This window comes from Rhinolophus sinicus, linkage group LG01, assembly GCF_036562045.2.
Source record: "Rhinolophus sinicus isolate RSC01 linkage group LG01, ASM3656204v1, whole genome shotgun sequence".
In the NCBI taxonomy this organism is placed as follows: Eukaryota; Metazoa; Chordata; class Mammalia; order Chiroptera; family Rhinolophidae; genus Rhinolophus; species Rhinolophus sinicus.
Window position 1 is genome coordinate 192,109,852 of NC_133751.1, and position 72,089 is coordinate 192,181,940.

Genomic DNA, 72,089 nt, shown 5'->3' on the forward strand with positions numbered 1-72,089 from the left:
GCCTTTTTCTTCATGGCTTCTCCATTCAGGCCCCCATAGTTTCAGAGGAAAAGAATTAGAATAAATCATCTTCACTAAACTATGAGTCCAGCTATTTCTTGGGTGACTGCCTCCCCATTGGGGGTGGGGTGGTCTTCGCATTTTAACAAGGCCCCATGGGTTTTCAGTATCAGTCCAGCTGATAGAAAGAAGGGAAAGGAATAAACAGACTTCTTGGAGGCCTTTAGCTCACACCTTAAGCCGCAAAGGACCACTTTTATGAATGACATGATCCTAGAAAAGCTTGTTTCATAGAAGAGGAAGGAAAGGGAGCCATAATCTAGAACCAATAGGAGAGAATGAAGGAGAAAAAGAAAGTCTGGTGGGAATTACAGAAAGAGAAGGATTAGAGTAAAAAGGCTCTGTTTAGGCTATGCAGGGAGGGGAAAAGAAGACGGACCGGGATGGCAATACATATCCAGCAGGCTTCCGGGCTTGGAAGACTAGATCATAGCTGAATGATCGTAGCTTGCCCCGCTGTTTCAAACTGCCTCTCAGTGAAGTCTCTATTGATCTGTTGGCTGGGGAGATTAAGCTTCATTGCTGTCCTTTAGGTTACACTTAACAATTCTGGACCCTGGCAGATGGAAGTTAGAAAGGAGCAGTGGACCTCCGCTGACATTTTGAGGGTGATAATATCAATAGTTACCCTAAGGCGGCCTAATTACTAGAACCATTGTCAGAGACAGAAATGCATGAACTGTGGTTCACCTCAAATTCTAAGGGGTCGGAGCAATGTGGTACTCTCCCTGCCATTCAAGGTAGAAGCCATCTCTACCACTCACCAAGTTGCTATCTAGTATCCTTGAGAACTCCCAGTAAGAGGGAGCTCCTTACTATTAAGTCTGCTTCATGGTAGGGAGCATTATTAGGAAGGTTTCCTTTGAGATGAGGAAAAACTACCTCTCTGCAACTTGTACCCACAGAGCCCAGCTCCGTTCTCCGGGGCCATACAGGAAGAAAAGTAATCCTCGTTCTTGTGCCAGTTATTTAGAGCTTGATGTCATCTCCCATTATCTTCCTCCCTATCTTCTTTCTGCAGTCCAGACATGCCAGGGTCCTTTGGCTGTTCTTCACATAACATGCTTTCAAATCTAATCGGCGATGGTACTTCAGTTCTGTGGAGAATCGCTTGTATTTTTTAACTTAGAGACAAAGAATAATTGTCCCCCATTTGATTTTAAAAGATAAAGATTTTTGCTGTGACACTAGGCCACATGATAGCTGTAATCTTGCTCATGGTGTTATCTCCTCTCTTGAGCTTGGAGGAGCTTGAACTTCACAGACTCTCAGGTCCCTCCTACTTCTGCAAATCTAAGAAAGTATGAACTGACATCAGCTGCCGAGCCCGTACCCTTAGCACTCCCTGAGGGAATCTGAAGAAAACCAACCACTAAGGGAGAAGCAGAGGAGCCGGCTGTGGAATTGTAAGACGCTCCAAATGTTCTTCCATACAGGATAACTCTCTTCATCCTCCTAACTCTACAGACGCACACCGAGGGATCTTCAGCAACTTCTGTTGCTTTTCATGGCTGCTTTCCCTTCTAATCTCACTGTCATCTGGTCCAGAGAGAAACATGGAGAGTTCATGTCCAGAACTAGGCTACGCTATAGGCATTTAAGTTTTGATACCTAGGGAGTTGGGATTGCTGGACAGCCTTTTGTCTAAGAGCAAGTGGAGTATCTGTTCTTGTCAGTGTAATAGCTAAGGGATTGATAAAAATCCTGTTTTTGAGTGTTTAGGTCAGATAGGAAAGCTGAGAGAGATGCTCAGATTACTAACTAGACTGGTGTCATTTAAAGTTTTATGAAAGATCAACAAGATAAGTCTCAAAATCTAGGATAGATCTTGGATAGGACAAAGGGGTCAGGAGTATGGGAATTACGAGGCCAGGACCTGTGCATAGCCAAGAAGTTCTCATAGTTGAGGTTATAAAAAGTATGAAAAAATAACTTATCTTTAGAGTCATTCTTATTGTCTTTATGTATAGCTTATTCTCAGCCTCTTCCCACTACCTATAATAAGACTTGGCATATATTACATGTTCAATAAATGTACGTGGAATGAATGAATCTTTAATCAAAATCTTGTTGATAGCGCTAGGTTTGCATGATTTAGCCATTTACACCACCACCATTTTATAAACTTGATGACCTCAGAGCTCAAATTCTGGTCGGGTAGGTAAGACATTTACCCGAGTGGCAGTAAGTGCACTAACAAGTGATTATAAGACACAAAGGCCACTAAATGTAGGGAGATATTATAGAGGGGTTAAAAAAAAAAAGCCTTTATGTGGAAGGACGCAGTTCAACTTGCCTCACTCTTAAACCTGAAGCGTGATGTCCCCTCCTCAATTACAAGAATTCAGTCTGATTATTCAAACCAAAATTCTTAGACATGAATTTCCAGTCAGAGCTGGAGGGAGAATTTTTCCCATGGAGGGTCCTTTTTTCTGGTTCTCTCTCCACTTCCTGGCAAGACCTCAACTGGCACTCCTCCGGGCGACCTGCCCTTCTGTAAACTTCTCCCTGGCAGCTCACCTTCTCCACGGACTTGCAACTAGGAATCTCATACCTGGCTGCAGCCAAAAGATTTCAGGAAATGGTGCTTTGGAAATGTATCTTTAAAATGAAAACAGATAAAACAGTTGGCAGTGGAGCCAAGGAAAACTCTACTCTTTCTGAAAAGCAAGCAGTTTGCTGGCCCTGGAAACCTACCTGCGCTGAGCCACTGCCACTTCCTCTAATAAAGGCACTAGCACACACACCGAGACACAGGGACACACCGAGATGCTCGGCAGTTGGGCTGCAGAACACGCCCTTGAAAACCCGAGAGCCCTTGTGCTGTCGTTCTTCAGAGGGCCCCGTGGCCGCTGGAGCCTGCGGCTCTTTAAAGCTCTAACCCTCATACTTCCATCAAGAGAAATCTTTATGGCTTCCTCCCCCACACAGTAGACAATTTAAATCAAATTGAGTGGAATTTTTGTAGGCATTTCTATTAGATGCACCTTTTAGCAATCTGCACTTATAAGCCCTGAGGGTTTTATTTCCAATTTAGGGAAAGGAAAAATAAAGATGCCAGTTGGGACCATTTCATCCTCTACTAGGGTGGCATTAATAAACTGACCCTCACGTTGTGGAAGGTAGCCGAACCCTACCAAGAAATACCATGGAAATAATATTCCCTTGCATGGCTGTAATAGATTCCAGTTATAAAGTGCTTTCGCTTGACTAAGCTCTCACGAGCCTCACAACAGAGCCGGCTACATGGTCCACCATCAGGTAATTCAACAAACGGATCCAAATACAGGCCCTCTAACCTGAATATAGCTGGGTCTCTTGGAATCCTACCTCCGTAAGTCAAAGCATCCCCAAATCACAAAATTGATTTATAAAGGTTCTTCTCTCTGTTTCTTTAAAGAAACAGCACAGGATTTCCCCCAGAAAATTCACAGCACAGCACAGAGAACTTCCTCTGAATCCTCTTTACATATCCACCCTCTCACCAGTATTTGCCACTGCCACTCATGGCAGCTGAAAATAGGCTCTCGCTCTCTCTCTCTGTCTCTCTGTCTCTCTGCCTCTCTGTCTCTCTGTCTCTGTCTCTGTCTCTCTCTCTCTCTCTCTCTCTCTTGCTCTCTCTCCCCCCCCTTTCCCACTCTCTGAACCATGCCTCGTAGAGACCCCTCATTTTCATGGCCTCACAATTACTCCCTTCATTTCTTGCCTTCTGTGTCTGACTCTCTAGGAGGGTAATGATGGGAGTCTGGGCTGAGTGGGAAGCCCTGGGTAACGCTGGCATTCCTTGACAAGCTGTAATGACAGACATGACACAGGACCACAATTCTGGGAGTGTGTTGGTGGGAACATACCACAGCATGGACACAGTTCTCCAACCCATCACTGGGACCACCCCATTTAGACCTAAAATAGAGAAGGGAAGAAATCTCCTCACATTTGCCAAGCTGATAAGACACTAGAGTTATGGTCTCTGGCAATAAAAGAAACAAGATGCTGGAACTATCCCCCTCCAGGAAGATGAGCCGAGAGCCAAGCGGGAAGAGTGAGTACTTACTGAAAGGCAAATGGTGAGCCAGCCCCAGGGGAAGATGAGCCTTACATGAGTAAGAAAAAGATTAACCCCGAAAGTATCCAGCTGCCTGTGGGGTCCCTGAAGCTGCTCGGGAGAGCCCCAGCCACCCTGATGTGCCACTGCAGCCAGCCCAGGGGACAGCAGACCAGGAAGCCGCACTTCTTACTCCCTTAGGATCTGTGATACCTGCATTGCTGTACCCTCTGCCACTGCTTAGGATTATTTGCCTCCACCTACACTGGAAGTTCCATGGGGGAAAAGTGCTAACATATCAGCCTCTGATAGTGCACCTGGATTCTTAGAAAATAATAAACAAACCAATAAATGGCATACAGTAAAAAGAAAGAATGTCTCTGATCATCACATTTATGCCCCATGAACAAAAGATGGGAAAGCTTCTATCTTTCTACAAAATGTGATGGTCCCTGGTTCTTGCGATCAACTTTAGGAAGCTCTCTCGGAATTGTCAGTCTCTTCCAATGACTTCTGGTACCTTAATCATTCTTCACTATATAATGGATTGGGGAGCCAGACTCGAGGCAATTATTTGGGTTTGTAGAATGAGGCTTGACTATGGGACTCTAGGAAATCAATGTGACTTAAAGGTATTGCAGGTCCCTTCAGGAATATTATTATCAGGAGTATGGTTAGTTATTAGCATGGTGATTTGCCTGTCTGTCATCAACTTCATTGATAGCCCTGCTTTACCCAGGTCTGTATCATGGGGTGCTGACCCCTCCCAGCTACATTTCCCAAACTCTCGCTCTAACTAGCTTCTGATTAAGTTTGGCTAAAAGGAGACCTTGGTAGAACACTGGGAGAAGGAAAAAGCCCAGGTACTCCTCTCATTCCATGTTTTAGGGAACATTCAGCAGCAGCTTAGTCTCTTCTGGGGTTCCAATTCCGCTGGGAAGCTTCACCCTCTGCAATTCTAATTCCTAAACTCTGGTAACACCTCTTCCTCTCTGTCTCTCCAGCCCTACTGGTAGAAGTGATTTCCTGCTAATCTAAAGTGTATCTCACCCTTTGCCCTTTTTAGTTCCATCAACCTTAATATGTAGCCAGCTTCCCAAGTTAAGGTCTTCTCTTGACCTACCTGGCATAGGCTCTCTGTTTTCCTGGCTGACCCTTGACCAATACAGCTACCATTTTACATAAGCCTTTCTCAGCTTCTACTACATTATCTAAACCATGAAAATTTAAAACTATGCATGCTATAAGTTTAATGATAAAGGATCTTTGGGTTCAATCGCCTTCCTAAGCGAGGTGATCACCTGGCTGAAGGAGCTTAGACAGCAGAGTGCTGGTAAATGTGTAACAGTGGGTTCTCCAAGAGAGAAAAACCCCTGATTTATAGCACTTGCCAATTTCCATGGTGTAAACCATGGTGGAATTAAGCTACCAACACAATGTCACTGAACGTGGAATTGAAAGATGCACAATAAGGTTGAGCTGGTACAGCCAGTTCACTGGATGTCTAACGAGCAACAACCTATGCCCTTAGGCAAGAGAACACAGAAGGGTATTGGGCAAGTGTGAAATTGCTTTAAATGAAATAGAGAAACTTTGGAGGTTGCAGAAATTGGAGGGATGTCCCAGAGGGGAAAAGAAGCAGCAGAGAGTCAAAAAGAAGATGGGGAAGAAATGTCAAATGGGAATTTGGGGAGTAAAGTGTTCAGAATTGTGAGCCTTAGTTTCCTCCAAGGAAACTATGGAATCAACTATAAAAGCTCTCCTTGTCATTAGTGTGTTGGAGAGTTGGGATTATTTGGGGTATGAATGAAGAGCTGAGGGAGCTGCCAAAGAAGGACCCAGACTAGGTGGGTTACAACAGATCATTGAGAGGTGCTATTAGAAGGGGCCTCAGAATCACTCATTCCAACAGCATCATTTAACAGATGAGAAAACTGAGCCTCAGAAAGGCCACGGCCACCCACACAGATAGTAGAACCCAGACTCAAACTCAGGTTTGCTAACAAGATCATTCAGTTATTCATTCAACAAATATTGCTTGGCAATGGAAATCTGTTGCAAGCATTACAGATACAGTCCATATCTTCAAGGACCTTACTATCCAATGGGAGAAAGAAGGATTCGATGGCTTATTACAGTTTGTAACTATTTTTCCACATGTTAAGTGCTATGAAGGAACAATATAGGGTGGTTTGCTAGACCTCACATGAAGACCTACTTTAGACCACAGGGTGTGGGAGGTATCTCTGAGGAACTCTGACACTGAGCTAAGAATGAAGAGCACAAGTCTGTCAGGTGAAGATGAGGGGAAAAAGGGTTCCAGGTAGAGAGACATCACATGCAGTGGCTCTGTTTCAGGATTGAGTCACCTCTATAGCATGTCTTGCCTTTCATCACCGGACAACCCCAATATGGGTTGAAACATAAAACCCTGAGTTATAGGCAAGATGATAAAACTTTGTCATAATGTAGTACCTTGAATTTAGGTGCAAATATAAGAGTGTGAGTAGCTTTTACTCACACTTTTTGAAATGAAAACTGGTGGGTGCCTTGAGCCTGGGAAATACAGCCCAGAAGACATCACCTCTTTCAATCACTACACACTGCAAACCCCACACCAAAGTGAAGCCCCTGCCACTCTCTGTGAGTGACATAAAAGAACACATTCTCCAGGCCATGGCTTTGCACTTTTACCAGCTCAAACCAACTGGTGTTGTCTCTGTGTCTTCTCTGACTGCCTGAGGTAGACAGCATGCTGTTGGGAGCCCATACGTTCCTGGGACAATAGCCCAGTCCCTTCTTCACCTGTATGGTAATTTCATCCTTTTCTCTGGGCTTTGATCCCCACCCCAGCCACTTTCCTTCCAACTTGATCTTCTGAGGCGGGGAGAAGACTTTAAAGATTACTTTTGCATTCATGTTGAGCAAGCCCATCATATCATCCTTCCTAGTTAACAATTTCATCATTTATTTTCAAGTACCAACCGGAGCCAAGTTTACATTCAGAGTTTTTCATGACCCTCTCCCCCAGCCCTTAACCTTGGACAAAGCAAACACTATCACCACTACATCTCACGTAGACTTGCTACAAAAATGTGGACCAATTTCATTTTGCTCATCTCTAAGATGGATGCATACGAGCCAACCTTTGCATGGAAGTGACTGTAAGGAAAAATGAATAACCCGCTTGTAAATGTCCTGGGCATCTTCCTGAAACACCATCTGGAGAGCCTCATTCTCTAATCCCGTGGATAAGATTATGATGTCTTTTTTGAGAAATGTCTTTTTCCAGGAGGTCAGAATTCCAGCCCACTAATATTTTCTGACTTGTGACATGTTGCTTGAGTTCCTTCAGACTCAGTTGCTCTTCTTTGCAAAATGGGATAAATAATGCTGTCTAGTAAACTGGCACCATAGGAACAATTCCTAAAAATATTTGTGTACTTCAGAAGGAAAGACATTAGGAACACCCAAGTTTTTTGAGATTTTTTTTTTTTTTTCCTACACATTGAATTACTTCAACTAGAGACAGGGACTTTACAAAACTCCAAGAGCAGAAATCACTGTCTTTCTTTTGGCACATGACGACTGACTGAGTTACGCATCGTGTGGTCAAGGATCAGCGCTTCTCATCAGTGTATTTTAAATGTGCTGAGTCTCTTTTTCCTGAGGCTCGTGGATGCAAGAGGCTGAATAGATGGGAGTTCCCGGTGTCTCTGGAGAAGAGCTGATTTCCCAGGCTTCCCAGCCCCACCCATGATCACTCGTCATTGTGGACAGGCACCCAGGAGCAGAACTTTCTGGGAATATGAGCTTTTTCAGGATATCAGGGACTGGAGAGTGTGTGTGACTCAAGAAGTACACTCATATGTATTAGAGAAGAAAGCTGACATGGCAAAACATGCCCTGGAAAGGAAGAGAGCAGACGTTACATGTTCATTACCTCCCTGGTCTGAAATCAGGAGATACTGATCCTGTCCTTCTGGGCCTTCAACATCCCATACACAAACTCCCATCCCTGGAAACCCCCTCTGGTTCAGTTAATCCAATGTTCCAGAAACCAGCCTTTCCCCCATCCCAACCTATAGGACTTACCAGTTTTCACGTGAAACGTATTGATTCAGAAGCTCCTGACGTCTCCCTGCTAATTCATTGATTTTTATTAAATGCCCTGCCCCTTAAAACATTTGGCAGGTCCTGGAATTCTGTTCTCTTGTATTCCTTTCCATTTTTTTCCACTGTACACCCCACCCCCCTCAAATAAGCCCTTGGGTTGAAGACCTTCCTGGAAGATGATTCTATAGCCTCCCTTTCTAGACCTTCCCAAACCTCACTTTCATTCAAATGAGAGAATCACTAAAGGCTTCTTGTCCTTGCCCCCCAGCAGACCCTCATAAATCCACAGTAAAGTTTTTTTTTTAATTAAAGCGTCCAAATAATTAATGATCAACTCCATTTGTGCCATTGAAAACCCAACTGTCACACGGTTGAAAAGACCCAACCAAATAATTCAGTGTACCCTATAAAGCTTTAAAAAAGCAGAGCCCAAGAGGCCTGCATGACTGGTTTCTGTGCTGCCTGAAAAGCTTGGTTAGGTTTTTGGGCACTTGATTGGATTCCAGGAATAATGTGCTCTGAGCACAAAGGGCTCTTTTGATGTGTCTGTGCCATAACTCCTCCCCTTCCCTCCTCACTTTACCTGGGATACAAATTCTCCTTGTCTCCCAAGTTGGAAAAAATAACCCATGGAAGAGAGGAAAAATCTGCATAGGGAAAGTTAAGGGTGGGGGTTGGGGGAAAACTGCAGTTCCTAGTCTAAGTTTGGTTACCAAAGTCTGGTTATTCCAGGAGGAACAGAAGAAATGCAGTTTATACAATGTTTGAGACCGGACACTGGAAAATGTAGGGGAAAGATGTTTCTTATTTGAATGTGGTACCTTGAGGTACGGTAATGAGTGAGACTTCCAGCAAGGACATGCCACTTTCAAGGAGTCAGAAGAATTGCGAAATACCAACCCAGGAAATCAATGCAGACTTACATGCCTAATCCAGGCACAGAAACTCATAGATAGTGAGTCTAGCCTGTTGATTTTTCGTGGTACTAGAATACTCAAGAAACATGGAGAGAAAGAAGACACAGTCCCCATCGCTAGAATGCCATAAGAAAAGTGGCAGAGCCAGCTAAGGCCAGTATTAAGAATTGTTTTTTGGAGGCAAACAGTGCGGTTCTCATACCAGCTGTAGAGATGCCCAGATTGACAGCCGAGGACAGCAAGCTGGTGGTAGTAGAAGGCTACTCAAGGTCCTTCTGGGCTAACTTGAATAGGCTGTTTTTATTCCTCTATTCTCATTTACCTTATCTGCAAAAAGATGAACTAACTACACCAATGTCGGCTCTGAGATTCTGTTTCAGAAATCCATTGCTGCCCTCAAATTAATGGATTAAAACATCAATCTACTTACTTAGGTCTTCCTTAATTTCAATAAAGTTCTAAAGATATCTGTGTAGAGATCATAAACATATAGATTCATTTAATTTACTCCAAGTATTTTTGATGTTATTATAAATGGTTTATGTTTTTAATTTTATTTTTAATTATTTGTTGCTAATATATAGAAATACAATTGAGTTTTGTATATTGAATTTGAACACAATAACCTCATCAAATCACTTATTAATTCTAATAATTTATCAGTAGATCCTCTGTCCTCTCATCACCATCAGCTCTCAGTTGGTGAGACCACAGGAAAGACGTTTAATGTATTTGTTACGTTTCCAGGGTTGCAAGCAACAGAAGGTTTTCTCGCTGACTTACACGTAAAGTAGGATTTATCTTAAGGCCATGAGATAGTTTTCTGAGTCACAGAAACAACCAGGCTTCAGAAAAGGACCGGGCCCAGAAGAGCCTTAGGGAACAAATCAATAGTCTCTTCAGGAAGCTTTCACAGGGTGAGTCCAACTTCCCTTATGTCACTCCTCCTAAGATCCCAATTCTTCTGAGAGCAAATCTTGGTACCTATTTAGGTCCAACCATTGACCATGTTGCCAGTTGATTGACAGGCCCACCAAGAATGCATGCAATTCTGAAGGAGTGGTACCCCAAAGGAAAGTCACCATGCTGTTATAAAAAAAAAGGGAGCATTGATGCGGGAGAGGAAAGACATTGCATGGCCACTTACGAGATCTTTCTGCCTCTCACCCATCTTATCAGATATATAGATTAGCACTTAAATTTTGGTGATGCGAGTGGTGATGAAGAACATTACCATCTCAGACAGCCTTGTCTTCCTATCAAAAGCAGTTGGGCTCACTGTCAATGACCCACATTATTCATTTATACATGAAAGTGGACCCTTTGCCTAGCTTGCTTCCTGGGCTTCAAGCTCCTCTCCTCCATTAATATGCATTGTGCTGTTGAAATAGGTTTGATTACTCATCAAATGCATGTGTGTTCTATCTTGTTTTCTTGCCTGTATCTTCTGTCTCATTCTAAGGGTGGTGGTGTGTTTATTTTGCTGTGGTTACTTTGGAATAAGAGACCTAGTATTTATGGTGATACAATCAGTAACTACATTGAATTCTATCTGCTTGTTGAACTACTGACTCTGGGCTTGAGCTTGCTTGGTGTACAAATGATATTTGTGGGTTTCCTAGGTGTTTTTAATCCATAAGCAAACGGATCGAGATCACCATGATCAATTTTCTTACGGAGAGAATTGTAGTGAAAGTAGAGTGAGGTTAAAAAGGCTCTTATCTTTGCCATCACTCATCTCCACCTTTATTTATTGCCCTCTCTGGTTTTCATTAGCATGCTGACAACTGGAGCTAGAGACATTTTTATCCACACTCCAACTACTGCGCTGATCTCAGTTCCAAGTTATGAAACCTAATCTAAACCTTAGAAGGGAAGTTACAAACTCTAACTTTAAATTTCAGTTTATAGCGTCCCCCAGGATGATTCCAGAAATTGAGTTGAGAGAGGTCCTGGGAATCAGAAACCAAACTACTACCTCCTTCCCCCCCCTAAAAGGACTTACGAACATTTGAACAAAACTCATAAAATAGTTTTCACAACATCTGAACTGAGAGGAACTGCAAGAGAACATCTCCTCCATCCCCCTCCCAGCGCTGCTCCTAACTAATCCCAGACAGAAGGAGGTTTCTCTTACACTTCAAGATCACTTGAAGGACATTTCACAATTCCCATGGTCACCTGTTTCAAAATGTAACAACTGAATGCCAGGAAAATCTTCCTCATATTCAAACACCAGTTATCCCTTCATTTCAGACCATTTGGATAATTAAAGTATAACATTTCAGAACTGGAAGAGACTTTAAATACTATTTAGTCTAGAGGTTACAACTGGTGACCCAGGAATTGAGACGTATTTTACCAGGGCTGCAGAAAGTTTAATTTTTGAACTTTTGAATTAGTTGGCAATGCTCAAATATTGAGATATTTCCTTTTGATAAATCCATATAGCTGCATATCTCGAAAAATCTGCAGATCTGTAAACAGCGCAGTCCTCATTCTCAAGCAACAGTCAGAATTGGGCACTCCTCTCCAGACTGCGGTCACTGGGGGAAATAACCTCTAGTACATCAAAGAGGCCTGCTTATCTCATTTACCCTAAATGACTGGCTCCTAGCAACATCTAAGTTTGTAACCCTTGCTTTTTGCTGATGAAAAAACTGAGAAACAGAAAAATGGGTTGACTGATGTCACCAGCTATAAATGTGACAAGAACTAGGACCCAGGACTCATGCCTCCTGGTCCAATGCTCTTCTCCTATAAAGTACTGTTTTCAGGCTGTACTCATGCTAAATATAAAATATGGGGAGGTGACATCATAGAAGTCAAAATCTACAATTTTCATGTTTCCTGTCACTTTTTATAGTCCTTGGCTCAGCTCAACAATATGCTGATAGAGGTGTGCCTTAAGACCATTAAGAAAGACAATTAGCTGCCACACGGTGAATAGCAAAGGAAAGGTCCAATGGGAAAGGAAAGCTTAGAGGACCCAGGTCCATTTTTATGTTGAGGAATGTGTGTGTGTGTGTGTGTGTGTGTGTGTGTGGTGGTGGTGGTTCTCAGTGCTTTTTATCCAGGAAAAAAAAGAAAGAAGAAGAGTGGCAAGGTGACACACACATTTCCAACTCTGGAGTATAGTCTGGAGAAGACAGAGAGGATTTACAAAGAATATGAAGATGCAGGTGACGGGGTGGGGATTTTGCTAGTAAAGAAAATGAAAAAACAAAGATTTCAATCTAAGTGTATGTTTGCAAGAGGTTATTAAACTCAAAGGTCAATTTGTCAAAAATAAAAGTTGAATAGCATATTTCTCAAGAGATTTCTCAAACTAGATTTTTGGTTTTGGATAGATATGACCTAAAACAGTCTTTTGAGCCTCTGAAAAGGGGAGTGACCCCTGGGCAGAGTATTTTGTGTTAACCCTCTCTTGCACCATGAAAGGAAAAAAATTAGGTTAAACATTAAGGCAGCATGTATAGTCCCAAAGTGCCTGACCACTGCAGTCAGTTCAGGTTCAGAATAGGCTAGGAGCTATCATGTGGTCAAAACAGCTGAAGGACTAAGTGCACCATCATTACCGCCAGTTGTTTCAGCCAAGAATCAACTGATTCTTTCAAATGGTTTCTGGCTGTGAATGGGGTTCAACATAGAGAAAAGTGGCCAAAAGAGGCTTTTAGAGTTCCTTTCTTATAACTCTTCACTCATACCCACGAAGGACTGGAGGAGTCCTTCTTCCCAAGAGCAAAGACACGATTTGAGTTTGAGGTATTTGTGTTTAGTTGGAGTTTGAGGGCATCTAAATCTCTCTATTTTCACTAAGACACTCACAATTGGCATTTATGTGGAAAATAGCTTTTGCTAGTTGGAAAAGTGGTGGGGGAAAGACTTAGCTAAGAGTTCTTTCTCAAGGTCAACTGATTTTTAATAAGCTTAGTGGTCTTTGTGGGTTACAAAACAAACTGATTTACATCCATTCCCTCCCAGAGCTCACCAGCTAAAGAGACTGCATTTACCAATTGACCACCTCCTCTCCCTCCCTTAATTTCCTTTTTAGAATATCAGAAATAAATTAAAAGAGCGTTGTGAAAGGGCTAATTTGGTGCCTGGTGTTCTTAATAAAATCATACTCAGCAGACTTGTCCTCCCTTTTGGTATTGGTTAAATGCCAGAAAGGCTTCTTAAATGGAGAATGTCTTTCCTTTGATGATAGTGAAGACTTTTCTACTGAAACAAGTGGAATGTCACATTAGAAAATACAATATAAAATGGGGATGACATTGCAGATCAGTGGAGAAAAGAATAGATGCTCAGATAATTTGTTATTAATATGCAAAAACATTTTAACTGCATCTCTACATCTCCCCTTAAACAAAATTGTATTTAATGCTGATTAAATACATAGATATGAAAAAGAAAACTTAAAACATTTTAGAAGAAATCATAGCATATTTCAAGCCGTGGAGTAGGAAAAGACATTTTTTAATCCATAACACACACAAATTTTTTAAAGCAACAGCTTTAAACAAGATTGATAAAATCATCTACATTAAAATAAATACAAAACAACAAAAAATACATTATATAAAGGATCCCAAAAATTAATAAGTAAAAGACAAACAACCATAAAAATGCCTCACATACATGTAATTAGAGTGCTAGAAGGAAAATAGAAAGAGATTAGGGCAAAAGAAATAATTGAAGAAATAATGACCAAAAACTTCCGAAACGCAGTCAAAGACAAATTCAAGCATCTCAGCCAATCACAATCATAAATTTGGTAAATTTAAAGAAAGCCCTGCCTAGACACATTGTAACCAAACTGCTGAAAACTATAAATAAAGAATAAATATTAAAGGTAATTACAAAAAAAATGATATACTGCATACAGGAGACCAATGATTCAAATGACAAGGTTTCTCATTAGGAACCATGGAGGTGAGAACACAGTACAATAACATCTTTAAAGTGCTAAAAGGAAAACAAAAAACTATCAACCCAGAATTTTACAACCAGCAAAAATATTCTTCAAAAATGAAGGTAAAATAAAGATGTTTTCAGATAAAGAAAATCGAAGAGAATTATAGCTAGCATACCTGCACTACAAAAAATCCTGAAGGAAGTTTTTCAGGCTATAAGAACATAACACTAGAGTAAAACTGCATTTTCAGGAAATAATAGAGTATCAATAATGGTAAATGATAAATATCTGGTGTATAAGTCATGGTTCAATCAGAGAAGTATAGAAATAGAGACAGGGATAGAGAAAAGATTATTGCAAATAATTGGCTTATACAATTACAAGCTCTGGCTAGGGCAGGTGAACAAGAAGAAAAGATATTGAGTAGGCTAGAACCTCACAGATTTGGGCTCTCTGAGTTCAGGAAAAGCCCAAACCCGCTTGTAAAGGTATAACTCAGAATAATATCCCTTTTAATTAATTTAAAGTTAATTGGTTATAATTAGGGGCTTTAATTATATCTACAAAACCCCATTCATGGCAGCTCATAGATCAGTATTTGACTGAATAACCAAAACTGTAGTTCAGACTACCCAAGTTGACACATCGAAAAGCCATCACATCTGGATAAATATAAAACATCACTTTATTTCCTCTTAAGCCCTTTAAAACACATATAATTGCTTATATTAAAAAATTTTATATTAGTGAGGTTTTCAATACATATAAAAGTAATACATACCCTGTTTCCCCGAAAATAAGACCTAACTGGAAAATAAGCCCCAGCATGATTTTTCAGGATGACATCCCCTGAACATAAGCCCTAATGCATCTTTTGGAGCAAAAAATCAATATAAGACCCGGTCTTATTTTCAGGGAAACACAGTATGACAACTTTAATGTAAAGGATAACGGGTATGCAGTAAAGGGACCCAAGTAGTCAGTTTCTATATTTTACATGAACTCTTAGTACACTGTGAATTGATATATTTTCCAAATATCTAAACAATCACCAAAAGTATACAATAATGTATAGCTGTAATGCTAAAAATATTCAAATAATCCAAAATAAGGCAGGTAAAGAAGAACAGAGCAACCAAAAACCAATAATAATATAATAAAATAGTAGGCCTAAATTCAGCCAGATCACTAATTGCATTAAATGTTAATAGTCTAAGTATTAAAAGGGACAGGTTGCCAGACAGATTTTAAAAGCAAGACTCAAGTATACTGCTTAGAATATATACACTTTAAATATAAAGATACATAGTTTGAAAGAAAGTGGATGGAAAAGATATGCCATGCAAAATGACTATATTAATATCAGATTTTAAAAATAGACTTCATGACAAAGAATATATTTATTCCAGGGATAAATTGTTTAAAGGGACAATTCACCAGGAAGACAACAATTATAAATGTGTTTGCCCATAATAAGAGAGCCACATGAATCAATACTTGACAGAATCACACACAAAAAATAGACAATTCCACAATCATAGTAGGTTTTGACACCTTTCTCTCAGCAATAATAAAACAACTAGAAGATCTCAATGTCACTATTAAGACCCCTGATCTAATGGACATTTACAAAATTCTATCTAAATACACACCTTTTTAGGCACATACACACAATACATTCACCAAGAGATACCATATACTGTGCCAAAAAATAAGTGTATTTAAAGCAAAAATAAAGTAGAGCTTAGAGGGAAACATAGCTTTAAATGCAAAAGCGGAGCGGGGGCTACAAACAATGGTCTAATCTACCTTAACAAGCAATGAGCTCTAAAAAGAAGGGCAAAGGAAACCCAAAGTAGGTAGAAGGACTGACATAAAGATAAAAATTGAAATCAATGAAACTGAAAATATATAGTGTATAGAGAAAATTAACAAAGCCAAAAGCTGGTTCTTTAAAATTCCAGTTAAACTCCTCATACAAGAGAGGGAGGGAGGGAGGGAGGGAGGGAGGAAGGAAGGAAGGAAGGAAGGAAGGAAGGAAGGAAGGAAGGAAGGAAGGAAGGAAGGAATACTTGTCACCAATGTCCTGATAAAAAAATGGATTATCATCACAAATCTTAAAGACATTAAAAGGATAATAAGAAAACTCAGAACAATTTTGTACTATCATAGTTTGCAACTTAGATGAAAGGAACAATTTCTTGAAAATTACAACTTTTAAAAATTGGTAAAGAAATAGACATTATAAAAATTGCCATATTTGAAATAGATTTAATGTACTATAAACACCTTTTTGCAGGTGAGTTGGATCGTCTCAAAAGAAAAGCAATGAACAAGTGGAAAAATATACAAACAGACAATTCACAAAACAAGAAATCTGAATGGTTCCTAATCTTATGAAGAGATGCTTGATCTTAGTATAATTTGGAAAATGTAAACTAAAACTACAGGAGGAAACATTTCGCACTTACCAAACAGGCAGAAATTAAAATCCTGACAATTCCAAGTATTGATGAGAATGCAAGAACAATAGGAACTCTTATAAACTTCTGGTGGGTGTGCAAATTGGTACAAGCACGTTACAGGGCAATTTGGCAACATCTAGTAAAGTTGTAGCAGATATCCAATAACTCAGCAACTCCACTCCTAGGTGTATGCCTAGGGAAACACACGTGGGCACAGGAAACCTATATGAGAATGACCACGCAAGTATCATTTGCAACAGAAAATGTTGGAAACAAACTAAATGTCCATCAAGAGGAGAATGGATAAAAAACACATTTTGATATATTCATATATGGAATTTCAAACAGCAGTTAATATAAAAAAAAACTACAGTTCATATTCATTATGAACAAATATCCAAAAGTTAAACAAAGAAACCAAATTGCAAAAGGATACACAAACGATGCCATTTATTTAACACTTCTTTTATGAAAGCAATGCTATATAATTTTAAGGATACGTAGGAAGAGAGCAGCTATCTAAAGACAGACATGGGAATGATAAACACCAAAATCAAATACTATTGTCTCTACTGAGAAATAGGATGACATCAGAGATTCAATTTTAGGCTGTTGGTGCATACAACGGTATTAACCCAAGTGTGCGCTTTATGTGTGTCTGAAATATTCTGTAATTTTAAACCTTAGAATGGAACTGAAGTCTCCAACGCGACTGCTTGGCAAAAAATGGAGGCTTCAGTCATAATGAGGGAACAGACGCCCTTGCTGAATGCCCTCAACTGTTTTGACTTCTGGAGGGGCGGGCCGTGATTACAGCTGCGATTAGGTGACTCACCATAATTATGTTTTGTTGAAATTGAATTTATTGAAGCATGAATCATTCTGCCCAAGTCCTACCTAATTGCTCCAACACTGGGGATGGGAAGGATGGCGGATTTTCCCGTGGAGGTCATTACAGAATGAATGTGAGCGCGTGTGCGCGTGCACGCCTGCGCAAAGCCAGCCCTGCTGCCTCCTCCTCTGTGTTCAAGTGAGGTGGCGGGGAATGTCCGCAGGTTTAGCTGTGGTTTCTCCTGCCTCCCAACCCCTCCTGGTTTTTATGAGCAGCTCACTATTTGGCTACTCGGCTCCCCGGAGGTCTCTGTGCTGCAGACCGCCTGCTCTGGGTGTTGTCTGGTTCCTCAAAGTTGCTGACGGGTAGATTTGATCCCTGTCCTCCCAGCTCAGACCCCCCGCTGCTCAGCGGGTATCTTAGGGATGCCCTGGGAGCTGAACGCCAGCCGCAGAGCTGTAATTTAAATCAACAGGGGCGCTCTGGAGAGGCCAACAGCAAACCCAGAGTGCGGCAGGAACCCCTGCAGCCTCCGGCTCTGTGGCTTGCATACAGGGAGGAGTGGGGGGAGGGAACAACTTTGGGCTCTTCCACACTGTGAGTCACCCACAGTCTCAGGCAAGTAAAGAGCTTACAGCTTGACTCCTGGCCGTGGGGACCAGGAGACCTCAAGTCATTCGGTCATGGTTTGTTCAGCTTGGTGTCATATAAATTGAACAGATGAAATGGGCTTTGCCTATAGCAGGCTAGACATGAGTGAGAACTAACTGACTAACAGTTTTTCTACCAGAGAAAGGTTGCAGAGGCAACTCCAACATCGTAACAGCAATGAGAGCAAACATTTTCACACCACTTACCAGGAACCAGGCATTGTTCTAACCACATTTTAACTCATTTACTTTTTTTTAAATTAGTTTCAGGTGTGCAAAACAATGCACTCATTAGACATTTATTCTCGAGAACTACTCGGTGGTGTGGACGCCTTTCCTAGCAGCACTTTGCAGATGACGAAACTGAGGCACAGGAAGGTTAAGAAACCTGCTTACATTAACTTACCTCGTAAATGGAGGAGGCCAGACTCTAGCTCAGACCGCTCCCCTGCCTGCCTTGCATATGGCAGACACTATACTGGGTGCTTTACACATCCATCTGACAATCCTCCAAACAACTCCCATTTGACAGATGAGAAAACGAAGGCTAAGAGAGGCCAAGTAGCTTGCCAGGTGACACAAATCGTTAGGTAGCACAGTCACGATCTGGAGCTTTTGGTTTACGTGACCTGCCAGCTACGAAAGCCAAAGCAGAAGAAAAGTGTGCATGGCAGAGTGGTCATGAGCAACAGGTGGGTGGCAAGGATGTATTCCATCCAACTGCTTACTTGAAGGTGCTCTTGGCAGGCCTCTGGGCTCCCTCATCTGCTTCTGATTCAAAGGTTAGATCATGGCAGCCTTTGTCCAGCTATTGCCTCTTCTCCTGCAACCATCTCCTCAATGGCATTCTTAACCACAGTAGTGAGCCTGGCACTTTAAAAATCCATTGCCTAATTTTTTTTTTTTTAAATCTTGAATTTCTACTTACTAGAGTCAACTATTAAATAGTAGGTGTTCCTGCAAGAAGGCAACAATCTAAACCCATGTTGACAAACGTTGGGGAGTACTGGTTGATTGGTAACTGACAATAGAACTTCTGAGTATAGACTCACAATGGACATTTGGGGAATCAAAGAGGCAGCAGGGAATGGCAGTGAGGTCAGAGACAGGCTTCACCATCTTACTTACTGCCCAGGTATCCTGGGAACAAGTCTGCACTATAGTCCTTCTCATTCTGGTTTGTTACCTCTGAAAACACCACGTACTCAAAGCTGGCAGACGAGATCCTTGCAGACATAAAATGTCAGGGTGTCAAGGGTTCAAGATCCAGTTCAATTCTTTCATTTTACAGAGCAGGAAACTGAAACCTCAATGGCTACAATATTTTCTATGGTTACACAGGTAGACAGTATCAAAACCCAAAATAAAACTCAGAAATAAAGTCCTGAGAGAACTGACAGTCCTGAACAGCTAAAGAGACAGGCATCGGGTCCTCTGACTTTCTCTGTTCAATACACAGCCTTCTGCTTTAATATCTATAATTGGAACAATGGCAAACTCACTCGTTTTTCCCTATTTGGAGAGAGACTCAGCAATAAAATGGTATCTCATCAAGGAACTCAACCAGGTCTCATTTAAGCAGTCATTTTAAAGTGATGACATAGTCTTTCACCTCTAAAGGCTAGACCTAAAGATTAACACAGAAATATCATCACTCTTATATGTAAAAGACTTTATGGAAATCTATAAATGGGGGGGTGGCGATGAAGGTCTAATATGAATATTTTGTCATTGTTATTCAAGTTAAAGAAAGAAGTATAGTTCCATGTTTCAATGAAAAAGTAAAGATAAAGGAAATCCCAAGGAACAGAGAAGAATAAGAATCCTTGGGAAGAAGTCAGGAATGGAGGTGACCACAAAACTCTAACTTGATGGAATTTTGTTTGCACTACCCGAACCATAGGAAGGGAGTTGCCCTTTTCTTAGAAAGTGGAATAGGGATTTAGGATAGCTTCCTCTATATATGAGTTAGATTACAACAGTTTTAAAACTAGCACCAGAATGCATACACCGCCAAAGTAAAACTGCTGCTGTTTGAGGCACCACCTCTGTGTATTATCACTTTATCCTTTCTCCACCTCTAGCAATGACACCTCAATCTGCCCGGGAGCAGGCTTAGAACTTGGAATCATGTACCCTCTCCTTCATCCCCCACCCCATGCCCACTCCATATCTAAACCCTGCCAACTCCACAGGGGGCGGCTGGGCATGTCATAGTAGATTCCGAGGTGATCAACGTGTTGTTGCAATACACACCAAGTTTAACCTAAGACGATCCAACTCACCTGCAAAAAGGAACAATAAGCGCCCATGCTCACTTTTCATCATGTAAATGGGCCAAAACCAAGTATATTGGTGGAACTACCTGTTCCTGTGTGGTTGCCACAGGACATATAGACTCAGCAACGTTTTCTTGGATTTGATCTTTCCTCTGGCTCCATAGCTCTTACCCTCGCTCCCATGTTTTTCACCCCCAGATGCCTGAAGTAGTCTTCAACTTATATCGTTGCTCCGCTATCTTCCTCATTCCTTAACCTCCGTAACCTCACTAATTCAGACTTAGATCCAGGGAAATGGAGCCACATTTTCATCACATGTTGGTCTCACCCCAAACCAACAATTAGTCATTAATATAATACCATATGTAAACAGGAGGCAAAGTAAATGTTTTTGATCTAAATATTTGAGACATTTTCTTCACCTCCTGAGGATGTATATTTGAGCATACACTGATGAGGGAAGATGGGTTGAGGAAGTTTTGTATCATATTTTGGGGAAAAGAGTGTTAAAACTTTCTCACCAGAGATTGGGGTATTTAGAGTTATCTGTATCAGAGATTAGAAGATCTAAAATGTTCATTCCAGAAGATCAAGCATCGCTCTCTGTGCACCTATCCACATGTATATGTAGACAGTCACTCCAGGGAGAGGGGGATTGGGCAGCTGGCTAGGTTTACTGAGACATCTTGAACTATTTTTTTTAATGTTTGGGGTTTGACAAATAAATGCATTGTGCCCCAAGCACCTTTTCCCCTTCATTTAAAACCCATGTGTATCGGAGAGGAAATTTAATCCTTATGTTCCTGATTCACTTACACTTAACCCATCAAAACCCAACTTGATGGCAACCATTAGATGCCCACGAGCCTTGTCAACCTTGTGTAATAAACCACTTGGAGCCATCTTTTCTTTGAATCTCAGAAGCCACAGTGAGGAACTATTTTCAGTGGCTTTCGTCAGGGGAGCAAGATGGGATTTCAATTTTGCCCTCAGATTTCTCCATAGCCAACAAATTCTGACATTTATCAGACACATTGCCACACCTCATATTTAGTTCTTGCAATAACCTGAGATCCAGGGACCACCATTCTGTAAAAAGTCAACAGATATGAACTGAGTTCCAACTCCAGCTATGTGCTGAGCACCGTGTGGGCTCTGGCACTGGGTCCCAGTGTCCTTCCGGTCGCTAGCCAGCCTCTCCCTTCTCCGGATCTCTGAGGGGACCTTTTTCCCTCTGCTAAAGGTATAGGAGAGACTGTTCATTTGTAAAGAGCAGTGGAGAATGATGGAAAAGAGAAAAATATCCAGAAATAGAAACCTATACAGGCAAACAGAGTCTAATAAATTATACACTGACAGCATGGACACTTGCAGAATATGACCAAATTCATGCAGTCCATAGACTCACACAGAGTTGTATCTTTAGACTATTTCAAATCTAATGTGGAAATTTAGATCGCTTTTGGCTAACTCAATTACCTACATCAGTCAGCAGTGGATGAAAGAAGAGTCATAACCAATATGAAAGCAATTATTATCCAAATTTGGCTTTTGATTTCTCTGTAACAATCACAAGTAAATTCAAACATCTAATCCCTTCTTTGCCTGGGCCTGAGTCTCACCAACATGTGGGAGACAGACACAGAGAACAATTTATTTCCAGCCTACCTGCCTCTAGTTTCTTGCCCAACTGGTAGGAGAAGAAGCCATGTAATTCTGACCTGTTCACAGATACCCTGCTCACAGGTAACCAGGAGCTAGTTGTTTCCCTCTGCAGCGCAAGTCAGGCCTTAGAATTTCTTGACTCGCGCCTCGTGCCGACCACTTTCCCAACCTGGTGTTTCATTATGATCATAGAGCTGTAAACAACAGTCCTGGAGCTCACTTTCCCCCACACCCCTCAAGGCACACGATGTTTTTCCCTTGAGTCCCACAAGTCACAACATACGGAGTAGAAAAGAAGGCCAAAAGGGTGTTCTTTCGTCTTCCCATCGAGACCACTGTGTTATTTGTGCCACTTCATTTCATCCAGAACCCTACTCGGGGCTACTCAACTATTCAACATTCACTAATTTCAAGATTCGTGAAAGTACCGTTTCCAGTGGAACAGTGGTTTGTATGGTTTCTCCCTGGTCTCTGAGCAGTATATGCTGTCAAAAGAGAAAAGCTCAAAGTTTCTCTTGTCAATTCAGTCCCAAAATGGAAAAAATAATAATAATGACTTGAAATCCAGAAAGAGAAATAAAAATTAGGTTAGGGAAGGGAATTCCTGAGTTGGAAGATACCACCTATCTGACTAGAATGAAAGTGGGATGTGAGGAGGCCACGTATATGAATTCCCACCACAGGAGCTCCCACCACGTGAATTCCCTGACATGACATGTTCAGTCTGAATTGCCTCCAGTCAGAGGAACTATCACAGGAGGGGTGCTTAAGGCTTTCAAATCAGACTGACCTGGGTTCGAATCACAGCCCTGCCTTTTACTACTTGTGTCACTCATCTTTATAAGCAGCAAGGTTAATCACTTACAAAATAGGAATAATAATACTTTCTTTATAGGGTTATCATAAAGATTGCATGGACTCTGTACTTAAAGGGTCTACTGTAGAGTTGGTACAGAGCAAGAGGCAATGGAATGCTAACGATAAAATAACTAGTTCACACACCTTGCTGTTTTTCCAGGAATTTTCACTGGCTGCTCTTTCAAGTTAAAGATGGAAAGTTACTGTTACTGTCAAATATGTTACCGGGAGGAAATAACGGTAATCTCTTTCAGTGACTGTCTTCTTGATATAGTTTAGGATATCACCCTAGCTTTCTAATATGATAGGGACATAAGGTAAATTTTAATGGCTAGAAGAAAAGGGAAAAACTTTCGGAATATAGTATGCTAGTGTTAAAAGATAAACTGAAGCCTATTAACATTTTCAAGAGTGTCTTTGAGAAAAATTTGATTTGAATTGGGCAACTGGAAGAGGTTAGGAGTGCTCTACCAATGGGATCTAGGGGAAAGATTTTTATAGAGAAGACACAGAAACAAAGCAAGGAAATCATTTGATTGGCTGTAGCACAAGCGGTTGCATTATTTGGGAATTAATAACTAGTTCCCGGTTTGTAATTGGTTGTTCCTAGGTTTCGATTTCTTAACCTTGAGGCATTACAGGCTTAGGTTTTGTTTGCTTACGTAGGCTTCTAAGGCATTAAAGCCACCTCAGTCTAACGACCTCCTTGTTTAATTAATTCAACATTGGGAAAGCAAATTCCAGTGGGCGCTAATTGTTGAGATGCCAGGAAGTCGGGATGCCAGATGAGATGGGGAAGCTAGAGCAACAGAAAATGGCAGAAGGGATGAGAAGCTCTACAGAAGGAGAAATTTCACTATTTTGCCGGGGAGCCCAGGATCAAATCCTGCCACCGTCAATTTGTGCTTGCCTCACTGATATCCCATCTCCCAGCAGTCAACAGTTGGCTTCTTGCACAACTCTGCCCGGAGCCTGGTTTCTTCATAAGATCTCTCCCAGCAGTGTACATGGTAGGAGCAGAATGAATGTGGGTGGCTGACCCGGGGACCCAATGGGAGATCCAGGACTATGTGGATCCACAGACAACATTCCAGCCCTTATCAAGCAGGTCTCTATATTGCTGTTTTGTGACAAATACAGAGCAGTGGAATCCCTAATCAGAAACTTTAGACCAGTCATAGAATATAAAATACAGTAGTACCTTGGTTTTCGAATGTCTCCGTTGACGAACATTACAGTTTACGAACACCGTAAATTTTATGGATCTATGGTAGCATTAAATAGTAAAATTCATGCTAAACTTGCAGTTTTAGGGGATGGTTTTAAAGGTCTGAAATGGATTAATCCATCTTGCTTTACTTTCTATGGGGAAACCGTGCTTTGGTTTTCGAATGTTTCAGAATTCAAACGGTCTTCCGGAATGGATTACGTTCGAAAACCGAGGTACCACTGTAAATGCTTGAACCTCACCACATACATGATGGACCATTATCACACACACCTGCCTCCTGAGGAAGGGGAGAGGAGGCAATGGGATTCTAACAGCACAGGGAGATTAAGGGGTTTGGATAAGTGCTACCTTAGTGATTGTTTCTGGAACCTGATAAAATTTCAGACCACGTCAAAGTTCCCTCCCTGCTAGGCCAGAAGTTTTCCACCCACAGATGCATTGGTTTTGTGAGAAAGGTATTTGATGGGGGACCCACACATTTCATAATGATTTTTCATTCTGTAAAGAATTGATTTACATAAGATGGTGTCAAGCTATTCTGTAGGCCTGCTGAGGACAAAAGGAGTGAGCTGAGACTGACTACAAAAATGAACATATTTAAAATGGCAATCATAATGTCTGAAAGCGAGGGATAGTGTAACGTCATGCAGAGTTTTGTTGTGTTTTTCTTTCCTGTGTCTTATAAGATCTAATTATATGCAAAATAGAAAACTAAGGGAATAAAACTTGTCACATAGTCTTCCTGAAAAGAATGCTGGTTTGAAGTTTTTCCTTGGGATATAGTAAGGAGATGGGGTTAAACAGTGGATAAAAATGCTATAAGAAGATGCTAAAACTGGGACCATGTTGGTCTCCCCAAAGACTCAAAACTTTTCTTGGCCAAATTATTTCTGTATTTCCTTTTGACTGAGAAGTATCAAAGGAGAAACTCTGATTTCTTATACCGAGGCCTAGACAGGTTCCCACTGACCACTGATCTTGTATTGTGTTAAGTCCAATTACTATGCTAGGATGGGTTAATTGTTTACCATTCACCCCTACTCCATTCCATTTTCTACCATCTGGGCCCTGTTCTGCTCTCTGGCCATCTGATGCCCATAGATTGCTTTATCCAGATTCCTTTGGAAGCTGGCTTTAGATGTTTTGGGTTTGGCCAATGGAAGACATCGACAGAATATTAAAAGGCAGAGAGGTGATGTCAGCACAATGGTAGAGTAAGGACTTCCAAACAATTTCCTTTCCAGAAAAGCAACAAAAAAGTTGCAAAAACTCATAATCTGTTTTTCAGCATGCTGTAAATTAATCAAAGGCTTGTAGCAACCTAATAGCTTTTATTCAAGAAAAATGACTGAACCTCTCAGTAAGAGAAGCAACTCTTACCCTAGTCTCATCCCCACTCCCTCAGCTTAGTTGTATCCTTGAAAAATAACATCCTGTGTTCTGGAACCTGACAGAGGTGAATAAAGCTAGAGCTCTTTCAAAGACTCATTCCCAAAGAACAATAATTATTTGACCTGTCTCACTCAAAAAGCTTCATTTCACTCAAAAGTCTTTATTTCACCTGCCTCAGAACTTAGTGGTGAAAGCCTCTAAAGGTAGGGCATTTGCGAAATCATTTATTTACCTTTTAGTTTTTTAATATACCATGTTTCCCCAGAAATAAGACCTAGCTGGACCATCAGCTCTAATGCATCTTTTGGAGTGAAAATTAATGTAATATAATATAATATATAACATAAGACCGGGTCTTATATTAAATTTTGCTCCAAAAGATGCATTAGAGCTGATGGTCCAGCTAGGTCTTATTTTCGGGGAAACACGATGGATGCTGCTTGAGCTGATATAGAGAAAACAATAGGCCAACCAAAAAGCCTAAAAGGAAAAGCTAGACAATGAGTTGTCTACAGGGGCTTGGAAAAGCTCCAACATACTCCTGGAAATCTAGAAGCCCTATCCATAGGGCTATGCCCATGTTCACAAAAGTCTTGAGAAGACCCAGGCTGACCTTGAGGTTCTGTACAATCAGAAAACTGGTGAAAACAACCCAAATATCCATCAATTGAAGAATGGATAAACAAATGTGGTTCATACAATGGAATAGTATTCATCTATAAAAAGAAATGAAATCGTGCTATATATACTACAACATGAACTTGTAAACATTATGCTAAGTAAAAGAAGAAAGACAGAAAAGGCCACATGTTGTATGATTCCATTCATACAGAGAAATGTCCAGAATACACAAATCCATAGAGACAGAAAATAGATTATTAATTTCCAGGGTCTGGGGTAAGGGACATTGTGTAGTGACTTCTAACGGGTGGGATTTGGGTGGGAGGGGAGGATGATGGAAATGTTCTGGATAATCATGCTGGTGGCACAACCTTGTGAATATACTAAAACTACTGAGCTGTGTAATTTAAAGAAGTGAACTTTATGTTATGTGAAATTTTATGTGAATTATGTCTGAACTATTTTTAAAACATGGGGCTGAGGGAAGTTGGGGTATTTCTTCTCCTCTCTCTTACTTTTCAGTTAGGTCTCTCTGCCAGCAGCCATGCTCTTCTTTGTCTAAATTTCCCAGTAGCCAGTCCGTCCTCCATAGCTTCAGCTCACACTAGGCTCCAGGAACATTATTTCCTCTTCTTGCCCTTTGGTCTAGAAATGATCATGGTTTGCTACTCTTGCTGTTGTCTGGGTTCCTCAATTTCTTTGTTTCCTTAACCCTCTGACACTACTGGACATAGTCCGTTCATTAGTCACAGACCATCTCAATGACTCCTGATTCCTGGTAGGGTATGACTGATACACATGTGTCCCCAACTGATAGGGTAGCCATGTTCTTTGAAGCTCCGATATTCTGGAATGACATCCTATGGAGGATGGATAGGGCAATAGAATTCTCAAGAAGTATTGATTTTTTTTTTCCAGTATCCTGTTCTCAGCCCCATTGTCATCCCATTCTCTATTCTCTTGGGATATTTCACCTCCCACTATGGCTTCAGCTGTCACCTCTGTACCAATAACTGCTCAGCTTGGGATTTTTTCTCTAATTAGATACCTGACTTTTAGACAAACCTTTCTAATGCTATGATTAAGGTTTCCCCCATGAATGTCTTATAGATATCTCAACTCACTATGCACATTTGGCAATTTCAGTGAATGGCAACACCAACCAGCCATTAAAATTAGATACTTTAACATCATCTTCTATTCCACTCTCTTTCTCATTGTCCAAATGAACTTCAAATCCCGCTTACACTTTAGAGATATTTAGGAGGAGTAGGTCTTCAATTCTCTTTTTCATCATCTTATATTCCTACTTCTAAATATCCTCTCTACAACCTGTTTCTTCTTGGTAGGATGTTTTCCTACATATCCACAATACCATGATCACTCTCAAGAAATTTAACATTGATACCATAACGTGAAGTGTGATCAAAAACTATGGTGAAGGTTTAAATTAAATATATATGTATATATATATATATATATATATATATATATATATATATATATATATAAAACAGTAAAAGACACATTGCCATTAATCCCCCTCAAAATACTCCCTCTCTCTTCGAACACACTTATCCCATCGTTCTTGCCACTTTCAGAGGCAGTTCTGGAAGTTCTCTTTCGTGAATGTCTTTAGTTGCGCTGTTATGGCTACCAGTAGGGATGTGTGACACAGAGGCTTTCCGTTGTGATAAAAAAATATACAGCGAATGCTGCTGCCAAGTGCCAGCCAATGGAAAGACAGGGATCTTCAATATGGGAAGCAGCACATCGAACCTTAGTAACAGTGTGTGACGTTTCAACTTGTTTGGTGCAGTCAGTTGAGTGTGAGCTACGGTTGAGAGGAGGTGTGTTTTAAAGTGTGCTGTAAATGATCCTCTATCATGACTACGCTCTGTGTCACATATCACTTCTGGTATACAGTAATTTATGTCAAATAAAAACATTATAGTGTGTCCTCATCCAACTTACTCACCGAATCTGGCACCATTCGACTTCCGGCTCTTCCACAAAGTCAAAATGATTCAGGACAGAGGCAGCCACGACAGCGCAACTAAAGATGCTCATGAGAGAGGACTTCCAGAACTGCTTCTGAAAGTGACAAGAATGGTGGCATAAGTGTGTTCAAAGCGAGGGGGAGTATTTTGAGGAGGATTAATGGCAATGTGTCTTTTACTGTACAATTTTTTAAACATTCACCATATTGTTTGATCATACCTTGTATTATCTAGTATTAAATAAATAATCAAATTTTCCCTAGCTAATAAAATAGTTCCCTAATAATATCTTAAATGGTTATTTTTTCAAGTCTAGTATCTAGTATCATAGGCTACAATTATTCGTTGTGTACCTTTATTCTTCATTAATTCCCTCACGTTTTTTTTCTTTCAATAGAGTAAGATATGTGCAATACCCTGGCAAGTTCTTCTGTAGTCAGTTCCATAAATTTAGATCTTTCTGATTCTTTTTTCTTGTTTAAATTCTAATTAGACATATAATAAATGGTGCATTACATCAGGAAGCGTATAATGTTGGATTATTCCATTATGGGTAATGCTGTTCAGTTACTGATTAAGGTGAATCCAACAGGTTTTTTTCCAAAGTAGAAATACATTTTTCTTTGCAATTCATAAGTAACTTGTAAGGTTAAATTTTAAGACTGTATTAATACCTCGTTACTGAAGAACCTTTCACCAAGTGATTTTAGTATCCATTTTTGATACTTGCCTGAATTAATCATTACATCAATGGTGACAAAATGGTTATTTTCTAATTCTATCATCCCTTCTATGTTCCACTAGCATTTTTCTGTAAAGAACTCTTCTTCTTCATCCTCCCACCTCACTTTGTTTTATTTCCTTGTTTGTTTTTAAATATTATTTTTTAATTCAACATAATAAGAGACATTATTATAATTGTTCCTTTGATCATCAATCTTTCCCTAATTTGGCCACTGGTAACTTCTTCAAGCCAGCTCCTGTATTCATTATGTATGCATCCATTAGTGTTTTTGAACACTTTTTTGCTTTCTGGGACAATAATATATTCCATATTCAACTTGCACTTTTCTTTCCTCATACCTTATTGAACAGAGCTAACAAATATAAGTGTTTAAATCATGAGTTCATTCTTACACCTTCAAATCCAATGCAGAGATCTCTTCATCTTCTCCTATTTCATATCTGTAGCTTCCTTTTCTCGTGATAAAAACCCTGGTTCCTAACAACATCCATTGTTGACTTACTTGCTCTATCCTACAATTTGCATAAAGTACTGTGGGAATTGCTACCCCCATACTACAACCAACAACAAACCTACCAAGCAAAGTCTAAATGTTTTGTTAATTCTTTTTTGCCCTAAGACTGTATCCCACTAAGCGTGTGCAGCCAGAATTCTGTGTTCAGTTTGTTGGGTTAATTCTTTCTTTCTTCAGGGCTATTATATCAATTGCTTGTACAGGGTTCATTTGTTTCTCTTTTTGTTCAAATTAGGGTTTTTTGCCCTCATTTATTAAGTCTTATTTTTAAATATTCATAACTTTATCATAAGTTAAAAGTCAAAACTATTTGAAAAGGTATACTTAGGATAGTGTCACTGCTTCCTTAGGCCCTCTACCCTGTTCTCACTTCTATCTTACACCTGTTATGCAGGCAGCCTTTTCATTAACTTTTGGTTTATTCTTCCTGTGTTTCTTTTTTTTCAAAAATAAGTGTCTTTGTGAGTGTGTGTGTGTATTCTTCTTTCTTGTTTCCCCTCCTTTCTTACATAAAGTGGCATACAATACGTTCTCAAAATTTGAAAATAATTGCATTTTTTACTTGAAACATACCCTGGAAATAACTCTGAACAATTAATAAGGAGCTCCTCTAGTCTTTTATAGTGAATCCTTACTCCAATGTATAGATGTACCATAGCTTATACAATCAATATTTTATGTATTGGTATTCAGATTATTTCTGTTATTTTACTTCTGCAAATCATAGTTTGATGAATAAACTTCTGCATATTTTTTTTTTTTGTTTTTGAGGACTAGCTCCAGGGTAAAGTTATGGGGGTCAGATGGCTGGATCAAAGGGTAAATGTGGCACAGCTAATTTTTCAGATATTGCCATATTTCTCTCCAACTGGTTTAGACCATTTAAGTTCTACCAGCAATATATGTGCCTATGTCACAAGCTGACTTTTATCCCCCCACAATTCATATGTTGAAATCCTAACCCCGGTACCTCAGAATGTGACCATATTTGGAGATAAAGCCTTTAAAATGGTGATTAAATTAAAATGAGTCTGTTAAGATAAACCCAAATCCAATCTGGTGTCACAAGAGGAAATTTGGAAAGAAATACCAGGGATGTGTGTGCACAGAGGAAAGACCATGTGAGGAAACAGTGAGAAGGTGGCCACCTACCAGCCAAGGAGAGAGACCTCAGAAGAAATCAAACCTGCCAACAACTTGATCTTGGACTTCCAGCCTCCAGAACTGTGAGAAAATAAATTTCTGTTATTTAAGCCACCCAATGTATGGTGTTTCATTATGGTAACCCTAGTAAGTTAATATGGTCTGTTTCTCCAGAGCCTCGCCAATATTGTGTTGTTAAACTTGTGAATTTTTTCCACTTTGACCTGTGAAAAAATGTAGAGTTCTAGTCAGCATTACGTTTATTATGAGTGCAGTTGAGCATGTGTTTAAGGATCATTTTCCTATATGTTTGTGGAAATTGGTGATTTTTGGTTTATATCTCAATTTTTAAAAATACTTTATATAATAGGGAGATAGCCATTTACCTCTGATACATCATGTTGCAAATATTTTCTCCCAGTGAGACACTTTTCATTTTGCTTATTTTTTGTCATGTAATTCTTCCTTAATTTTGTGTAGTAGAATTTATCAATTTTTTATTTTGCGTATGGATTTCGAGTCACATTTAGAAAACATTTTCCCATACTCAGTTACAAAAATATTCATCCACGTTTTCTTCTAGTACTTGTAAGATTTGTTAATTTTGTGGTTTTACATTTAGATCTCTCAATCTTTTAGAGTTTATGGTATATGGTGTAAGGTATGAATCCAGTTTTATCTTTTTCCAAATGGCTATCAGCTGTTCCAACACAATTCATAGTCCACCTTATCTCCAGTGATTTGAAATGCCAAATTTATCAGGTAATACATTTTTGTTCATACTTGAATTTATTTCTGGACTTTCTGTTGGGTTCCTCTGGTCTCTCTATTCTGTGCCAATACCACACTGTATTAACCATCAAGTTTTTATGGTGTGTTTCAAAATCATATAAGATCATTCTCCCTCGTTGCTTCCCCATCCCCCCTGCCCAAGGTTTCTTAGCTATTCTTGTATGTTTATTTTTTGACATGACTTTAGAATCAACTTGTTTATCCCCAGAAAGAAAAGAAAAACAAGCTTATTTGCATTTTTCCTGCAATTAGGTTAAATTTATATATTAACTTGAGAAGAACTGACATCTGAAAGATGTTGAGTAGTTCTCTCCAAGATCAACAGATTCCTTTCTACTTGCTCAAATCTACTTTTGAGTCTTTTGAGAACATTTTAGAATTTTACTCATTTAGATTTTACATATTTCTTTTTAAGTTCCACCTTTTAGTTGCAACTATAACTGAGTTTTTCCTCTTATGTCATATCTTGTGTTTGCCTATTTTTTGTAGCTATGCAGGCTACTGATTTTTATGAGTTAATTTTATATCCTACTCTCTTACTGAATTTCTTATCTAATTTCTGTTGGTTTAATCACAGTTTCTTGGGCTTTCAAGCTTTACTATCTTTTCACTTTCATATGCAGATAGTTTTTCTTTTCAAATTCTTCTGCCTTTATCTAATGGTATTAACAACTCCAATACAATGTTCAACAGTAACGAAGATAGAGGACATCTTTACCTTATCTGTAGTCTTAACAAGAATGCTTCCCAATTAAATAAGATACTAAGTTTAGAATACACAACACACACACACACACACACACACACACACACACACACACACCGGGGGTTCTAAAAAAATGTATATAAGTGGACACTTTGGTCAACATGGCTCAAGTGGTAGTTCTCCATAATCAGAAGTGTTTGGATGCTGATGGTAACAACTTTGAGAACCTCTTTTAATTGCAGAAATCAAACATATCCATCTTTTATTATCGGTATATATTGAGTATTACAATTTTAATACAGTTTTCCTTTCTTAAAATGTGTATACATTTTTTGGCACCCTCTGTATATATACACACACATATATACATACATAGATATACATACATATACAGAAATTATACATACACATGTATGTATACATACATATATGTAATTGATGTAAAGGAATATCCAGCAGTTCCCATTTTATTGAGTGCATTTTTCAGGAATGGTTATTAAATATTGTTGAAAGTCTATCATATGAAGCTAACAGGATTTTTCTCCTTAAATCCATTAATAAGGTGAATTATAAAAATGCCTTCCTCCATATTGAAACTTCTTGCATTCCTGAAATTTAGTATCTAAGTTTTAATTCATGAAGGTGGTTTGGATTCTTTTCACTAGAGTTTTATTTAATTTTTGCATCAATAATATATTTATGAGAGACTGGTCTACAGTTTTCTATAAACTGCATTATTATTAATTTATTAATTTTGGATATCAATATTACACTTACTTCTTTAAAAGAATTGAAAGTTTGCCTTCATTTTCTATACTCTGGAACAATTTCTGGAATACTAAGATTATCTGATCTTCATAGGTTTGCAGAATTTTCCTGTGCAACCATCTGTGGCTGGTGTTTCTATATAGAATAAGTTGTTGATAATTTCTCCATCTTTTTTCCACTCTGTAGAGTAATCTGTTTAAGCTTTCTATATTAAATGCGCTCTATTTTGATAATTTACATTTTCATAGAGAATAAAATATTTCAGTTTTCAAATTTATTTGCATAGAATTTTGCAAAGTAGTCCACTTATGATTTATTTTCATCTTTACAATGGTTATTTCTTTCCAGTCTTTCCTTACTTTTTATGTTGTGTTTTGCATTTTTTCTTGACTTAGGTTACCTGTTGATATGTCTATTTTACTTTTTTTTCCAAAAATAAGCAACATTTTAATTTATTTATTGGTTCTACCCTTTTTACTGTTTCCTACCATGTTAATTTCTTCTATTATCTTTATTATTTCCTTCCTTATGCTTTCTTTTGGTTTGCTTTACGACTTTCCTATATTTTTGAGTTGGGAATTAAACATGTGTATTTCAATTATTTTTTATTAAGTTAAGTATTAAAACCATGAATTCTCCTCAGATCATTAATTGTATCTCATAAATTCTGATGTGCATATTTTTTATTCTAATTATTGTTTTTCCAATTGTGCAATTTCAATTTATATATCTCCTCTCACTCAATAGTAGTTTAATAGAGAATTCTTGTTGTTGTCATTTAATTTCCAGATGGAAGGACTTTTAAAGTTTTGTTATTAATTTCTACTGTATGACACTTACTAAGATTTTCTTTATGAACAATATGTGGTCAATTTTTGAAAATATTCTGTTTGTGCCTTAAGAAGAGGTTATATTCTCTATATTATCAAAATTGAGATTCAATATATATCCATAATACCTATTTTATTGATTATGTTGATTAGCTCTTTATATCCTTATTTATTTTATTGTTTCCATTTTTCTGAAATATCTTTGTTAATCCCTTTATTCTTAGCCTTTCTAAGCTATTTTGTTATAGGTGTGTCTCTTATATATCTCATAGAATTTATTTTTGCTGTGATTCAATTTGAACATATTTTTAAAGAGAATTATGCAATGTATTAATAAACTTAATAAATTATAATAATATAACAAAACTAATTTATTCACATTACTAATGTGCTTGGTCTCAACACTTATATTTTGTGTAAAATTGGTTGTGTACATTACGTTTCTTTCCCTGTATTATTTTCTGTGCCCCATTTTATATTTCTTTCAGTATTTAGGAAGGTTGGTATTTTCACTGCATGATTATCTTTTTCTAATACCTATGATAATACCCTGAGTCCCTTTTGTTTCTTCTTTTTTCTAATTTACCATCTACTTACTGGTTTTTCTGCTTTAAATTATATCATTCACTCCCACCTATCATCTCTGCCACTCAATGTATGCTTTAAGTATTGTCATGGCATATCACAAATATACTGTTCTTCCACTCTTGTTTCCATCCTTGTTTTAGGTACAGATTTACACTGAAATATATTCAAAGCTCACTCTCAGTCCACTTGCCAAAGTTTCCCTGTCCTGGTACCATCTTGGTTGAATAATGTTAGCCCACTAGTAGATCCTTCACAGAGGAATAGAAAGTGTTCTGAATTTTTGCACACAGAAAACTGTTTCTCACAGTCTTGATCCATTGAGATGAGTTCATCTACATTAAAAAAAAAATTTCAAATCACACTTCCTCTAGTTTCTTGAAAATGCAACTCCATTGTTCTCTTATTTTACTTGAGAAGTCTGATGCTTACTTGATTTTCGTTCCTATGTAAGTGATTTGGTCTTTTTTCCTGGAGACTTACAGAAAGGTTTTCTTTCTTTGAAGTCTAATATTTTCCTAGTGTACTTCACAATTCCAGGTTTATTTTTCTAGGAACCTGTGGGCCCTTTAAAGATGCAGATGCAAGTTTTCTTTTAATTATAGAAATTTGTCTTAACTTATAGTTTGAAATACTAGTTATTTCCTATTTTAATTCTAGTCTTTTCAGACTCTTCTGAGCTTATCTTGTATCAATTATTTGCTCTCTGATCCTTTTTGGTTTCATTCCTCATTTAATTTTCATCCTGTTGACTCGTTTCATGACTGTTCTCAATTACTCTTATATTTTCAGTTAAATCTATTGTCCTATGAGTACCTTGTAATTTAACGCTTGTTTTTAAGATGATTTTGTCTTTTTCTTCCATTTCTTTCGTGAGTTAATTCAACTCTTATTTTACATTTTCCCTGGCTTTTTGTCTATTTCTGTGCTAAACTTTGGAACTCCTGATTTAAGTTTTTGTTTCTTATTTTCAGATGCTTGCTCTGGGCTACTTGATTCAGTTTGGGTGTTAAAGTTTGCTTCTGCTTCGTCTCGGATGTTGATAGGAGCATTTGCATTGGCTGAAAGGTTTGCATTCTCATATTTTGTTTTCTTAGTGGCCTTGTCTGCCATTTTTTGTTCATTTTTAAGTGTTTATATCTACAGTTGTATGTAGGCACAGTTATGGCCTTTGGGTGACTGACAATGTTTCTTAGTTCAAGAGCACCCTCTTCTGTTGGTATAGAAAAGTGTAGGTTCTTCAATTGATGGCACTTTTAGCAAGGAGGGATTGGTATATCTGCTGATTTTTGAGATTCACTTTTGTTGGGTGGAACACTCTCACTTCCTTATTTCCCTTCACTAACAAGCTTTCAAAATCATCCCTGCCACGTGGCCTCCTCGCCTCCGGAAGTGATGCCTTTTCCACCTGGCCAACCCAGTCCCATGCACTGTTAAGTCCTTCCATTCAATTCCCCAGAAACCAATGTTTTCAACTACCTCGTCTCAGAGTTGTTCTCAGTATTTTTCACTTAAAGGTGCACTTCTCTCTGGAGGGTTATTTTCTATGTGGTTCTGCCACACCAAGTCTCCCAGACCTCCCTCTGCCCTTTTCCATGTCTTCTACCTGATTCTTTGTTCCAGCATGAAGTGGTGTGGGGTTGACTCTCTTGGACCTGGCAGTTTACTCTCCTACTGTAATATAATTTGAAGCTTGGAGTATTCTGTCTCTCTCAACTTGTTATGTTATACGTATGTGTGTGTATATGTGTATGTGCATATATGAGAGAGAGAGGTCTACATATATGAGAAAGAGAGGTCTACAGACAAACAAAGAGGGGAAGGAACTGGAAGTCTTTATTGACTCAAGGAATTCTTAAAACTGTTTTGACTGTAAGAAAGCTAACTTTTAGGATTACTAATACAGCCTTATTAGAGTCAGGTTCCTTGGCTTCTAGGCCAGTTTTACCACTAACACGCTATGTGGCTTTAGAGAAGTCATTTAACTTGTCTGGATGCCAGTTTTCTCTTAGTGGAAGAATATTTGTAAGTGTCTTTCCATTGATATTCAATAAGCTTTAGACTCCTCCATTCCTCTTTCCATCTTTGGATCCCCTCCTCATAACATGCACACAAATGAAATTAATTTGCATCTTACAACTCAGGCCTCAGCATCACAAAGAAAACTAGTCCTGAGTTAATTGAGTTTTGGGAAAATATAAACTTGTTTCCTTGACTGGTTTATAGAGAACTGAGGTCACGGTTAATTTAATTTGCCGCCCTCTCCGGGATGAGCACTCAGTTGGGAGGTGCCGTGTGTCTGTGTTGGGTTCCTTTTATAAGGTCAGGATGTTCCTTCTCAAACACACACAGTCCTCACCAAGTCCAGGGAGAAGCCACCGCAATGGCCTCCTCTCATCTTCTCCACTCTCCTCTAGGCTCAGGGCCCTGTCTTGAACCCAACTCCTACTCTATGAAATAGCTCCACTCCTAAAGGAGACCATAATTTTAAATAAACCGAAGTAGGGAAGGAGCAGGGGAACAGCAAGGTACATGTGAAAACATACAAGGTCACTATAATCATTCTTGCTCAATCATGTGAATTTAGGTAGTGTTCTCAGTTTTCATGTGGCCAAAATAATGATACATACTCCTCACTCATAGTGCCTGAAGAGACAGTATCACAGGTGATTTATCCCAGAGGGTCCCTCCAGAGGCCGTCTTAGCTATACCTTAACCTTGCATCAACATGGCCCTCACCCATCACAAACAGATGCAGTATTGAGCGGGTACAGAGAACCTCCTAGTCTTCAAGCTGTCAAGGTCAGGAGGTGAGTCTGCCCCCTGAGTCACCTGCTCACAGGTTCCTACCACTTTGACATTCAGGAAGCTAAGCAGAGATAGACTTCCTTTATCAGCATCCCATCTCCAGCCCTGTTCATTCCAAAACTATATCCAACTGTCACTCGTCGGCTTTCTGTCTCTTTGCATCTGCATCCAGAAAACTGGCTGCAATGGTAACAATAGCAGGTCAACACAGACACACACTGCTACACACACACGTGTGTAAACACACATATACAGATATACACACACACACAAAGACACACGTACGTGCATGTGTACCCATATAGTTTGGTAGAATGTCAGAGAAAATAAAAGGACTATATGTTGAACTGGAACATATCCTTGGAGAAGGGATTGGGAAACCAGAGGCCAGAAAGAACAAACTCACATAGCCCTCTGAGCACCCCAAAAAATTGCAGAGCTTCCTTGTCTACTTTTATTGTCTCTACTAATACAGTTTTACTCCAAAGGTCAAGAAGGCTCTTTCGGATCTCATTGTGTGCTACTCTCTCTGGCCAGCCTCTTTGCATAGGAAAACAGAACATTCAAACACAAATCTGACCCTTATTGTCCCGCTTAGAATCTTTCATTGATTTCTCATTTCTAAGCTTGGCTAAGTTATGTTGGTAAATAGCAACTTTACCAAATGGAATGTGCTAAGTGTGATGAGAAGTTAGAGAAGGAACTCAGTGAAAGGGGAAATTTCTTCCAGCTAGAGATCCAGAGAAAGTTCCACGGAGAAGGTGATATTTTACTAAGCCTTGAAGGAGACATAGTGATATAAAGACCTTTGGGGAAAATATTCTAGGAAACATATCCAGAAAACAGTGAGTGATTAAAATGGTCTGCAACAAAACGTGCATCCAGGGAATCAGCAGGAGATATTTGTCATTGGAGAGATGGGTTGGGGCCGTGTCAGGGAGCATCCGGCATGTCAAACTTCTTATGACCATAAACCACCTTTTTGGCCTCAGTTCTTCTCTAATGTCTCCAGGAGTGGTATCCAGAGTAGTCATCAAATACCACAAGCCTGGTAATGTTTGATGCATCGAGATTCAAAGCTTATAGAATGTGGTATGAGAATAGCAGGAAGGACCCTCTGAAAAGAGCACGAATACAGGCAGAGTTAAATGTTGTAAGCCAGCGTGCAATGGCCGCCTGCATGAAGCACTGAAGTCCATTCATGACCTGGGTGCTAGTTTGAAAAAGAGCTGACTAATTTGAGTGGGAGATCTAATATAATGGTCAATATCATCAAGTACTAGGGGGGGGGAAATGGCAGAATTAAGACTCAACTCCATGTCTCACTGTGTAAACTTGGGCACTTAAGTCACTTCTCCAAGTCTCTGTGTTCTTGTCTATAAACTGAAGATAGAAAAAGTAACTGCTCTTCAGAGTTACTTTGAGGATTAAATGTGGTATTATACACAGAGCTCTTAGTGTCATCCTTGGCACACAGATGGAACTCAATAAATATTCAGTAACTGTTGTTGAGCAAACAGCTATTCAATAAATGTCAGTAAAGGAAAAGGAACCTGCATAAACATAGTCAACTGGTCTTTGACACTGGAGCAAAGGCAGTGCAATGGAGCAAAGACAGGTCTTCAAGAAATGGTGCTGGAACAAATGCGCATGCCAAAAAATGATTCTAAACACAGAGCTTATACGCTTTGCAAAAAAATAACTTACAATGAATCATAGACCTAAATGTTTAGTGCAAAACTATAGAACTCCTAGGACATAACATAGGAGAGAGCCTAGATAATCTGGGGTATGATGATGCCTTTTTAGACACAACACCAAAGACATGATCCATCAAAGAAATAATTGACAAGGTGGATGGACTTCATTAAAATTAAAAACTTGTGCTCTGCAAAACACAATGTCAAGAGAACTAGAAGACAAGCCACAGAATCGGAGAAAATATTTGCAAAAGACATACCTGATAAAGGATTATTATCCAAAATGTACAATGAACTCGTAAAGCTCAACAATAAGAAAGAAACAATCTGATTTTTAAAATGGGCCAAAAACTTTAGCCGGTACCTCATCAAAGAAGATATCCAGATTGCAAATAAGGATCAGAAAAGACGGTCCACATCACATGTCATTAAAGAAACAAAAATTAAAATAACAGTGAGACACTGCTCTACACCTATTAGAATGGTCAAAATCCGGGTCACCAAATGCTGGTGAGGATAGGGGGCAACAAGAACTCTCACACATTGTCGGTGGGAATACAAAATGGTACAGCCACGTTGGAAGGCAGTTTAGCGATGTTTACAAAACTAAACATACTCTTACCATATGTTTCAGTAATTATGCTCCTTGGTCCTCAAGTGGAAAACACATCTACACAAAAACCTGCAGTATGTTATAGTTTGCTACAAACAGATGTTTATAGCAGTTTTATTCATAATCGCCAAAACTTTGTAAGTAACCAAAATGTCCTTCATTAGGTGAATGGATAAATAAACTCTGGTACATCCAAACAACGGAATGTTATTCAGCACTAAAAAGAAACAAGCTATCGAGCCATGAAAGGATATGGAAGAAAATTAAAAACATATTACTACATGAAAGAAGCCAATCTGAAAAGACCACATACTGTATGTATATATGTCCAATATATAAAACATTCTAGAAAAGACAAAACAATGGAAACAATGAAAAGATCAATGGTTGCTGGGGTGGGAGGGAGGTGAATAGACAGAACACAGAAGATTTTTTAAGGGAGTGAAAATACTCTGTATGATATTATAATGACGAACATGTGCCATTATACTTTTTCCAAACCCACAGAACGTACAACAACCTTAGAGTGAACCCTAAGGTAAACTGTGGATTTTTGGTGATTATTGCAGGTTCATCCTCAGTAAGAAATGTGCTACCCACATGAGTGACGTTGATAATGAGGGATGCTATGCTTGTGTGGGGACAGGGAGTATAGGGGAAATCTCTACACCTACCTCTCAATTTTGTTGTACACCTAAAACTGCTCTAAAAAAAAATTTGTCTTAATTAAAAAAAAAATGCTAGGACGGAAGAAAGGAAGGAAGGACAAAAACATATAGATGATATTATTCTGCATGTCTCATTATCCCTGTCAGGGGCAAGGAGGGTTGTTTAGAAGAGAAAAAAGTGAAACAAAAGCAATTGAACTTCCCTCAGCAAACACAGGTTTGGTGGAACTAGGAAGCATGGTGAAATTCCGCTAAAGTAGCTTGGGACTAGGAGGACAGACTTCTGTATCATGGTCCAGACTCTGACACTAAGTGATGTACAGTTTTAGGCAAGTCACATCATTTTTCCAATCCTCAGGTTTTTTAACTTTAAAACTGCTACCTTGAACTAACTGGCCTCTGAGTTCCTTCAGCTCTCGGACTTTCCCTAGGGTTATGAGATGGGAAATGACTGCTCAAAAGACCCTGGACAGCCAATGTAAGTGTCTCTTGAGAAGAAGTCTGGTTACAGTTCTACAGTGAGGAAGGAGACTGAACTAGAGAATCCAGATGGACTTCCTTTCTAGCCGAACGCTTCTGGGAGGATGGAGGTCACGATTGTTTCAAGAGGTTCCGGTACAGCAAAGACCTTCCACACAGAACAGAGACTACCTCTAATGGGGTTCCTCCAACAGTCATGGCCACTTTTCACGCTTCCCCTCTCTTCACCCACCTCCCAAGTCAGATCACAGACAAGAAAAGACCTTAAAAATGGCTCTCTCTCCCTCCGTGCATTTCCAAAGTCTCTAGAGATGCCGAGAGAGCAGTTTAATATTTTTACATGGACTTAGAAAACACAGCCATGCTCTTCCCTGGGTCCAGGAAAGCCTCCCAATTTGCAGCTCTTATCTTCAAAACGTTGCAAGGGAGGGGAACTGGTGATTCACAATAGTGCTCAATGTGATTTAGACTCATAAATCAAGAGATTGTCTAGGAGTAAATTGCACAGAGCCTTAGGCCAGACGCAGCAGCCCCATGTTTAAACAATCTGCTCTAATCCCCTTGGCTAACGGGCTCTCTGCTCCAGGGAATGGCAGGCAGGGCTGCCTCGTGTGCAAGTCCCAACACTATCCATGATTTCAGTCTGTTTCTAGTGGGGCTTTGGGAGACCATCCTCTCAAACCAATTTCTCTTAGAAATAGAGTAATTTCAAACCCATTTCTCTTCCCCCATCCAAGGTGAAGCAAAATCCAGCTCTGGCACGTAAGAAAATGTTCTCAAATACATACTTGTAAAAATCAACTTTAAAAAATTTCTTAGGTCCCCTGCCCCACTCCAGGGCCTGTCATCCCTGACTGGGGGATCTTTCTGGCGCAAGCTAGATGGATCACCAGCACTTTTGACTCAGAAGCCCTCCCCTACACAGGCAGCAGTCTGGGGCCTGTATTTTCCAGGCATGAAATTTGACAAGACCAATTGAGCTGTTTTAAGTCCAGATTACCTCTGGGGGCTTATACAGTGAGCCTGGCCCCTGGCCTCTCCAAGGAGGAGTTTAGAGGTCCCCTACGAGGGCTTTCTGTTAGCTCCCTGATACGAATGCTCTTTTTAAAACTGCTTAGCAAATGCTGGCTGGCTGTTCAAGAAGTCATGTGGCTTCTCAGATCTCCAGGCGCGAGAGTTCTAGTGTCTTATTTATACTTCCTGGAAAGTGTCAGCAGCTAATTCCAAATGGGCGAGTAGTGGGGAAAAAGAGATGCCAAGAGCAGTGTGACCTCAGTCTCCCAGCCTGGGTCCTCGTGGGGCACCCAGCAAGAAGGTGTCATTGCAGAAAAGCATTCTCGCTCGTGTAGTTTGGTTTCTATTTGGAGGCTGAGGGAGCATCCAGCCTTTCCGCAGTGACTGTTGCAGCCTCTGGAGAAGCAGACCTTCTGGGCAAGGCCATTTAGGAGTCCCCCATCTCCACTGTGGTGCCAGCCCTCAGCTTCCTTTCTGCTCAGCTTCACACTGACTTAATGATGAACATCTCCCTAAAATAAAATGTGCTATCATCTCTGAACTGTCTGAGAAGGAATAAGGTTTATGGAGCTTGATCTGCTAAGACGGAATGAGTATGGGATGGCAGCCTTCAACGGCTGAATTCAGAGCTGTCACAAGGTCCAAAGGTCTGACAGTCTGCGTCGCATTGGTAGATGGGGGCATGGCCAAGGAGGGTGACTTCGTCTGTCTGGATGCTACTACAGAACACCGCAGGCTGGATGGCTTACACACAACAGGAATTTATGTTTCACAGCTCTGGAATCTGGAAGTCCAAGTTCAGGGTACCAGCATTGTCAGGTTTTGGTGGAGGTACTTTTCCGAATTACATACTGCCCACATCTCATTGTAACCTCCCAGGATAGAAGGGGCAAGGGAGCTCCCTGGGGGCTGTGTTTAAGACCAATACTCTCATTCATGAGGGCTCCACCCTTATGACCTAATCGCCTCTGAAAGGTCAGACCTCCTACCATGTGTCCCTGAAAATAAGGCCTAATTGGAAAATAAGCCCTGGCATGATTTTTCAGGATGACATCCCCTGAACATAAGCCCTAATGCGTCTTTTGGAGCAAGAATTAATATAAGACCTGGTCTTATTTTCAGGGAAACACGGTAATACCATCACATAGGCATTAGGATTTCAACATGTGAAAATTGGGGAGACACAAACATTCACCATTGCAGGGGGGAAATGAAAGATGCGGATTGGGGCTTATTCTAGGACATACAGTTAGCAAGCACACCAAAAGACCAGATATTTTAGATACATAGCTATTTAGTCCTTGCAATAAATCTGTGAAGCAGGTATTAGGCCGTATCAGGAAACAACCTGAAATCGGTTAAGAGGTTTGCCCAAGGTTACACCTAATGAACAACAGAGGCAGGCTCTGACCCCAGAGCAGTACGTCCTAAAACCCATGCTCTTCTCAAGACAGCAATGAAGCTGCCTGTCAGGAAAATCAGAGTGAGCAGGGGAGTTCTCAGCGCCCCTGGAGCGTTCAGAGGGTGTATGGTATAAAATGTAAAGAGAAGTTCTAGATTGAATGGGAGAGTAGATCAGAGGTTCTCAACCAGGGGTGATTTGATTCCCCCCACCAGGGGACATTTTGCAATGTCTGGGGACATCTTCAATTGCCACAACTTGGGGGGTGCTACTGACAGCTAGTAGATACAGGTCAGAGATTCTGCTAAATCTCCTAGAGGCCAGGAAAGCCCCCCAATAAAGAACCATTCAGCCAAAAATTTCGGTAGTGCTGACATTCAGAAACTCTAGACTAAATGATCTAAAGGTCTCTTCAAGCTCCAGAACTAAGTTAAGAGTCTTAATTTTTCCCTCTAGCTGCATAGATGGGATTCAGTTCTGTAATCTAGTGTTTCTCAAGGCAGAGTCACAGAGGGGACAAGGACGCCATACCCAGATCATTAGCTCCTTTTAAAACCCTGGGTTTCTAGCCAAAGACCCCAAAGAAATTCACATGAATATTGCTTCTACCTCCTAAAGACTTAACCATTAAGTGCTCTCAAGATGAAACTGCACCCCTGAAAACCCTTTAATTAGAGATTCACAGGGGCTTGGTGGATGAGGTAGGAGATTCCCCATCCAGCAAGAGAAGAAGGCAGAGGGGTAGAAACCTACCCGTTCAGTGAAAATATTTCAATGAATGCCCAATCGGTAAAATTGAATTCCCTGAAAGGCCAGTTGGCTGAAAACTAATTTCCAGGAATCCAGTTCTTAGAAAGATCAATTTCCCAAATGACAATTTCACTAAATTTACCAAATTCACACGTTTTAATGTTTAATGAGAATATCTATCCACTGAAATTTCTGACATGTGTTAGGAAAATCTCTTCAGTATATTCTAATTGTTAACTGGGAATTTCCATCTAGCTAGTCATTCTCATTTTTTCGGATGGTTTTGAATCTGGAATTCAATTTTAAATTATAAATTAATATCCTCTAAACTTCTGCTTTATTTTGAGTGCTGTTTAAAGTTAATTTATTTGCAGTTCAATTTAAAGTTAATTAAAACGTTACATCGACTTGACAGCAGTTGGCAGAAAGGTTCAAGGGGAAAGGGTACAACCAAAACAGTGGAAGGGATTTGAGGACAGCCAGAAGAGATGTCCCAAACTAGTCATGTGTTGAGGACCAGGCAAGCAGTCAAGGAAAAATCGACTTGGAAGCAGCAGGAGCCACCATTTTGCATTTTAAAATGTGGCTACTAGTGACCGGAAATAAGAAACCAAGGTTGACTGACTACCTGAGAAATACTGAAAACTCAAGAATGTTGGCAAAAACCAAAATTGATGTTTAAAAATATATTTCTAGTTGCTTAGCAGATTTACCAAAAAGGTTCAATGTCACTTTGTCACAAGATATGGATTATTTCTGATAATAACTACAAAATCAGTAGATTTTAATTTCTCCTTATTGTGTACTACCTGTTAACATTGGGTAGGTAATGGGATTTTTTTTGTTTGTTTGTTTGTTTGTTTTTTGTGGTTTTTTTTTGCCACTTCTGGTTTCTATTGGGCTGCAACATCGTTTTCCATTTTTCTAAACATCAAGCACTTTTTAGTAGTGTTTGCCAATTTCTCAAACTGCATATCTGCCTTAATTTTCTATTCCTGGCAATTCAACATTTAACTTTAATATATTTATATTCAAAGCATTGGAAGTATATCAGAATTTGAAATTAAATTTAAATTAAATCTTCAATGTAAAAAAATCAAAAGTTTACTTTTGAATTTGAAAAGATACAAAGTGAAGCAGTTTTAAACTAGATTAAATTAAAATTTATAGTCTAAAGCATACAAAGAAAATCAAAAGTAGCTATCAATTAAAGCCATTCTACGTAAATATTTGCATAAACTGAAAACTCCCCATGTGAAATGCTGAAATAGCATTACTAATGATAAAACATGTTTCTTTTATTATTAGTAACAAAAATGAGACAATTATATTGAATTGAAAACATTTCTGTTAAAGCAGCTAAACACTCTAATCAAATTACAAAGTAGTCAAAGATTACAAAGTACCCAATTTGGTAAATTTGGCACATTAGTCAAGAGATGGATTGATTATTTAGCAAATTGGCTTTCTAGTAATTGCTTCTCAGGGAACTGACTCCCTTCCAAGAGTATTTGAAAGTGGGGAAATAAGTTTCAGAGTGAGGGCTTTAGAAGAGCAGGGCAAGCTCTTGCTTTTCTTGTAGCATCCCCTTAGAGGCTTCAATCTGCCCTGGGAGCAGAGGCGAGGGAACTGAGTCACCCAGATAACCAGCAACCCAAGTGGACTGCAATGCTGGTATCCATGTAGAGATACAGAGGAGACAAGCCATATTCCTGTCTCTCAAAACAAGCCTCTTCCTTGTGAAGGAAACCAAATCCTTTAATTGATCAAAAGTACTAAGCTTCATCAACATAAGCTATCCTTTTATACAGGGTGGCAAATGGTCAGCACAGACAACAAATGTAGCAAAAGCTCAGAGGAGCTGCACACAGACCAGTAAATACAGGGTTAGACCATTAGATCTCCTGGGGAGAGAATCAGTTCCATTCTCATTTCCCTTCTAGGTTGAATTTATGGATATTTTGTTTATCTGGGAACTAAGTAAAATGTCCACCAACTGGTGAATGCCTGATGGTATTTTATTTGGTGCATCCAGATTTGTTGATGAATCATTTCAATGAAGAAAGGGAATTGTTCCAGATTCAGGAAGACCTGACCCGCAATGGTGACTGGAGGTTCCAGTACAGACACAACGACACATGGAGGGGAAGGGATGGAGACAGCCACATACTGAGCCCTCACGTATGTGGAGCCCTTCGGGCGGATACTGTGCTTGGCTCTTTACAAACGTTGTCTGCTTTGCTCTCCAACAACTCTATGAGTACACAACTCATGAATTCATACCCCCAGTCCAGCCTCTCCAAAGTCCAGCTGGCAAATGATGGGCATGCCCATGCAATGTCTCTGCCCCAAGGTGGCCTTCCATGGCCACCCAATTACAGACACTTGCAGCATCTCTTCCCAGTATTCTATATTTTGGGGGGGAATGTTGATTTAGCACATAGTGGCTCATAAGGACAGTTTTTGTTTTTTACTTGTCATTATATCTCAAGCACTAGCGCAAAACCTGACATGTAAAGAGAGAACACAATTAATGTGTGTTGAATGGCAAAAATTAATGAAGACTCGAACCTTTTGTGACAAGTATTATCATCTTCATTTGAAAGATGATACAACTGAGGCAAAGAAAGATTAAATAACTCGCTCAAGTTTATATAGCTAGGAAGTGCTAGGTCCAGGGTTTGAACCCCACACTGGCCTGGGGTGGCTCCACTGTGACATTTTAACATGAACTGAACACCCGACTATGTTCAGGTCACTTCTTAACCTTTAACCCATTTAGAGTCTCTCAATAATTCTCTCAAGAAAGAGTTACTGTTATTTGCAATTTAGAGATGAGAAAACAGAGGCTCAGACAGGACCCACGACAGAACTAGAAAGAGCTGGACATGGCATTTGAACTCAGGTTTGTCTGACTTCAATGCCCTTTATCTTCCGACCTCTCTATGTAATAATAGTAATAATAATAATAATAATAATATCATTACTATATAACCCCATCCATAGAGTCTACAAATTATTCTATAACTTAACACCTCTCCCACACTAATAACCATATTACACAGGAAAATTCTCCTTGTTTTTCAACTGATGGGGAGACTCAGGTTCTGAGAGATTAACTGACCTGTCCAAATTCACACACCTGATCAGTGGCAGATCGTAGAGATTATCTATGCATGCTGTCTAACATGGTAGCCATTTGCCACCCGTTGAAAATTAAATTCATTAAAGTTAAATAAAAGGCAAACGTCGGTTCCTCAGAGACATGAGCCACATTTCAAGTGCTCAATAGCCACAGTGGTTAGTGCTTCCCACATTGGAGAGCTTGGCTCTCCACAGAAAGTTCTATAGAACAGCCCTGAATCCTTGCCACTGCAGAGCAGCAACAGAAGCATCACCTGGGAGCTTCTCAGAAATGCAGAATCTTGGGCTTCACCCCAGACCTACTGAACCAGAATCTGCATTTTAGCAAGACCCCCAGGAGATCGGTGGAAGGCTTGAGAAGCACCGCCCTAAAGCAGCCCGGCTTCATTCTGCAGGTGAGAAACAGAAGTCCGAAGAGATGAACCTTCTTGGCCAATGCACGTACAGGGTTGGGAGTGGAGCTGGGGCCAGGAGCCAGGAGCCAGGCCTCAGGCCTCTGCCTCCGGCCTTTGGCTGGGCACAGGGCCACAGACGCCCTGGTGGCGCCTGGCAGTGGAGGGGGAGGGTGCCGATGGCTCTCTCCTTGCAGCAACAGATAAGAAGGCAGCAGTGTTGGCCCAAAGTGAATGGGGGACACTGGTGCCTGGCAGATCTAAGAGACCTGTGAAGGGAGGACCCCTGTCCAAGATGGGAGGTGACGCCATAGAGCCTGCAGGCTGAAGAACAGGGTGTGTGGGCCTCCTGACAGGCCAGGACTGTTACACACTTGTCTCTGATGCAGTGAGAGTATCGGGAGCCTCCCTGCCCTGGCAAGGGGTTCACTCCCACTCTGAAGCGAGCTCCCCTTAGTGCTGCTCTATACATTCATCTCCTGGGTCCTCCCCATGCCCAGCAGGGACCCCAGGGCCACCCATCTCGCCTCCCTTCAGCCCAAGAACTACAGCCTCTTTCATCACACCTAGAGGTGTCACCTGGCCAATCAGCAAGGCAGACAGACGAAAGTGCACGGGCACCCAGAAAAGGCAGGCTGTGTGCTCTGAGATGTGGTCCGAGCCCCTGGAAACAGCGCTCTAGTTCACTATAGTCTCGCTGGGGAGAATTTCAGGGCCTGGTCCACAGAGGTGGAGGGCTCTAGACTAGGATTCTCTCCAAAACTAGCTAGGTGACTCTGGAGCAGCACTGACCCAAGAGAACTTTCTGCAGTGATAGAAATGCTCTATATTTGCAGTGTCTGATACAGTGGCTACCAGCCACATGTAGCTATAGAGCACTTGGAGAGACCGGGGAACTGAATTTTTCACATTAGCTCATTCCAATTAAAATCGCTGCATGTGGCTAGTGGCTGCCCTATTGGACTGTATAGCTCTCAGCACGTCCCTCCTCTGTTTGGGTGTCAGCCTTCTCAGCTGTAAAATGGAATGGCTGATTCTGCACGTGAACCACAACCAAGGTGGCTGGGCTCTCTGGTTTCCCTTCAGTCAACATCCCCCCGTTGGACGGCATCCACCTTCTCTTCGTTCCTGGGCTGATATACCTCCCACTGCATCTCCATGGTGATGGGGAAGAAGACGCCTTCAGGCCAATAAAGACCCAATTTTTCTCAATGCTTTCTGTTTAGTTCATTTAAAAAGAAGAAAGAAACCAAACATTACGATGTGTACTTTTTTCATGACATCTGTCAGGATCTGAAGTATTCAACCCACTTGCTTACTGACAGAGAATTTTAACACATATAGTGGTTTTAAAACATGGCCACACATTCTTTGACTGGCCCCTATTGAGAGGTGAGGTCCGTGTCTCCTCCCCTTACATATGAGCAGGTTTGTGACATCTTGACCAAGAGGCGATAGCAGAAGTGAGGCCAGGTGATATCCAAGGCTAGCTATAGAGGGATGCACCTTCACGGCGCCACCGGTCTCGAAGCCTGGAGTCTCCATGTAAGAATTCCCACTGTGCTGCAACTGCCACGCCAAAGAGGCTACAAGTCAATGCTCCAAGTTTAGAGCCATCCCTATCAAGACAGCAGACCTGTGAGCAACGACGCCACCTTGGAAGTGAATCCTGCAGTCCCGGCTATTCCAACCTCTAGCTATTTGAGTCACACCAGCTGAAGCCCGAGACATCATGGAGAAGAAAAGCACCATTCCCACTGTGCCCTCACGGATTTTCTGACCCTCGGAATTTGAGAACATGCTAAAACAGTTGCCATTCTGTACCACCATGTCTTGGGGGTGGTTTTCCCAGCAACAATTATTAACAGAACAGGCTGGAAGTAGATGGGAACCATCTTGTGTGACGGATGGGTTCTCGAGAGGGTCTTGCCAACATGCCAAGAGCCAGGTTCAAAGCACAGGTCCTGGACCTGGGATGTTTGGGGTTGCAGCCCAGCTCTGCTCCTCAGTGATTATCTGGGCTTGCACTGCTGCTCAGCCTCTTTAGCGTCTTCCACCCAATGGGAGTCTGGTGGTGGTGATTCAATGGGATAATGTTTATGGAGGCCCTTCTGTGAATGGTGAGAGGCAGTGGCTGCATACACAGTCAGCTGTGCCATCCTTGGTCTGTGGCCATGGACAAAGGGTGCTTACAAAGTGTTTTCTGCTGAGACAACCAGTAAACAATCTAGATTTGGGAGATTGGAAATTACTGTAAATTTGACAGGTTAGAAAAGCATTTGAGCCAGTACCTCTGCTCAGGAAGTAGCCATATGGTGTATGAATTTGCCTTCATGATCTAGGAGTTGAAACACCTCACCTGTTTAGATGACAGTGATGCTATTGTAACCAAAAAGGAAGGGTCACCGAGTCCAGAATGTACTCTGCTCTACATGATGCTTCCTGGGTCTGGGGTCCTAGCTATGGTCCTGTGCCTTATCTGATCTCGCACTAAGCCACCTGGTCCAGAGCTGTCTTCTGAGTTCATCCCCTTCCTCTGAGCTCTCTCCTCGACCGAGACCTCTATTAAAAATGACCCTCTACTCTTCTTCCCTCACTAACTTTAGCACCTGTCACATCTCTCAGGCTGGAAGTTCTTCTTGATGTCTGACTTCAGTGACCTCTATCTCTCTCTCTCTCTCTCTCTCTCTCTCTCTCTCACACACACACACACACACACACACACACCCCACATCTCTCATCTCAGTTCAATCCTCACAGCAGCTGGAACAGAAATCATCAATTTCTTAGAACGAAAGCACTTTCTCTCTAATCAGGACTATTTGCTCCTTAACTGCTGTTTCTCTTACCACATTCCAGGTAGGAAAATGGCATGAGTGGCAGATAAAGAGAGAGAGACAAAGAGTAAAAGGCATTTTCCAGAACTGAGCACCATGAGTGTGGATCCCGGGCTGCCCTGAAGGGGAAGAGGAGGTAGCATCCACAGCATCGCCCCCTGAAGGTCTCCCCAGCCCCATCCAGAGACAGACAGTGGGCTCCATCAGCACGGAAGAGACAATGGTGGGGAGAAGGAGGGAACGTCATCTCTGGAATTTCATCTTCCCAGTGGTTCAGAAAACTCAGAAAGGGCAGGGCACTCCATGTATCTTCCCTGATGAGTCTCAGGCACCTGGTACGGGCTGGCAACCCATGTTCCTCCTCTGATTTCCTTGTCACCAGGAGCTTGGCAGCTCTAAGAACCAGGGAGAGGCTCTGGGTGGGACAGCAGCAGGGAGGGGAGGAGTGTGCCTGACCCTGAAGTAGGGAGGTGAGAAGGCCTGTGTTCTAGCAGCAGCTGGAGGGGTGAAGGAAAGGGGATGTGGAGACAGGAATTTAGGGTGGGATTAGAGAGGGTCAGCCCTCCCATTCTGCCATTTCTGATCTCTTGGGATGGACACACCTTAAGGATTAGGGTGAGAGAGGAGTGGGATAAGATAGGAGGAAAGTGCCAGGAGGACAAATCTGACTTCATTCTCTTCCTGGCGTTGACATACTCTAGCCCTTGTTTTCCTACCTAAGAGGGGGTCTTGCAGAGAGGGAATCCCCCAGCCTCTAAGCCCCACTGTCACCAGATCCGGGCCATGTGACCTTGAGCATGTCACTTAAGTTCTCTGAATCTCTCTTTTTCTATCTGTAAAATGAGTTGTCCAATCTCAAAGAGTTGTGGCAAGGATTAAATACGAAAACACAGATGACGTGCCTTAGCTAAGAACTAAACCAATGCAGACATTCTCTAAATGTTAGTTTCCTCCCCCCTTTTCACTTTCTCACCTTCCACCTTCATGAGAGAGAACAATCTCTCAGCCAAGAAGTAACCAGAGAAGAAGCCACAGGCAGAGGGGCAGGTTGCTGCAACACTGGTTCAAGGCATGTAATCATCGTGAAGTCAACTTTAATAGCTTGTATTTATTTTGCACCTGTCCTTGAAGAGCTCTATCCCTTTCAGCCACTGGATGAGCTCAATCATCTGTATGAATAGCTAAGCGAGGTCAAGAGCAAAAGCACGTGTCATACCTGGCTCAAGTTAGAGAGCTCAACCCAAGAAGTTAAAGGATTTGCCCAATGCTGCTCAGGTAGAGCAGAGACAGAACTGAGGTTGGTATATCATGGATGATTCTTCAATAACAACGATGGTTCTCACATTGTTCTTCTGCCTCCGAAGCAAGACTGGGTCACGTTCACCCTTTCTCACTCCCTTAGGTCATACGGTGTATGTGGACCCAGGATTCCACAGGCCTAGCTCTCAAAGCTCCATATAGCTGGTGAGTCACCGAGTCTTGGGGGGAATGTGCCCCAAAACAGAAGCTCTCCAGGGATGCAATTTACATCCACCCAAGAACTGCTTCCCTCGAGCCTAGATATTAGACAATGGCATGCATGTGGAATGCCCAAGTGCCTATAAAAGGATTATTACTAAGTAAGAGTGGATGATGATAATTAATTACCCTCCATTAAAGAGAAAGTCCCTGGAGCAAAAGCATCAAAGGCAATGTTTTACTGAGTTAGCAACTTCTTTGGCTCTGAAACAAGATGACTCCTTAGTCTGCATCTTGGGTCTGTTCCTTTCTCTCACATTCTGACTTGAGGAACATGCATTTTGACTTTGGACAACTTCTTCTCATCCCACCTTTCCCTCCATCCTCAATCCAGTAATCATTATTATTAAAACTTCATACCAGGGCTACAGACACATTTTATAGCACCCCTTTGACGGATTAATTCATAGTTACTGCTCTTTACTAAAGTCTAAATCAAAGGAAATGCACTTAGGAAATACCAGCCGAAGAGGGAAGAGCATAGAAAATAGACATCCAAAATGGTGGTAACCATCTCCTCCTCCACAAATACACTAACGGGGAAGGAGTGGGCAGAGCAGAACGGTGTGCTATAGTCCAAGGGACCTGGCCAGATTCCCTCCACACCCTGTCCTAAGTCACAGAGACTCTGCAAGGTGCATATCCATGTGGCTTGGAAACAAGCACTTACTTCACGACTCTTAGGAAACATCTCCTCTCTCACAGCCCTGAATCAGCAGACCTGTGAGCAGTAGGAAAGGTCTCTGCTTACTGAACAAAGACGACCATCCCCCAAATCTCATGTGACTGATGTGGGAAGGAATCTTGGAATGTCCACGTACAGTGAAATCAGGGAGCTGAGAAGGCTCTGTACTTCCCGGCCTGGTGACCTGGAGGCTATCTGGCAGCCAGTCTCCTTATCTGTAGGAGAAAGAATTCTTACCTAATGGAGTTTTTGAGAAGTTGGGAGGAGAACACTGATATATGTCAGCACCTAGCTTCTGGGTACATGCCATTCGTCATGTTATACAATCACTATCTTGGGGTGATGGGGCGGGGCCATGAAGCAGGCCACATGTCATTGTATCCAGCTCCCAGAAAACTGTCTGGACCTTTGTAGATATCCAGTAAATATTTGTGGGATCAATCAATGCAATCAGATCCATTCATTGTAGCTGGTGCAGCCAGCATGTTGGTAGACTGCCATCAGCCAGAGCTTTCTGGACGTCTAGGAAATGTTCTCTAATCGTCAGGCTGTGGGGATCTCAACGGTGCAAAGATGTCCCTTTGAGATTGGCTAATACTCAAGGCTCCCACAAAAGAACCTTGCAAAAAAATGTGGAGGCTTGGCAGGACTAGACAGAGACAGGTTTCCATCAGCCAAGGCTGGAGAAACACTTGGCGTGCTAGAAAACCTTCCCTGGAGACAACCAGCCCAACACCATCCCATTAAGATAAGTATTGCTAGTAGTTGGCACAGGAAAACTCCTAACTTCAGTGTCTTAGCCCAACAAAAGTTTGATTCTCACTCACTGAAAGTCCAAGGTGGCTTGCTAGGGGTTTTCCTCTAACTCAGGGGTCTAATTTTCTCTCCAACTCAGCATATATTTTTTGAAGATTCTCCCGGCAGGGACAAGAAAGATGGAGATGGCACAGTGACTCTTCACTGCCTGGGCCCAGAAGTAACAGCACATTTCTCATCACAGCCATTGCCCAAAACTACTCACAGGGCTCCAATCCAAATGCAAAGGGAGCACATATATAATAAACGAGCACCAAATGTTCCCACTACCCCGGGGACCCAATGGATGGGCATTCTGACAGCCAGGAGATCGCCTCCTTTCACACTTTAATGCTTTAACTAGAGGTGCTAAGGGATGCTTTAAGACAAGATACTCAAATACAGGGGCCCAGGGTCCTGGTCCTGGTAACCATTTCTACTTTGTTGATCACTCACATTTTCGCCTCATATTCTAATGGAAAACGACTTTCAGAGGGAATTACACACAGGCAATCTTCATGGGCTCTTTGTAGTTGAATCCCTCCCTGGCAACTTAGCTAAGAGGCAAAGATCACAGAAAACCTGGCACCCTTCTCATCTCACTATCTCCTGGAGAACACAGGCCCTCCCTCTCTGCAATGAATAGAGGTCACCAGTTACAACATAATTCTGCCAGCTTCAGTGCTGTCTGCCAGGAGTGGGGGCTGCTCCCAAGAGGCTGACCATCTAAGAGGACTTCATAACTGTCAGAGGGGCCATAGCCTGCAGCTAAAGTCCAATTCCTCTAGGCCAGTCCAAGACTCTCTGAAAGAGAGTAATGCTAGCCTGAGGCGTTCAGGGGAAGGAAACACATGCAGTTTGAGGCCCTAGGGGCTAAAAGCTAGGCCTATATTTCAGGCTGTAGCTTTGCCAAGTTTTTTTCCATCAGCAAGAGCCTGCGGAAATTCTGAATTGTCCAATCACTGGCTATAGTCCAAGCCACACTTTCCTTTGCCTTCCCAGTGCACCCCTTACCACCCCAAGTCCCTGACTGCCGCCAGGAGCCCCAGCATTTTCCTGCAGCAAACTCATTGAGAGTCCTAAAAATTGAATCCAAGAAGAAGAAAAGGAGAGACCAGGCTCATTATTTAACTCCCTTTCGGTTGGCTGCATGGATTCTTTTAAGTCCACTGTTGGATTTCTTTGAGGTCGCTGTACGTGCTGATTTGCATGGCTGGCTTAGCGGATGGGGAAAGGAGGTAAGACAAGCTTTGCACTGGATAAATAAAAACCTCTTTGTTAATTAAGGAGCCACCGACAAGGCCATGGCCTATGTCAGGCAGCCTCCACAGAAGGTTTGATTCTTCTGGAACTGAAAACAAGGAAACAGAGAAACTCTCCCCACCACACTGCATAACTTTATTCAAGGGCTGCTAAATTATTCCCTGCTACTACATCAGCTGTGAGAGCCCTGTGAAACGTGCTGTAGTTAAAATAAAACACAAGCCCCCGGGCATATGAAAGAAAGCATGTGTTAGGTTATCTAAAACAGTTCATCTCTTATCTTCTCTCTGAAAAAGAGCCCAAACCATTAATTTTCTCTACAGCCTTTTTAATGCTCTCCTGTCTTGTCCTGTCCTGTCCAAACAACCTAATCTGAGTGCGATTTGAACAATCCACCCAAAATGCCTGAGAACGTGGATTGGAAAAGGAAGTGGGGTGATTCTTCTGAAAGTCCCCACGGGACCATACAAATGGCTAGCCCTCTGTAAAGGTGATCTCTAGCCCTGCTTTGCAAGAGCTCTTTGCATGCCAACGGTTATAGGAATGACCAAAGCACTGGGCCACACCCCTCCCCATATCCCTGTCTTTCACCCTTCTCACCCGGGCTTCTGAATCAGCTAGTCTAGAGTCCAACTTCCAGGACCCATCGCAGACAGGTCATGTAACCTGTGTGTTCAATACAAGGAGACTGTGAGGGTTAAATACAGTCATATATAATGTGCTTAATGCACACTACATATTCAATAAATAATATATCAAAGAATAGCATCGCAAAATTGCAGTTATTATTAATATCTTCTCCCACTCTTTCTTTACTTCCCGTGAACAGACCCAGTCTGCCACAAAGGGACCTCAGCCATTTCCAGGTATCCTAAGGGAAAAACTGGGCTAATTAAACTTTTCTAAAGATGTGAATAGGGCAGAAAGGAATATAACAGCCTGAGGTCACTGCAAGCTCACATTGGTGCTCTCACTTCCTAAGTATTTTCCCATCCTCCATCTCTACATTTATTGAGAATTTATATATGGCCAGTCCTGTGCTAACTCTTTGCTCCCATGGTCTTATCTAAACATACCCAAAACTCTGCTGTTTATAGGAGCTCCATGACTCTGGCTGCCACACAGTTCACAGTCTGTCCTCTCAGACTTGGCCACAATCCCTCTGTAAATATCTCTTGTAGCATCCCCAACCCAAAAATGGATCAAGAGCTTCTTAACTTTGGGCAGACACCATGTTTGCTTTTTTATAGCATCACAGAAGCCAAGCCCACAGATTTCTGGGAAACAGAGTTACCAGTGTATAATCCTTCCTGAGCCCCGTCCCATGGGACTCTGTTGGACTTAGCCTCAGGATTTTCCCTGTGGGTCTCAGGGATCCTAGAGGGATCCTGGCCAGAACCCACAACTGTTTCCACAAAACCTACATATTATTGGCTCCCCCTCCCTCTGTCTCCCCAGTGGCCATCCTGAAGGTCATCTCGGAGTCCTCCTCTCCCCACATCTCACCAGTAGGGAGCTGAGACATGGACACTCAGGCAGCTGGGGATTTTTATGAGGCTGAGACAGCCAAGTTGAAGATTCATGGATTTTGAGCAAGCACTCACCAATAAAATACTAGCAGTCATATCTGCTCTATCTAGCCCAATAAGCTAATTTTCCTAGAGCCATGGAAGAGCTTGCTGGGGTTGAGATACCAGGCCATCCAGTCTCCTGCTTTGGTTATTTGAGTGTCTTAAACAACCAGAATATATGGCCGTATGTCTTCCCATTAGATATCCTGTAAGACTCCATCTCTCCCCTCTCCTCCCACCCTGATATTTCCTCCCTGATACTGGCGCGGGGAACTTGACCACTGCATAAATCCAATAATAGCAGTGTGAGATTTTAGTTTTCAGTTTTTGTTTCCATTCTGAACAGCCCACCACTACCAAATTGCTTTTAGGACTGAGGACAACCAGCCCCTGAAAACTTCAGCCAGAATGAGCAAGTATGGCAGAGAGAAAAGAGAGGGGTTGGGAGTCCCACAAGACTGGATTTGAATCCTGATTCAATCACTCATTAGGGATTACTCGCCACTAATCCTTAACTACGGAGTTTCCACAGCGGTGTAATGAAAACAATGTCTTGTGCATTAGATATTAGATACTGTGGGCGTTAAGCCTGTTAAACACTGCCTAACAACGGAGAGCAGTAACTACCACATTTACTGGGCCTGCTGTGTGTTCCACTACAAACCAGTTCTCATCTTTGCCTTTTTATGGTCAAAAACACAAAAAAAACACTCTGAAGTTTATCATTTCCCATTTACTAATGTCAGGATTCAGACAGATGAACTCGCCCAATGCATGGTAAGTGGCAGATCTTTGATTTAAACACAAACCAGCCCGACTTCAAAGTCTGCTCTTTCTCCAACTCCATGCCTTTCCGAATTTGCCCCACTGCTCTAGTCTGCAGACCAAGTACTCTTCTTCCCACAGTCATTTCCTAAGAAAACATCTCAAACCCTCTGCTGGGGAGATTACATGGCTTCTCACCAATGTTCTAAAGAGCAACTGTGTTCAGCCTTCCTCAGGAGGCAAAGAACAGAAGCCAGGAGGAGAAAACGTAAAGTTGTACATTTCCATTCAAATCAAAAATTATATGAATAGGTTTTAGGGCCACTTGGCTCGGGCTGGTCAAGGGAAGGGGTTTGTAAAGGAGATAGTTGCGATTTAGGCTCAATCTTGAGCACCACATGAGGAGTATGGCACTTGGCTTTACTATTTAATGCGACACAATTCCATGTGAGCAACGACATGAAGCTCTTTTAGAAGCAAATGTCTTAGGGCTATAGGGATACATGGAAAATCTGCCTTGAAGCGGGTGCTAGTCTTGTCCAATGGCCTGACCACTTAAAGGGGGTGTTTTCAATCCCCTGCCTCTTTTGAGAAGGCTACTGACAGTACAATACTATTTTGATTACTATGGCTTTGTGGTATAGTTTTGAAACCAGGGAGTGTGATACCTTTAATTTTGTTCTTCTTTCTCAAGATTGTTTTGGCAATTTGAGACCTTTTGTGGTTCCATATACATTTTAGGATCATTTTTTTTCTAGCTCTGTGAAAAATGCTATTGGTATTTTGATAGGGATTGCATTGCATCTGTAGATTGCTCTGGGTATAGTAGTATGGACATGTCAATTCTTCCAATCCATGAGCATGGTATATCCATTTATTTGTGTCATCTTCAATTACTAAGAGGAGGGCATCTGAGAGGGTGTGGTCAGGATGATGAGAGCAAATCCACCCATCTATTTAAGAAATATTTATTGAGCCCTTTACAAGTCAGACAGTGTTCTATAAGCTGACGATACAGTCAAATCCCTGCCCTCTCAGAGACTCTAAACACCCCCTTCACATGTATGACTTCCAACAGCCTCCCAAGTTTGCACATTTGTCTGCCAAGCCCTAGCAGCCCAGCCTCTGGCTTTTCCTGACCTACTGACCTGTCTGCTGCCATTTCTGTCTCTCTGACAATGCTCTCATTGTCCTCCTTGTTTTTCCTTGAATACACCAAAACCTCAGGGCCTTTGCACTTGCAGTGGCTTCAGAAGTCTGAATTGTAGAAGTCTGTTATTTCATTCTAAGATTCTTTAAAGATTATGCAGCCTGGTGTGTGTGTGTGTGTGTGTGTGTGTGTGTGAATTGATTTATGTCAGTGTTTCTATCTGGGTTAAAAATTCTTCAATGGCAGGGACTGTAATTAATAAGATTTGTTTGAGGAATTTGATGTTTAGTTTAAGGGGATAATAATGACAATGACTTCTTTCTTGCCATCTATGTAGCTCTGGTACCTAGGGCTGTGCCCGGGACATTGTGAGACTCAATAAATCATTGTGAGATGATCGATTATTAGATGTTACAAGAACAAAAATACAAATCACAGCTCCTACATCTTCTTCTGTTCACTTTGCTGTGATTTCTTTATTTCTAAACCCATTTTCTTTGATTTTAAGTTAATTATTTGAGAGTAAACATAAACAGTGCTATTATCTTGCCATTGCCTAATGGTTTTAACCATATTGATTAGAATAAAATACTGCCTTGTTAAAAAAAAAACAAAAAACAAGCAAACAAAACAACAGTGGCTGTCTCAGCAGGTACAGTTCTCCAGATGAGTTCTGCCTTTTAATTTTATGGACCTAAAAATGCTTTGGTTCCAAGAAAGGTCATCTCCTATCTGGTGGCTTTTTTCCAGTTTATGGATATTTTATTAAAAGCTGCATCCGGTAGGCCTTCCAAAATGTCCAGCAAAAATTTCTTCCACTAAAGGTAAGGAAATGAATAACAGTATTCAAGTCTCAGAGGGGTTGTTATATGTAGAGTGGAGGCCAGCTGTTCTCCATCTCTTCTGAAGATACATCAAGAGGAAAAAAACCACTGAAATCACAGCAGGCAAGATGTAAGTTGCGCAGGTAAAAAGGCATGCTTAAGATAAAGAATTGTGAAGTAATGCAAGAAGAAACATTGAAGGATTTCTTCCTCTGGAGAATGTGAAGTTGAATGAAGCCATGCGTCAGTCTGGGTTGGTTGAGCTGTATGCCACTTGGAGGACAGAATATATACCAGAAGCTGACCTAACGCTCCCAAAGTAACTTTGGACACTGGAGGATTTCCATAAAAACATAAATATTCCTTTACACATAAAGATAAATTTTGTGTCTTTTAAATAATAAATTTTACATTTTACTTCAAGAAGAGGGAGTCAATAGATAGAGGTTGAAATTTAATGGTTAGGGCAATTTAGAACGTAACATTAAAAAGCTGATTTTTCTTATACTAATCATAACTATAAGCAAATCACAAAAGAAATTCTTAAATTAAAAGTCTTAGACCTCTGTTAAAATTTTATTTTCCAAATATAAGTATTTTACAGCTGTCTTCATAAATGGGTAAATAATTTAGCAACCTTAATGGCCACTACTCTCTAAAGAAAGAGGGTTTTAGAGGAATAATCCTTTAGGCAAATTTGTAGTAATGACAGACAGAGCCATAATGTGAGAAAACAAATATTGGTCTTAGAGTTAAAAGACTAATGTTGACTCTTAGCATTGACAAATCACTTTACTTTTCTGTACCTGAATTTTTTTACATTAGACAAATCCCTTATCCTCTTTCAGTCACTGTTTCTTCCTCTATAATTGCAAAATCTGGAGATTGCTATCTCCCTCTAGACGTGTTGTAAGAATTAGACAGGATAATATAGTCAACGTCCTGGTACACAGTAAGTTTTCAGTATCAATATTATTTTCCCAAGGTAGCAGTCAAAAAATAAAGAAATCATTTTCCTCCTCTCTAACTGCAAACAAGTACTCAAGTTCTTAATATTTCTTTCTTCAGTGACTTATATATGAAAGACAAAAGAAATTGTCTTTCAGTTTCAATTTACCTCCAACAAATTTTAACTATGCAAAGATTGTTCTAGATTCAAACAGATTGTTCATCATGAGTGAGGGTCCATGCCCTGCTTCCTGGTAGCATTATTTGGGGATAGTATACAAAAACTCAGAGAGGATAGCCATGTGTGCACCAAAGGGTCTAGTCCATGTGCAATGAGTGTCCAGCCTCCACAAAAGTCGCCATGTTCTCAATGTGACGCAAACAAGCAGAGACACGAGGCTTGAAGTAATGCCAGAAAGGGATAACAGGCAGCCTTAATCAGTGTGAATAATTTCCCATGACCAGATGGCCTCCCCAAAGTTCTGGTGCTCATAAGACCCTGAGACCCTGGGGCCTGGGGAGCCCCAGGATGTCAGATTGAATTTCCCAATAACATGAAGGAATGGGGAATCATAGTTGTATTTATGCTGCTTTAAAGAAAATGAATGCAATACTTTTTGCACACCTGAGTTTATGGGCTAAGAGCCATATCTGTAATCAATAGCATATCCAGGAGTACATGGTCAGCCCTACACTCAAAAGGCATGGGAATTTCCTGAGATGATGTGAAGAGATAAAGTTATGTCTGGACGTCTGGGAAGGCTCCAGAGAGTCAGAATTCTGAGAGGTGTCTGATCAGAGAGGAAAACGTTCAGAACAAAACACAGATGGAATGGTGCATGTGGCAGGTCTCAGGCAGAAGATAGGCAAGGGGCACGGACCTAGTCTCCATGTACTTGAACTCTTTAGATGTAACTGTGAAGCAACAACTTGTGACAAAGTCTCAAACAGAGCCTGCCACTGTCTCTCAGCTGAGCCATAGATACGGGGTCTTTCCTTTCCCCTCTATTCACAACATTCACTTTGTGTGTTATGCTGTCGCCACTTCTTGTCAAGAATCTGTGCAGATGATGATGTAATTCACAGGAGGATGTTAAATGATAGTGATGTTTGAAGAATCAAGAAATGGATAAATGAACTTATCTGGCAATGGTAGTTCATGCATTAGAAAGTCAGAAAGAACAATTCTGGCCACAGCGGACTCCAGAAGGACTCACCTATGTGACCCTGGAGTCTTACTACGCCTAGACCACTGTTTGTCAAAGTGATCTGAAGATCCTCTCCATCAGAACAATTTTACTAACAATTGTCACCCCAACAAATTTAAAAATAAATAAATAAATAAAATAAAATGCAGATTCCCTGCTTCCCACCCTAGATGTTCGGAATCAGAGTCTGGAAGGCTGGAACCCATGAATCAACATTTTAAACAAGCTTCCCAAGTAATCCTTATGCACAATACACTTTGAGCACGCTTACCTGCCAGGCATGCTGTCTTTTTCCTGACCCTCAGCATATGGATCATATCTCTATTGAGGACATATTTTGCTGCATTATCATTAATTGTATATCTGTGTTATCCATGGGAACTTTATTATGGATCAAGAAGGTGGAAAAGGGACCGGGCAAGAGAACTGGAGGGGTGTGAGTAGGGGATATAAAAGCATCCCGAATACCTCATAGGATGTTTGTAAGAATTTAATGAGTTTAATATATTATACAAAGCGCCCAACACAAGTGTTAGCTCTCTTCCCCTGCATTCATTTACTTTCCATGAATATACTAAACTGTTAGTTCTTAAGGACAGGGACTTTTTTTTGTCTTGTTCATCCTTGCCATCGTGGAACTTTGAGTAGATTGGCACATAATTGGTTCTCAGTCAATGTTTGTTGCATGGAATTCATGACTGAGTTCATTGTAGTCACCTTGTGGCCACAATTTAGCTACCTGAAGATGCTAGTTGCCCTGGAAATGGCTTTTGAATAAGTGAATGTATTAGGATTATCTCTGCATGACATGTGCTTCTTCTCTGCTTTGTCAATGCCAAAAAAGAAAGGTAAAATGAATGTGTGTACGCATAGAAATACATATGTATACTCATAATGATTGCTTTAAACGCTCATAATGTTGCTTTAACGGGTCACTCATAAGCTCTAACTACCCCTCTGGTGTGAGTCAAAGCAAATCAAGAAATGTGGACACAAAGCTCACACACAAGTTGAAATTTACGAGCCACAGGAGGTCAGAATAAAGAATTTGAACCTTATTTGAAATATAGGGGGTTGGCTGGGAGAGGTCCAAAGGATATAAACTGTTCAGGTAAATGACTCTGAAATTCTGTTCCACCATATCCAGTTCCACAGTTTACCCAAGATCAACAGAATTGAATAGGAGAGCGCTGGAGGCTGAAGGCAGGTGGCTGCTCCAGAAACAAAAAAGGACTTTTTTCTTTTCTGTTTAAGTCCAAATGCTGTCGTTTGTAGAAAAAGGAAGCTGGTAAGGGAAGGATGCTGGATGCATTGAAAAACCCAATATATATATGCATATGAAGAAAGAGACTGTGCCTAAATAAACTTGGACTGAAAATAATCCACCTGGCAGGGGGATGGAAGGCTGAAGTTGCAGAGCCCTGGAGAACCAGGGAGGAAATGGGAAAGGCCATGGGAAGGCTGTGAGGCAAGAGGTAATCCCTCTGTGGAACGAGTGGGATCATTCAGAAGCCCAGCTTGCCCTGCTTGGTTCCCTCTTGCTTCGCAAATGTATGGCTGTAAGGATGTCCAATAGGGTCTACTTGGTGCCAAAAGCACTGTGCTGGTCCAACAGGCTAGAGAAAAAGTTAAATAACTCAATAAAGAATGTCAGCCAAAGAAGTTATATGAATTTAGGTAGGCAATGCCACCAAGGGATGGACTACAGTTCTTACTTTCTCATAGAGTTTCCAAGATCTGGCAGCCTTAGTTGGAGAGAGATGTTCAGGCGCTAGTTAGCTCAGAGAACTTAGCCCAGTAAAGAGAAAGCCCAGCCAAGAAAACTCTTGATATAAAGTAGCGAGACAGAGAGGTGTCAAATGGTAGAAAGCTTATATGTCAAGTGTAATCCTCCCTTCCGTTATTTCTTCTCTGAAGCCCTTATTTTATATTTTTCTCTGGGAAAAACACTGAGAATTCTGATCCAATCAAAAAACTATTTACTATTTTTAATTATGTGTGCATAGATTAGAGAGTGGGTATCGATTACACAGGTCAGGATAAACTGTCTTTTTCTACCTCATGCCTTCAAAGTATACTACCATCCACCTTTCCCAAACAGGAAAATGAAGACCAGTCAACTTCAGAATTGTGTGTCAATATGCAACAGAGACAGGAATACAGCAATCTTATGGAAGTTGTTGAGATGGGAGCATGAGAGTTGACTTTGGGAATTTGGAATAAAAGTAGTAGTAAAAAGAAAAAAGAAAAAATGGGTTTGTGTCCACTAACGCATATAAGTAAAGTTTTGACAGCCAAATCGTTTCCAGAGAATTTTTTTATTTTGAAGACCCTGTATCTCATAACAACCTGTTTTAGAGATATATAAAATGTTGAGTGAGTGAGTCACATTATTTGGTGAATAAATTCTCTGAAATATTCATATTCTAAAAGAAATATGTATAAGCTCTGTCCAGATTGTTGCACAATGCACTCAAATCAACCAGTGGTGGACATATAAAAAGGACAATGTGACAATGTTCCTAAAGACCAAAGCTGGAATAAAATAGATAATTATAACATTGGATTAAAGCCCAAAGAATAAAATAAATATCCATGAGTTAATACAGACTTAAATAAATGATTGAGTAAATAAATAAGTGAGGGAGAAGAGACACATCTTTCTAACAGAAAAATTCCAAATAATAAATACAGAAAGAATTACAGAAATAGAAAATCACCAGTAAAACACCACAGTAATGGTTGCTGCAAGGAAAATCCATAGATGAGTGGGAAGATTCTAAAGAGAATCAGGATATTTACATAGCTTTGAAATACAGCCTCTGGAATATTTATTGTTGCAGTGTTAATATAAATCCACAAATTCTTTGATATTCCTCTCTCCAGGTAGAATTTAATTCCGTTCTTTTTGAGTGTTAGTTGGGCTTAGTGACTCATTTAAAACAAGTAGAATATGGGAAAATAAAAATAGTAACTTGGCAGATACTTCATTACCAAGTGATCAGCTTAGTTTCACCAATAAATCATGTTGACATCATCTAGATGCTAATATGACGTGATGAAGAGCAAAATGATGTGAGCTAATATGATGTGAAGAAGCAAAAATTAATAATCCCCAATTACAAGAAAACATCAGACAAACTCAAGTTGAGTGACATTCTACAAGATACTTGACCAGTACTCTTCAGCTTTCATGCTAAAAATCAAGAAAAAGAAGAGAAAATTAAACCTAAAGTGAGTAGAAGAAAGGAAATAACAAAGAACATAACACAACTCAATGATATACAAAACAGGAAAATTACAGAGAAAAACAATGAAACCAAAAGCTGTTTTTTGAGAGTCAAAAAAACATAAACCTCTAGCCAGACTGATCCAGAAAAAAAAATCGTAAAACACAATTATGTATATCAAGAATGAGGGAGAGGACATCATTTCAAATTCTATGGATATTGAGAAGATAATAAGGGGATAATATGAACAAATTTTTTCCAATGATTTTCATGTATTTGATGAAATGGAAACATTCCTTGAAAGACAAAAACTTTCAAAACTCACCCAAGAAGAAATAGACAAACTGAATAGCTCTATATTTATTTTTTAAATGTATCTATGGTCAAAAATTTTGCCAAAAAAAAACCAAAAACCCTCCAAACATAGTCATCCCTGGTGAAATCTACCAAATATGTAAGAAAGAAATAATACCAATTCACTCAATTTCTTGCAGGAACTTGAAGAAGAGGGAATATTTTTCAATTCATTTAATTAGGTTAGCATTACCCAGATAATGAAACCAGACTAAGACATCACTTAATGGTAAAATATTAAAGCTTTGTCCCTAATATCAAGAACAAGGCAAGATTTCTGCTCTCCATATTTCTATTCAACATTTTACAGGAGGTTCTAGCCAGTACAATAAGGCAAGAAAAAGAAATGTGAAGCATTTAGATCATATCTGTGTCATAAATGAAGTTAAAAAAAAATCTTTATTTGCAAATGACATAATTGTTTGTGTAAAACATCCTCTGGAATCTACCAAAAAAAAAGAGAAAGAAAGAAAAAAGAAAAGAAAACAATAGAACTAATAAGTGAGTATAGCAAGACTGAAAAAAAAAAAGATCAATATACAAAACTGTATACTTATCTATCAGTAATGTACAATCAAAAGTGAAATTAAGAAATAATACCATTTACAATAGCATCAAAAACAGAAAATACTTGGGAATTAATCTGGCAAAATATGTTCAATACCTATACTACAAAACATTGCTGAGAGAAATTAAAGGAAACCGAAATAAAGGGAGCTATATACCTCGTCCATGGGTCAGAAAACTGAATATTGTTAAGATATCAATTCTCTCCTGAATTAGCGTATTGATTCAATGCATTCCAAATCAAAATCCCAGGAGACTGTTTTGTAGAAATTGGCAAGTTTATTATAAAATTCATATGGAAATTTTTTAAAAATGTGGTTTAGCTAAAATAGCCAAAACAACTTAAAAAGAAAACAAAGCTAGAAGTCTAATACTACCTGATTTCAAATCTTAGTATAAAGCTAAAGCAATCAATAGAGTATTGTTGGCATGAAGATAGACACATAGATCAATGAAACAGAAGAGAAAGCCTAGAAATAGACCCATACATATATGAACAACTGACTTTTGACAAGGTGCAAAGACAATTTGCCAGATAAAAGAAAATATAATATTTTCAATAAATAGTTCTGAAACAATTAGATACTCAAAAACAAAACAACAAAAAAATGAGCTTCAATTCATACCATATGCCGTTTACAAAAAAGTAACTTAAAATGAATCATAGACCTAAATGTAGAATGATAAAACTTTTAGAAGAAAATACAGGTAAAAGTCTTTGTGACAAAGATTTCTTAGATACAAAGATTCCTTAGATAGATTTCTTAATAATCCATAAAAAAAATATTGATGAGTTAGACTTTATCAAAATTTAAAACTTCTACACATTGAAAGACACTGTTAAGAGAATGCACAGACAGAGATGTAGTCAAGATGGTGGAATAAGTAAATATTATGCTTACCTCCTCTCACGACCATATCAAAATTACAACTTAACTACAGAATAACCACCATTGAGAATCACCTGAAGTCTAGCTGAACCAAAGCCCTACAACTAAAGACATACAGAAGAAGCCACCTCAGGACTGGTAGGAGGGGTGGAGACATGGAACAGGCTGATACTACACCCCAGTAGGACAATTAAAAGTCAGGAGGAATATCTAGGCTGCTGAGAGTCCCACCCCCGGGAGGAGCAAAGGGTTGCAGCCCACCAGGCTCCATTGCCCAGGGTTCCATTGCCAGAAAGAAAAGTCCCCATAATTTTTGGCTGTGAAAACCAGCAAAGATTGTGACTGAGTAAAATGAGGGCAGCTGTAGTCCCAGAAACTCCTCTTAAAGGGCCTGCACACGGACTTACTGCTGATGGACTTACTTGTTCTGAGCTCCAGTACTGGGGCAGCAGCTCAAAAGGCACCAGGGACATATGGGGAGGAACTGAGCTGTCTGGCTGCAGGGTAAGGGCTGGAGGGGCAGCTTTCTCCCAGAGCTGGAAGAAGCCATTGTTTCTCGGTTGAGTCCTGCTCTATCCTGGCATGTAGCTGCAGGCAGCCGCCATATTTGAGTCTCCCTAAGTCTGGCTAACACCATTCATTGGCTCTGGTTTCCTGAGACCCTGCCCCACCCAACTTTCTGGCCTACGCAAACAACTTCCAGTGGCTTTTCCATATAAACATCCAGCCTTGGCTCATGCTGCAGACTTTCCTAAAATCTCTCAAAGGTTTACAAAATCCAAATAAGCAGCATCTGGCTTCTGCATGTCCCATACCTCTGGCTGAGCAACCACAAGCCAGGCACAAACGACAGCCAGCCTTCGTTCATGGCTTGTTCTCTCAAGGCACCTCCAAGCATAGCACAGACGGTGGCCATCTGCGGATTGCTTTGTGGCTCATGCCAGGTGGCCCTGTGCAGGGCAGAGGCTATGGCTGAACCTGGCCTGCAGTGGGGCCCCTCCTAGGAGGTCCCAGAACTGGCACACCCACTTGCCAGTTTCAGACCCGGTCAGAGCAATACCTGTTACCTCTGGGGATGACACACCCAAAGGGCACACTGGGCAGGAATCTGAGCTAAAGAGAATCCTGCTCTGTAGCATCAGCCCCTGCACAACAGCTCCTCCACTGTAGTTATGGCCACTCCTTACAACCACCAATCAGCTCAAGCATCAATACCTCCCATTGATGTGCAAACAGCAACCAAGGCTCAACTAAAACAGGAAGGCACACACAACCCACACAAGGGCCACACCTGGAATACGCGGCTCAGGTGACCATGGAGACTGTGCTACTGGGCTCCACAGTACACCTACTATATAAGGTCACTCTACTAAGACCAGGAAACATAGCAGTGCTACTTAATACATAGAAACAAACATAGGGGGCTGTCAAAATGGGGAAACAAAAACACATCCCAAATAAAAGAACAGAACAAAGCTCTAGAAAAAGAACTAAACATAGTGGAGACAAGCTATCTACCATACACAGAGTTCCAAAACCTGGTTATAAGGATGCTCAATGATCTCAGGGAAAACTTTAACAAAGAAATAGAAAACATAAAAATGGAGATAGAAAATATAAAAAGAACCAGTCAGAAATAAATAATATAATACCTGAAATGAAGAATACATTAGAAGGAATCAACAGATTAGATGAAGCAGAGGATCAAATCAGTGACTGAGAAGAGAAGGCAGCAGAAAACACCCAAACAGTAAAAGGATAAACAAATCCAAAAAAGTGAGGATGGTTTAAAGGGCCTCTGGGACAACATCAAGTGTACCAACATTTGCATCATAGGTGTACCAGAAGGAGAAGAGAGAGCGCAAGAAATTAAAAACCTATTTGAAGAAATTTTGATGGAAAACTTTCCTAACCTGGCAAAGAAAATAAATATATAAGCCAAGGAGGCGCAAAGTCCCAAACAAGATGACCCAAAAAGGCCCACACCAAGACACATCATAATCAAAATGCCAAAGGTTAAAGATAAAGAAAGAATCTTAAAAGCAGCAAGAGAAAAGCAGTTAGTTACCTACAAGGGTGCAACCATAAGACTGTCAGCTGATTTCTCAACAGAAACTTTGCAGGCCAAAAGAGTTTGACAAGAAATATCCAAAGTGTTGAAAAGCAAAGAAGTACAACCAAGATTACTCTACCCAGTGAAACTATCATTTAGCATCAAAGGAGAGCTGAAGAGCTTACCAGACAAGAAAAAGCTAAAGGAGTTTCTTACCACCAAACCAGTATTAAAAGGAATCTTAGAGGAACTTCTTTAAGATGAAAAAAATAAAAAATATGAATAATAAAATGGCCATAACAAATACCTATCAACAATTACTTTAATGTAAATGAATTAAATGCCCCAATCAAAAGATAGGATGGCTGAATGGATAAGAAAATAAACCCTTACATATGTATGCTGCTTACAACAGACTCACTTCAGATCAAAAAACACACACAGGCTGAAACTAAAGGGAAGGGAAAAGATATCTCATGAAAATGGAAACAACAATAACAACAACAAAAGGTGGGGTAGCAATACTTATACCAGAGAAAATAGACTAAAACAAGGGCTATAACAAGTGACAAAGAAGGACCCAGTAATCCCACTTCTAGGTATTTATCCAAAGAAACCCAAAAGCCTCCTTCAAGTGTATGTATGCATCCATATGTTCATTGCAACATTGTTTACAATGGCCAAGAAATGGAGGCAGCCTGAGTGTCCATCAATGAATGAATGGATAAAGAAGAGTTGATATATACATTATATATATATATATATATATACATATATATATATATATATATATATACATATATATATATACACACACACACACACACACACACACACACACACACACACACACATATACATACACACACACAATGTTGGTTGGCCAGGGAAGGGAATGGATTCTCACCATCTGCAGCAGCATGGATAGACTTGGAGGGTATTGTGCTGAGTGAAGTATGTCAGACAGCAAAAGACAGGTGCAATATGATTTTGCTTATTTGTGGAATCTAAAGAACAAAATAAACACACAAACAAAACAGAAGAAAACTCATAGATGCAGAGAACGTTTTGTATTGCCAATGAGAGAGAGGGTGGTTGGGGGTGGGTAAAAAAGGGGAAGAGAGGAAGAAGTACAAACTGGTTGTTACACAGTAGTCATGGGGACGTAGTGTGTAGCATAAGGAATATAGTCAATAATATTATAATAACTATGTATGGTGTCATTGGATACTAGATTTATTGGGGTGATAGGTGAGGAAAGTGGGGGGGCAGGGTGAAAAAGGTGAAGGGAAGAAGTACAAATGGGTAGTTACAAAATAGTGATGGGGATGTAAAGTAAAGCATAGGAAATATAGTCAATAATATGGTAATAACTATATATAGTTCCAGGTGGGTACTAGACTAATCAGGGTTATCACTTCTTAAATTAAATAAATGTCTAACCACTACACTGTACACCTGAAATTAATATAAAATAATATTGAATGTCAACTATAGTTGAAAATTTTAAAACGGGGGGAGAAGGTGAAGGGGAATAAGAGGTCAAATTTCCAGGTTAAAACAAATAGGTCATGGGGATGTAACGTACAGCATGGGGAATATAGTCAATAACATTGTGGTAGTGTGGTACCATGTCAAATGGTGGCTAAACTTCTCATGGTGATCACTTCTTTAGGTATATAAAAGTTGAGTAATCATGGTGGACACCTGAAACTAATATAATATTGTATGTTTTAATTTTAATTTTAATAAAATATTTAAAAAGAGAGAAGCCACAGACAAGGCATAGACAGGAAGATAATATTTTCAAATCACATATCTGATACAGGAATTATAACCACACTATATGGAGAACTCTCAAAACAGTAATAAGGAACAAAACTTTTAAATGGGCAAAAGATTTTAAAGATATTTCACCAAAGAAGATATATAAATGACAACTAGGTGCATCAAAAGATGTCCAATATCATTAGACAAATGAATGCAAATTAAAACCACAATGAGGTACTGTTACATACCAACTGGAACGGCAAAAATGAAAGACTTATCAAGTGTTGACAAGCACGCAGAGCAACTAGGACTCTCATACACTGTTAGTGGAAATGTAAAGTGGCAGAGTCACTTTGGATAGCAGTTTGACAGTTTCTTACCAAAATAAACATAATATTCAGTCATTCCACACTTAGATAGTTACCAAAGATAAATTAAAGCATGTATCTGTATAAAGCTTTGTACACAAACGTTCATAGCAGCTTTATTAGTAATAACCAAAACACCAGAAACCCAAATGTCCATCAGTAAATGAATAAACAAATCGTGTTACATCCATATGACAGACTACTACTCAGCATAAAAAGGAATAAACTATTAATATATACATCATCATGAATGATTCTAACAAAAGAAAAATGCTGAGTAAAAGAAGCCAAACAACAAAGAGTACATACTGTAAGATCCCATTAATATAAAATTCCAGAAAATGTAAACATCTATCGTGACAGAAAGCAACTTAGTAGCTGCTTGAGGATAAGGTGCCAGAGGTAGGGGGTAAGAATACAAAGCCACAGGGGCAATTTTTGAGGGTGAAGGATGCAGACGCATTGATTATCTTGATTGTGGGTACATACATATATCAAAACTTATCAATTTATAACTTTAAACACATGTAATTTGTTGCATGTCGATTATACCTCAATTAAAAAAAAGAAGAACAGAATATGCAGAATAATCCATATGTCAACTTTCCTAGAGCTAGGAAAGAGTAACTAGCAACAAAAAGATTTATTATTCATAGCTGTACGTGAAATAGCACTCTACTATAAGCAGATGATGATGGCGCAGAGACGTTCTAGGATTTCTCAGATGTTCTGACTCCTATTTTGGATTGTCCATTTTGCAGACAGGGGTCATTTACGCTCTACCATTTATATTTCCCTGATCCCTGTTGACCCACAGTAGGCAGCAGCACTCAGGAATCCACCTGGGGCCTGCCCTAATGTGAGGTATCTATAGTGAGACGGAAAGTATTGAAGGCTATGTTCCCCTGGGCATTATGAATTTTCCCAGAGCAATAATGCTGTTAAGATGGAACACCAACTGCTATGGTAGCTGTCCACTGTAAATTAGTAGGAGGATTAACACTGTCCCTAAGACTCTAAGAATGGACTGGAAAACAGCTGCTGGAACATGTCCTGGGCCCTCACCATGATAAGAGATCAACAAGTTCCGGCCAATATGCCACAGCATCTGCTGTTGGGTAAACTTAGCACGACAGTGGCAGTGCTTACTCATGTTGGTATTCTGGCCCACGGAAACATCCTAAGAATCTGGGCAGAGTTGTCTGTAGATTTAAACCCTGATGAATTGGAATGTGAGAGGAATGGAGGGGCCACACCTGCTTATGATCTGCAGCCAGGAAGCCTCCCCAATTTATAGTAACCACCACATCTCTGAACTCGGAGCGTTCTCCATCTATCCCACTAGTCCACTGGTCAGACCATATATCAGGCATTGCCTGGTGCCTGCCATTGTTGTCTAATGTGATAACTTGGCTCTTGCAGTGAAATCCAACCTTTCAGATTTATTCATTCATACGATAAGCGACCATTAAGTTCCTACTGTGGCAGAGCCCTCTGTGGTGTCCTGGAGTTCCCAGGGTGACAAAGACAAGCACAATCCTCACGGAGGTGAGGGTCCAAAATGGGAGACAGACATTAAATAACATGACATGGTCAGTGATCTAATCCTAATCGTGGCAAGAGCAAAAGGTACGGCTGGCAGGGAGACCTGGTACGGAGGGAGCTGAGGGCTCTGAAAGGTCACAGGATACCTTCTGGGGACAGGGACATCAGAGCTGAGGTCTGGGGGATGAACAAGAGGAACGTGGGGAAATCAGAGGAGGGCCTTCCAGGCTGTGGGAGAGAAAGGGGGAACATGACTTGAAGGAAACCCACAGAGCTGAAGCAAAGAGAGGGAAGGAGGTGAAAGCTAACAAGAGTCTTGTGGGCTGTGTGAAGTATTTGGGGAGAACAGAAAGCCACAGAAAGGTTGATATTTCACCATCTTTATTACATTGTAAACCCCCTAAAATGCAGGATTTATATCAAATTAACACAAAATACACTAGCCACCAGAAAATTCCACCTGCAAGCAATCACTGTAAACCTTTGTGCAGGGTCCTCTAGGATACTTACCTGGGGATCACCACTTAAAAATCTTCTCTACAATGCCTGACTTCACAATTTTGTTCAGTATAGTAGATCAAAGCTTAGTAAGTCCTTTTTGCTGATTAAGTAGCTTGCAGGAAAAACCCAAGTCACTTACTGTCT